Genomic DNA, 72,089 nt, shown 5'->3' with positions numbered 1-72,089 from the left:
AAGGAAAAAAGAGAGAAGGAAGAATGGGCGAGGAAGGGATTATAACCCCACTTTTCAGATATGACTCTAAAAAAATGAAGCGACTTGCTCAGAAAACGGAACAATGCTGAGATGTGAGGGCACTCTTTCTAACTCCAAATGTGTGCTTTTTAACCTCTTCTTTCTGGCTCAGAAGGAAAACAAAATATAGCATGAAAGTCTAATGAATTATGTTGAGGCTGGGCTATCCAAGATGGCCAGTTAAAGGAGAAAAAGAGAGGTTCACTGTGCAGTATGTCTAAGCCTTGAGCTCCACTTATGAATTTATAATTTTTGCTTACAAGAACCTTCATTTGCATCATGTTGGGAAAGAGTAAGACCAAAGGAGATTAATCTGATGCCTTCAGGACCTTTTGTTTTCAGGCTGAGCAGCAGGCTGACAGTGGTGGGGGCAAATGGAAAGGAAAGCCATTTGGTGGGAGGGATCATCCAGTTTATAAGTATAAAAAAGTTATGACTCAGCTTTTGACAGGGACCCAGGAGAGGGACTTAGAATTGAGTCATTATGGATTATTCTCTGAACCCAATAGGCCAATAGGCCAATGTGTTTTATGGCTCAAGAGGTTAAACTAGTTTGGGACATGATTTCTTAAGATTTTAGAACCAAACCAAAATATATCGCTCTTCTCTTGGGCAAAGTCATGGTGCATTTGTGTCTGGCATTCTGTGTGTGTTTCTGGGGGTTTAATCTCAAGAAAACTGCTGTAATTCCTCATTTGTTTTACTGATAGGGAAAAAGATCTCCATATAAATGAAATTTCCAGGTATTTGAAGAGTAACCAACTGAGAACTAAAACATTTTAACTTTGAGCATTTGGGAAGGACTCTTTCCAAATGGTAGTACACATCTGTGCACTTTCTAAAACTAGGAAATGACATGATGATTTAGGGTCACCAGTAGGAACACCATTTATCATATGGACTGGACACAGTGATTATGTCAGTGGCAAGATACTAGAGTGGACAGAGTCTGAGCTTTGAAGTTACCCTGACCAGCTTTGAATTCCAGCTGCCTCCTAGCAGCTATACAATTTTGTAGGAGTGACCTAACCTCTCAGCCTCAGTTTCCTTATATATAAAATGGGGGTAATAATTCTTACCTCCTGGGGTCATTGTGTGGATTAAATGACATAATATGTATCCATTAGATACATAGTGTGTACATAGAGCTTTCAGCAGCACACCTGACAAATAGAATGTGCCCACATGATTATCAACAACACAAAAAAGTCAACTGTTGTTGTTATTGTCCCTACAGTAACACTCCACTAACTCTCCCAAGATGGTTATTTTCATTGTAAGGACATGGAGTTTATTGAGTTTTACGTCCGTTTGTGTTTTTTTAAATGTTTGCTTTTTAAGGGGTGGGGGTGGTCTGGTGACTTTCTTGCTGCAGCTCTCTTCCTGCGTGGGAGTGCTTGCCAAAACATGACTTCCCCATCCTTTCTCATTCCATTCATTTATCCAACACGCATCGGTGACACAACGCAATGTGAGAACATACACGCCAGATGAGTCCCAAATACAATGTTTGGAGAACTGAGAGGAAACGGGGATGAATAAAGGAAGAATGGATGCATGAGTGTGTCACAAATGAAGAAACTCACAGGAAGGCCGTAAGAGCAAGGGGCAAACACCAGAGCGCTTTCCATATGCCTGATAGACTCTTCCCAAAAGCATACAACCCATTTTCCATTGTCATCAAATATTAGCAGACACCATCATAGGGTTTGCCTTTGGCATGAAAGATCTGGAAGAAGCTCAAAGGTCCTCAAGCCCCTACCCTTCAAGATGCAGTGATGGAAATCTTGGTGTCTCAAACCAAACAGGTCCAACGTACGTATGTCTCACATTCACAGCCAAAGCAGCCCCTCTTCCCTCTATGCCTATTTCATATGCTGATGATCCATCCAGGAAGACTGCAACAAATCTCAGAGGCACTGGGAATCGAAACTTCCATTGCCTCCCACCTCCAGTTATCCCAATGCAGATAACTCCAAGCAGGGAAGACCAGATGAGTGAATCCTCAGCACACAGGCTGGGGATGACCATCAGACAACTAGGAATGGCCAACACCTTGAACTGGAGGTACTCCAAGGGTTGTGTTTTTAATTTCTGATGTTAGTTGTAAGATGCATTCCTTTAGAGCTATTAATTATGTAAGTAATAGTAGACAAATATGGACCCTGAGGAAGGGAGCCAAGGGAACGGGCCTGAATTTTCTGCTCTTTTGGGCAGGTGATGACTCCAAGTCATTACAATTTAGATGCATCCTTATTTTGCAGTCACAGCTTGCTGAGATCTGAGGACATGATCAGATACACTGACATGGATGTTACCATGTGGACAAGGAATGAGCAACCTTGAAAAATGTATTTTTCTACAGGCTGTTTTGGTTTTAAGATCTTGAGAAAGAAGTCCAGGAATTCACAAGCTTGAAAAGGAGATGCTGAGGCCACTCTGAAGACTTGAAGCCTTTTGCCTTGGAGGCAGTCCCAGGCCCACCACTCTTAGCAAAGGTCTCCTCCTGCCCTTTCCCAGATCTAACACAGGACACCAGGCGGAGAGGAACCGCCCCTTTTTCCTTCTCACTATTCTGGCTCTTGTTAGAGTGACAGTGGGATGGGAACTAGGACTCCTTGTCATTGCCAACGGTTGCCTTGAAGGACTGGAGTCTGAGAGTAAGCAAAGCTCATGACCCACACAAAAAGACCAGCTTCATGAAAGCTTAATGAAGTTACTAGTGTGAACTTAGAAGCAAGGTTGGATAATTAATTTTGTCCTGGCTATTTGTGAATAAACAAAGATTAATACAGTGATTTCCATTTCGTTGAGTATTTTTTGGCCTCCAAACAGGAAGGTCACGTGGTTTTGCTCTTGTTTGCATGAAGCGAAATTCTGGGGTCCTCTCAATAAACCCACACGTTTCTATCTGATGATGACAGCTGGCTTCTTGTGTTTTTCCAGGCCGAATTTTGACAGTGTTTCTTGCGCATTCTTCACCATCATTTGTAGCCACCTTGGCAGCGTCTGTAGACAAGAAGATAAGGGACTTTCAAACCTACCCATGAAGAGGAAGTGGCCCCAGAGTTCAGATAAAGTCCTGCCGTATACGGGCTGTATAAATGCAATTTGACCACTTGAGATTTTAAGTCTTAAGAATCTTTCAATTTCTCAGGCTCTGGCAGGAGTAAGAGAATATCCTGGATGTTTATAAAATTCGATGACCTTTTAAATCCATCCCACTTGAAGGAAGAGCTAGATTTCTGGACCCCCATTTTCTGAGGCTTTCCAGGGTGGACGCATGCCATCAGCTCCCCCTGCAGGTCTGAATCTGTCCTGCCAGGGAATTCCTGAGATCCACTGAGAAAGTGGATTCTGGAAGGGCTCTGAATTGTGTCGCACAGATGAAATGCTTCTGCTGCTTGGAGATGACCCACCTTTCTGCTGGAAGCCACACGTCCTGGGAATGCACCAAAGTCTGAGGCTGTCAGTACCTTACTATGCTGCAGGAAGACAAATCCCACCTAAAACTTCAGTGCCCAGGCAGGACCTTCCTTGCGCTAATTGCACTTTAGAATATTTGATTTTCTATTCTTTGTAAGCACTGTGGCCCTGTGGTAAATCCATCACAGATAAAATGGCCTCTACATGAGCCATGTGCTAAAAAATGATATGTATACCCATTGTGTGTTGAGTCTAAAAGTTGTTTCTCAAAAAGCTTTGGATTGTCTCGAATTTTATATGCGAGTCTGCTGATTCAGTCATTCAATAAATATTGTGATAGACATTCTGCTATGTGATTGATATGTGACAGACATTGTTTTAGGCACCCTGGACAAAGGAAGAGACCAAGGCAGGCGAAGACCCCATTCTCATGGACCCTCAGGAACAGCAGTGACGACATACAGTAAACAAGTGCATGAACATAAGTGTGGTGTGATTTCATGAGGAGATGGTGCTATAAAGAAGAGTAAAGCAGGACAGGCCAGGCATGGTGGCTCATGCCTATAATCCCAGCACTTTGGGAGGCCGAGGCAGGCAGATCACTTGAGGTCAGGAGTTTGAGACCAGCCTGGCCAACGTGGTGAAACCCCATCTCTAGGAAAAAATACAAAAAAAAATTAACCAGGCATGGTGACACGTGTCTGTAGTCCCAGTTACTTGGGAGGCTGAGACAGGAGAATCACTTGAATCCGGGAGGTGGAGGTTGCAATGAGCTGAAGTCACACCATTGCACTCCAGCCTAGGCAACAGAGTGAGACTCTGTCTCAAAAAAAAAAAAAAAAAAAAAAAAAAAAGGCCAGGTGCAGTGGCTCATACCTGTAGTCCCAGCACTTCGGGAAGCTAAGATGGGTGGATCACGAGGTCAAGAGATGGAGACCATCCTGGCCAACATGGTGAAATCCCGTCTGTACTAAAAATACAAAAATTAGCTGGGTGTGGTGGCACATGCCTGTAGTCCCAGCTACTGGGGAGGCTGAGGCAGGAGAATCGCCTGAACCCAGAAAGCAGATGTTGCAGTGAGCCAAGATCGTGCCACTGCATTTCAGCCTGGTGACAGAGCAAGACTCCGTCTCAAAAAAAAAATAAATAAATAAATAATAAAGAGTAAAACAGGATAAAGAATTGGAGTGACTGGGGGTGTACTCTTTTTGAAAGACTGGTCAAGGTAAGTTGAATTAGAAACCTACATAAAGGAAGACACCAACCCATGCGAAGATGTGGGTGGAGAGCATTTCAGGAGAGGAGGCAGCAAGTACAAATGCCCTGAGGTGGAAATGAGCTTTGTGTGCTCCAGGAAAAGCAAAAAGGCCAAGAGAGGCAGGACCGCAGAGTGTTAGGGAGTCAGTTGGAGGAGATGGAGCCCAAGAAGTAGGCAGGATATGTTGTGTAGGACCTTAAAGAATATGGTAAGGAGTTTGGATTTTATTGTGAGATGGGCAACCATTGGAGACCTTTCAGTAGAGTGAAGTGATCTAATTTACGGTTTTAAAACTTCCCTTCTGGCTACTATGTGCAGAAAAGACTTGAGAAAGACAGGTGTGGAGCCAGGGTATCTCAGTGAGGGGCTATTCTATAATAGAAGCCCTCTGAGAGGTGCTGGTGTCTTGGTAGTCATCGAAGTGGTAAGATGTAGGCAAATTCTGGCTATATTTTGAGGACAGAGCCACAGGACCTGCTGGTTAATTGGATGTACGAAGTGAGATAAAAGAAAGAAATCCAGCTGGGCGCCATGGCTTGTGCCTGTAATCCCAGCACTTTGGGAGGCTGAGGCGGGCGGATCATGAGGTCAGGAGATCGAGACCATCCTGGCCAACATGGTGAAACCCCATCTCTAATAAATATACAAAAATTAGCTGGGTGTGTTGGCACGCGCCTGTAATCCCAGCTACTTGGGAGGCTGAGGCAAGAGAATCACTTGAACCCGGGAGGCAGAGATTGTAGTGAGCCAAGATCTCACCACTGCACTCCAGCCAGGGTGACAGAGTGAGACTCTGTCTCAAAAAAAAAAAAAAAAAAAAAAAGAAAAGAAAAAGAAGAAAAGAAATAAATCAGGTATGACTCCTGGCCTGGGCAATTAACTGAGATTGGGAGGACCGGGGGAAGAACACATTTGGGTGGGTGGAATCAAGAGTTCTGCTTGGACAAGTTAAGTTTAAGAAACTTATTAGTCATCCATCTGGAGATGTCAAGCAGGCAGTCTGGAACACATGCTCCATGCACGAATAACGAGGAGAAAACTATTTATGGAAAGAGGAGCTCCGTTCTGTAATACGTTGTGACACCTGGTTGTGAGCCTGCTCATCTCCTAGGTCTTGGTTTTCTATTTTGTAAAATGATGGGCTTGGCTGGTCTCTGAGGGTCTTTTCGGTCATGCAAGTAGAAAAGAGAAGATTCACATTGAAATTCACTGAGCAACAGGAGAGGGCTAGGCCTGCTGCTGGCTGGACATAAACCCATGAGACAGAAGACCCCAAGAAGACTGGCAGCTTATCTTAGGAACCTGAATTGGAAATGAGTCTTTGCAAAGCAATCACAGGCTTGTTTGAAAGTGGGAGTTTTGGGGAAGGAAGCACTTTAGCAGCAGCAGATGAATCTGCTCAAAGCAAAGCAGTATAAAACTTTGTATAAACAGGATTTGCAGGGAAGACAGTGAAGTGATGCTACTTCACTTCCTGGATCCTTTATCGCTATAACAGGTAAATATGGGCACCTGTGTCTGCCAGGAACATTGACATTTAATAGAGAAGTTTTTGTTTTGCTTTTTGCTTTACCTTTCCTTCTTCTTCTTCTTTTTTTTTTTTTTTTTTGAGACAGAGTCTTGTCCTGTCACCCAGGCTAGAGTGCAGTGGCACGATCTCAGCTCACTGGAACCTCTGCCTCCCAGGTTCAAGCAATTCTCCCGCCTCAGCCTTCTGAGCAGCTGGGATTACACGTGCGCACCACCATGCCTGGCTAATTTTTGTATATTTAGTAGAGACGGGGTTTCACCATGTTGGTCAGGATGGTCTCAAACTGCCAACCTTGTGATCCGCTCGCCTTGGCCTCCCAAAGTGCTGGGACTACAGGCTTGAGTCACTGCACCCAGCTCTTGCTTTACCTTTGTTGACACTAGCCTACATTGCCTGGATACACGTTAGGTTTATTTTGTTTTTTTCTTTCATTTTTCTGTTCACATTTAGTCTTCTCACTGTACAAAGTGCTTTCATATTTCTGAACACCACATTTGGTCAGCATAACAGCCCTGTGGCTAGGAATATAATTAGATAATCCTGTTTTGGAGATAAAGAAACTGAAGTTCAGAGAGGTTGAGTAACTTGCTCAAGACCACCCAGACAACATAAGGATGAACCTAGGTTTTATGGATCCCTATGATTTCCTCTTTCTCATTATTCCATTTGGTCTTCCAAATGGAAAGGCTTGCTAAAGATTACTTGGCCGATTCCTGGACACTGTATGGTACAATTGATTATTTTGTGCTTTTCTTTTCAGATGGGAATATAGAAATGACACTGGTTTAGGTTTTCATGTTGCTTTATAAAGCCTCCCTGGTATTGCTAAAGTAGTGAGGTGTGTGGCACACTTCTGAACTAGTGGTTTTTGTTGTTGTTGTTGTTTTTTTTTTTAATCTTTCAAATACAACTCTTAGACACTATAACAAGTTTAGGAGTATTTGGGTTTTCTCTTCCACAGTGATGTTCAGCAGAGGGGAAGGAAGATCTTAGCAATATGGCCAGTGGAGGGAAGACTAAAGTAGAAGCTTACGCTTTTCAGCGTCTATGAGTTGGAGGATGAGATGGCCAGGTGATTCTAATCCAGGAGTGCGTTCTAATTTGTTGTAATTACTATTGCTATGTAACCAATTATCCCTAAACTAAGCAGCTTATAACAACCATTTGACTACCCTCACAGATTCTGTGGTCAGAAATTGGACATGGCAGTGGGATGGCTCGGGAGCCTCAGGTGGGAAGACTTAATGGCTAAGAGTGACTCAACAGCTGGGGTCTGGAATCCCAGGAGACATCACCACTTACTGTCTGGTGGTTGATCTGGCTGTTGGGTGGAACCTCAGCCACGGCTGTTGATTGGGGAAGCCACGTGTGGCCTTTCCACGAGGCCTGGGCTTCCTCACACTGTGGAGGTTTTGGGATAGTGGTTCCTTGGGGCTCATGGCTCCAAAAGCGTGAGCCCCAAGGAACAGGGAAGAAACTGCATTGCCTTTTTTTTTTTTTTTTTTTTTGAGACGGAGTCTCGCACTCTAGGCCAGGCTGGAGTGCAGTGGCGCCATCTTGGCTCACTGCAAGCTCTGCTTTCCAGGTTCATGCCATTCTCCTGCCTCAGCCTCCCTAGTAGCTGGGACTACGGGCACCCACCGCCATGCCTGGCTAATTTTTTGTATTTTTAGTAGAGACAGGGTTTCACCGTGTTAGCCAGGATGGTCTCGATCTCCTGAACTTGTGATGTACCCACCTCAGCCTCCCAAAGTGCTGGGAGTACAGGCATGAGGTACCGCGCCCGGTCATTGCCTTTTTTAAGGTAGCCTCAGAGAGCATCACTTCTGCACATTCTATCAACTGCGATCAAGTCCCAAGCCTGCCTAGATTCAAGGATCCAGGACATAGACCCTGCCTCTTGATGGAAGGTCACATTGTAGGAGAAGATGTGGGATGGGAGATATTGCCACAGTCATCTATGGAAAATACCATGTGCCATTCTACTGAGGGTGTATCACCTCTGGGCTTTACTAACAATAGTGAAGGGACATGCTCATCTGCCAGATGCCATTGAAGTATTGCTGGGGCTGTAGCTCATGGCCAGTTACAGCTGCTTGGGTTTGAATCAGATCTCTCAACCAACCAACCAACCAATGCAGGAACCAGCCTAGCGACAGCAGCACCCTATAAGAGTCAAATACTGGGTCAAGAGCCAAGTATGAATTAAAAAGGCCCCTACCCTCAAGGATCACCTGAATCTTAAAGTTAGTGTACATAAAGCTAGCTGGAGTAAAAGTTTAAACTACAGATGGCTGTCTGCCTCCCTCCATTCTAATTCAGTTGTCAGTTCCAGTTGGGGCCCAGGAATCTGCATTGTAACAAGCCTGTAGGTGGTTCTAGCATAAGAGATCTGAGGGGGGCACTTTGAGACTCAGTGATGCAGCAGAACGAGCGCTTTGAGGCTGGGCACAGTGGCTCATGCCTGTAATCCTAACACTTTGGGAGGCTGAAGTAGGTGGATCACTTGAGATCAGGAGTTCAAGACCAGCCTGGTCAACATGGTGAAACCCTGTCTCTACTTAAAAATATAAAAATTAGCCAGGCATGGTGGCACACACCTGTAATTCCAGCTACTCAGGAGGCCGAGGTGGAAGGATCGCTTGAACCTGGGAGGTGGAGGTTGCAATAAGCCAAGATCATGCCATTGCACTCCGGCCTAGGCAACAGAGTGAGACTCTGTCTCAAACAAACAAACAAACAAAAACAACAAAAAAAAACACCTAGCATTTTGGTCCAGAGAGTGAGCTTGGGTGCTTTTCATAAGTCATTAGCTTTCAGGTCGCCTGGCTTCTCTCCTTGCATCTTACTAGCTCTGGTAGGTTAGATTGTTATGCCTGTTTTTATTTTATAGCCTGGACGCCTCAAAACCATCGTTTTTGCCTGCTAGTGAAAATGAATCTGGGCCTTTTATATATTTTTTCTTTGCTAGCTGGCACAATTTTAAGCTTTGTCAGTAGAGATGCTGCAGACAAAAAACGGTTTTGCTTTCTGGTTCCCATAGGCTTGACCAGCAGCCTGCTTTAAGGAGTTGCTTCTCCGGCGAATGGCTCCTGCAACACACGTAGCTTCTCAAGCGCACAGCTCCTGCACAAACGGTGGTGCATCTATGCAGTGGAAAATGATTCAGCAAGAAAAAAAATGAGCTTTCAAGCCACAAAAAGACATGGAAGAATCTTAAATGCATATTGCTAAGTTAAAGAAGCCAGTCTGAAAAGGCCACAACTGTATATCATTCTGGAAAAGGCAAAACTATAGAGACAGTGAAAAGACCAGTGGTTGCCAGGAGTTAGGGGTAGGGAAGGGGAGATCAATAGGTGAAGCACAGGGGATTTTTAGGGTGGTGAAACTATCAGGTGTGATACTGTAGTGGTAGATACAAGACATCACGCACTCAGCAAAACCTGTAGAGATGTACAACAGAAAGAGTGAATCCGAACTGAAACTACAGACTTAATAATAATACATTAATATCGGGTCATCAATTGTAACAGGTGTACTACATCAATGCAAGATGTCATTAATAGTAGGGGAAACTATGCACAGAAAGAGGGGGTTATATGGGAATTTTGTACTTTGCATCATTTTTCTGTAAACCTAAAACTACTCTAAAAATATAATCTACTTTTAAACGTCATTGAAGGCAAAAAGAAAAGGTTCAGCAAACATTGATTTTAGAATTTTAAGTCCCCCTCCTCCTACAATTCTGCCTAGAGTATTTGATTATTTCTTTTCATATTTACAGTGGCACAAAGGGAAAATAATGGACACTTTACATTTTACCTAAGACATTTTGCAGTTCTACATAGATACTGACATTTCATTTTCATTTTTATTTATTTATTATTTTGAGACAGAGTCTCACTCTGTTATCTAGGCTGGAGTGCAGTGGCGCAATCTTGGCTCATTGCAACCTCTGCCTCCTGGGTTCAAGTGATTCTTGTGCCTCGGCTTCCCGAGTAGCTGGGATTACAAGTGTGCACCTCCATGCCTGACTAATTTTTTTTTTGTATTTTTAGCAGATACTGGGTTTCTCCATGTTGGCCAGGCTGATCTCAAACTCCTGACCTCAGGTGATCTGCCTGCCTCAGCCTCCCAAAGTGCTGGGATTACAGGCATGAGCCATCATGCCTGGCCTTATTTTTATCATATTCAACTCATCCATTCAAAATGCTGATGTATCAGCCAGGTGCAGTGGCTCACACCTGTAATCCCAGCACTTTGGGAGGCCGAGGCAAGTGATCACCTGAAGTCACGAGTTCAAGGCCAGCCTGGCCAACACAGTGAAACCCCATCTCGAAAAAAACAAAAAAAACAACAAAAAAAAACATTAGCCAGGTGTGGTGGTTCACACCTGTAGTTCCAGCTACTTGGGAGGCTGAGGCAGGAGATTCACTTGAACTTGGGAGATGGAAGTTACAGTGAGCTGAGATCGGGCCACTGCACTCCAGCCTGGGTGGCACAGCAAGACTCTGCCTCAAAAAACAGAAAAGAAAAAAAAAGTGATCAATGTTTTCACTTTGTAAGCCATCGTTTTATGTACAGGGTGTACATAAAATCTTCATAGGAAAAATCTTCATAGGAAAAGGAGAGTCCGTGGAAAAACTAAATTCTCCCTTTCAGATTTGTCCACTGTGTGGTAGTGGCAACAGCAATTTCTAGAAGAAAGGTCTTGGATCGCACTGCCAAGTTACAGCTTCATAAACTATCAAGTGAGCTGTTTTCCATGAGGACAACTCACACACTTGCTATCACCATACACAGTGAGCTACTAAAGATACCACAGCTCTCAGGGCTGACGTCAAGCGGATATGAGAATGCGACACAGCTGATTGCCTGCTCCAAGTCCCAAATTGGAAACATGAGCTTGCCCACATAAGACATTCCAACTAACGCAACAAATGAATCCTCAAATGCTCCTCACGATCATTTGTTTTAAAAAGCTCAAGTGATTTTTCATTGTCTCAGACTGCTGCTGTGGAAGGTTGCCTATTAGAAAAAATAAAAGACAGAATCAAATGGAATATTTCCTAAGGCAGGGCAGAAAGAACAAAGTATTAAAAAGGACAAGAAGTCCCACTGCTGTAACAGAGATAGAGATTCCTGATCAAGAAGCCACATTTTTAGGAAAGTGGGATGTGCTGTTTTATTTTTAAAATGAGATGCAATCAATGACACACGCTGTACAGCATGTATTCTGTGTACTAACCTCTCCCCTGGTTGCGTATTATTTTTCTACCCTTATTTACCCTTTGCCCCAGTTTTCTTAACTCTTTGAGAAAATACTATATCTTTTCATAAGATATTGGAAATCCTATTTGATACCTTGTGAAGTGAAAATAAGCAGAAAATGACGTATTTTGAGCATTAATGATAACTTTCTAAATGTGCTGCAACGGATTATTTTTGGTGACTCTACTTAAAATACTCAAATCAAATTCCCTACTTGAGTATCAGCATAAATATTCCAGAGTTCTGAAATCAAGATTTAAAGAGTTATTCCAGCATACATATATATACATAGACATCGATGTAACTTTCATAAGACATGTATTACAAGCTGCTCTAACTACAGTTCCAGAGGTTCACTGACCCACGAAAATAACCTTAGTAGTGAAGTACAAAATCCAATCTAGAAAGCAGCCCAGGGATTTAGTCAGATTGCTTCTTCTCACCGGGTAGCATCATACAGTATGTATTCCTACCCACACACACTGGTAAAGGGAAGAAAGAAATGGTCAGTAGTAGGAGAAATGGGCTTAGGTAGTGATATGGTTTGGATTTGTGTCCCTGTCCAAATCTCGTGTGGAACTGTAATCCCCAGTGCTGGAGGAGGGGCCTGGTGGGAGGTGATGGGATGATGGGGGCAGATTTTCCCCTTGCTGTTCTCATGATAGTGAATGAGTTCTCATGAGATCTGGTTGTTTACAAGTGTGTACTGCCTCCTTCGCTCTCTTCCTCTTGTGCCAGCCATGTAAAATGTGCCTCCTTCGTCTTCGCATTCCGCCATGATTGTAAGTTTCCCGAGGTCTCCCCAGCCATGCTTCCTGAACAGCCTGCGGAACAGTGAGCCAACTAAACCTCTTTTCTTTATAAATTACCCAGCCTCAGGTAGTTCCTTATAGCAATGCGAGAACAAACTCATCCAGATGGTATGGTCATCTTGATTTGATAGTTAATGTTTGCCTGCTTGCCCCAAATGCTGAAGAGCTGTCTGACAATTAAGACCATCTCCAGTAACTACAGCATGAGCTGAAAGAATTCCACACCTCAAATTCCATAGCCTGACAAGGGGTCACCTTCATTTTTAAAGGGAATATGGCTTGTGAACTGTACTGTCTGGGGTCTGAATCCTGGCTCTAGTATTTCCCAGCTGTGGAGTTCTGGGTGAGCATGCCCTTACCTTCCTAAGCCTCAGCAACCACACTTACCTGACAAGGTAACACAAATATTAACTGTTTCTCCTAGTCCAGGGGCCGGCACATGATATGGGCTCAATAAATGGCAGTCATTATTATGAGTAGATAGTTATAACAATAATAAAGTGTTAGAAGATTCATGAAAGTACAAGAGGCTTGAAATTTCTATAAACCACTCCCCAAACATGATATAATGTTTACCTACAACCCAGTTTTTCCTTTTGCACCAACTAAAATCCAGCTGTGCAGCTGAGAGGCAATGAAATTGAGAAGAATGATTCTAAATTGTTGTAAATATATTTTCAAAGGATTGTAAATATACTTTCAAAGTTAAATGTAAAATGAGAGCCTGTTTGTAGACAACTGAGTTGGCTTGTGATGACATTTTTTACTAAAGCTGTCAGAGGATCTGAAAGAATTTTGCAAAGTACTGGACGTGATGTTCAGCTTCTTTAGAAAGCTGATGAGCACTAAGCAATATGTTGCCTTGTTGTAAATAGCAAGTCAGTGTCATGGTCTTTACTCTCCTTCACCAGATTATGTGATCGAATAAGTAACCACATGTTAGGTGGAAACAAATTGTTAAAGGCTCTTAACTAAGCAACATTTCAATATTTGTTTGTTTGTTTGTTTTGAGACAGGGTCTCTCTCTGTCACCCAGGCTCGAGTGCAGTGGTGCGATCATAGCTCACTACTGCCTTGATCTTCTGGCTCAAGTGATCCTCCCACCTCAGCCACTCAAAGTGCTGGTATTACAGGCGTGAGCCCCCGTACCCAGCTTCAATATTCCTTTTAAGTCTGGTTTGTTTTTTTCACTGCCAACACATTTTATTCTTAATGTTACCACCCAAGTCAACCAGAAGTCATTTAAGAAATAGCTGGTGTAGAAAATAATTTTGCAAAATGAGAAATCCATTCATGACTGGATTCCAAACCGGTATGAGCCTGTCCCCAGTGTTGGTGTCTCGTCTCCATGTAGTCTTTTGCCAACTCATCTGCTTTTGCCCCCGACCTGCACTTGGGCAGAATCCAGTGCAGATCCTCATGCATTTAGGAAGGGTGTCTGAAGGCTTATTCAGCAGCCACCAATCGTCACGTCTTCAGCATTTTCTATTACCACATTCAGTTACAAATAGGTACACAAGTATGAAGAGAAACGGAGGGCAAGGGACGTAAAATGACGCATGCTTCTCCTGCCCTGGTAAAATGTCCTTCTCTGGCGATATTGTCTCCATAGGCAGAATGGTTGTTTGTGACAGGAAGAGATCGTGGGGGTAGGGAGAGCAGGGTAAGTTTTTAAACAAATTCTTTTTGCAACATGTACTGATTATTTTATTTTTTCTCCATTGAAGAGACTTTTTTTTTCTTTTTTTGCTCTATTCAGCCATTTTATGCTTTAACTCTGCAAACAACAACAAAAAATACACTAAACTACATTTAGACAGATGGGAAGAAATGGAGAAAAGGACGATGACTCAAAACACTAAGTTGAAGCTGGGTGTTGTGGCATGCACCTGCAGTCCCAGCTACTCAGGAGGTTGACGCAGGAGGATCGCTTGAGCCCAGGAGTTCAAGGCTGCAGTGAGCTGTGATTGCACCACTGCACTCCAGCGTGGGCAACAGAGCAAAACCCTGTCTCAAAAACAAAACAAAACAAAACACCCCACTAATTGCTGAAAATGGTCAACTTTTTTTGCCTATGGACATCTACATGCTCCCGTACCATTTGTTGAAAAGACTGACCTTTCTCCATTAAATTGTTTTATCAGTTACACATTAAGTTCCTATGAGAGTAAGAAGAACAATGGGTTTGGAAGAAGGTTTGAAGATACAAGTGAAAATCTGAAAGAGACTTGTTCTAATATGGAATAACTTACAAGTTTTTCTGATTAAACTGTTAATTTTCATAGAATTATAGACTCACATGCAGTTGTAAGAAATAATACAGAGAACTCCTGTGTATTCTTTATACAGTTTCCCCAACGGTAAACTTGGAAAGTTATAGTAGAATATCACAGCCAGGATATTGACACTGATACAGTCAAAGTACAGGACAGTTTCACCATCACAAAGATCTTCTGTGTTGCTCTTCTAGAGATAGCCACACCTACCCCACCCCTACCCGTGTCCCTGGCCTCCAACAACCACTAATCTGTTATCCATTCTTTAATTTTGTTATTTCAAGAATGTTATATAAATAGGACTATACAGGATGCAACCTTTTGCAACTGGTTTTTTTTCCCCCCACTCCATCCAGTTCCCTGGAGATCCATCTAAGTTATGTGTATTAATAGTTTGTTCCTTCTTACACACACTGGGGCCTGTAGGGGTGGGGGAGGGAGAGCATCAGGAAGAATGGATGCTGGGCTTAATACCTAGGTGATGGGATGATCCGTGCAGCAAACCACCATGGGACACATTTACCTGCGTAACAAACCTGCACATATTGCACCTGTACCCCTGAACTTAAAAGTTGAAGAAAAAAAAATAGTTTGTTACTTTTTATTGCTGAGTGGTATTCCATGATATGGATATGCCACAGTGTGTTAAACTGTTCCTCCTTCTCAGGACATCTGGTTGTTTCCAGGTTTTGGCTGTTACAAATACAGCTGTTATGAGCATTCATGCACAGGTTTTTATGTGAGCGTACGTTTTCACTTCTCTGGAACAAATGACCCCCAAAAGTGTAATTGTTGGGTCTTACAGTACTTGCATTTGGTTTTATAAGAAACAAAACTGTTTTCCAGAGTGACTGTATCATTTTACATACCCCCCAGCAATGAATGAGTAATCCAGTTTCCCTGCAGCCTCACTAGCATTTGGTGTTGTCACTTTTTAAATTTTAGCTGCTTTTTTTTTTTGACACAGAGTCTCACTCTGTTGCCCAGGCTGGAGCGCAGTGGTGCGATCTCGGCTCACTGCAACCTCTGCCTCCTTAGTTGAAGAATGTGTTGAATCAGGGAAAAGTTATTATAAAGTAAAAAATCTAGGAGTATCTGGCAGTCGTAATGGGGCTATGTGCCTCAAAGGAAAGCAGTGGCTTTGTTTCACTAAAATTGGACAATGGGGAGTAAACACTCAAGTGCTAGAGGACATAAAGAGAGAAAAGATGATAGCCAAAGCAGAAGCCAAAGCCAACAACTCCCCCTACAACCACCCGTAGTATTTCCATCCCTTTATAAAAAACTACAAGCAGATGTATCCCTTCCCAAGCCAGGAAAAATCCCGTTTGTAGATCTAGGAGAGCTCATCGCGCTTATGAATGTATGCGATTGCTGGGTATGTGGGGGAGCCCGTACGAGTGAACAGTGGCCGTGGTATGGGACAGACATTTCCCTTACTTACTAGCATCCCAAAATTCCAGCCTCACTTTCACTCCTCAGGAACGCCCGCAGTCCTGGACACTTACCAACCCAGTAAGAGGGACAGTGAGAATATTCCGCAAGTGGGTTGATAAAACCCATCGCGCCGTAGGTGAAAGCCCTTGTCACCAAACCCTAACAGTCAGTGCCTCCACAGCCGAGTGGTGGCCGAGATTACCCCACAGAGCCTGGTCTCCCTCTAACTTAAGCTACCTCAATTGTGTTCCCTCAAAAAGGGCCTGGAACTGTACAAACACCACTAACCCTTACGCCACATAACCCCTCCTGAGTGCACGATGGGACAATCCTGTAGATACCAGCCTACAATGGACTGCCCCGATGGATTCTTTTGGATATGTGGAACCCAGGTTTACCTTATCACTGGTGAGGTACTTGCTTCCTAGGCACAATTAAACCTGTATTCTTTTTACTTCCAAAGCAGGTGGGCAACACCTTTGGAGTCCCTGTGTAGGATAACTTAAACAGAGAAAAACGATCCTTAAAGGTAGGAGGAAGCCGAAGATGGCGAGAGGATGAGTGGCCTCTGCAACGGATCATCGAGTATTGTGGTCCTGCCACTTAGGCTGAGGATGGTTCATGGGGTTATTGTACTCCCATATATATGCTAAATAGAATAATTAAGACTACAGGCTGTTCTAGAGATAATCACTAACCAAACCACCTTAGCCCTGGAAATACTCGCGCAACAGCAAAACCAAATGCGCACAGCAATTTATCAAAACAGGCTGGCACTAGACACTTGTTAGCAGAAGAGGGTGGGGTCTGTGGTAAGTTTAATATCTCCAATTGTTGTTTTAACATAGATGATAACGGAAAAGCAGTTCTAGAAATCGCTTCAAACGTCGGAAAAGTAGCCCATGTACCAGTCCAAACCTGGAAAGGATGGGACCCAGCAAACCTTCTAGGAGAGTGGTTCTCTAATTTAGGAGGATTTAAAACGCTGGTAGGGACAGCAATCTTCATCACTGGGCTCCTCTTGTTTCTCCCCTGTGTTATCGCACTGATAATAAAAGCCACTAAAACTCTTGTTGAAACTACAGTTAATCTCCAGACAATCCAGATGATGCTCCTGCTAAACAACACAACGATACCAACCCGTCTCTCAAAAATACCCCCCAAAATTAAGGTTTCCTTTTTCCAAGGTGCCCATGCCACCCTGTGTCACGCCTGACGTAGTTATTAAGTTCCCCCTTTTCCCTATAACCAAATAGACGGGAATGAAAGATTCTCCCCAGGGCCTGAAAGCTTGAAGGGATGAGTAACTCCCCCCTTCTCAGGCCCAGTCCCAAGGCACAAGGCCACTTGTGCCAGCAGCATGCATCGGCAAGATAGCAGAAGCAGGAAGAGAGCCGCCGGAAGACACCTACCCTGGCAGGAAGACACATACCCGTGAAGATGGAGAAAGAGGCCGTCTGGGTACTACGTAGCAGTCACGTCAGACTGGGACACTTCCTGTTTACAGAGGACTATAAAACTCCTGTTCCGTCCTCACTGGGGCTGACGCCATTTTAAGCCTCATCCCGCCTGCACCCAGGCACTCATTAAAACAGCGTGTTGCTGCGCTGCCTCGTGTTGTCTGTTGGCGCGAGCTGGGGGTTTGAACCGATACAAGAACCTTTCAAATGGTAGTAAGATTAAAGGTTTTTATTAATTGAGTTATTAATAACAAATAAAAGGCACAGATCTTAAATGTGCAGTTATTAGTTTTGGCAACTGTATACATTCATGTAATCACTACCCAAAACAACAAATAGAATGTTTCCACTACCACAAAAAGTTTGCAGCACCCCTGTACCCCTTTCTAGTGTATTTCCAATCATGTCCTCCTACCTACCCACAACCATTTTTTAATTTCTTCCAGAGCTAAGGCTTAATACATGGAATTTTACATAATCTTAGGATAGACTGTCCCACATAAAGGAGACTATCTGCAATAATTTATGTTGGAAGAATGAGATATTGATGTCAATTAAGATATTTTGTGGCCTGATTTTAAAATGCTCCTATTAATTAAAATTTTAAAGACATTTTCTTGTGAAAGTATAAAGTGATACTTTTTTCTATTTTGAACATTATGAGTTTAAAAGTTCATTCTGATAGAACATTTTATTTTGTGTGTTTCAACTATGTGTGGAAATATGTATGGACAGAAATAAAAGGAAGAAATACAGATGATTCTTTATACTTCTTTGCATTTTCCAAATTTTATGCTACAACCAGGTATTGCTTTTATTGGTACAATAAAGCAATATCATCACTGTAAAATGTACTTATTTTTTCATAATGATGAAGTCTCTTTGTATTTATTTTGATCAAAGTGTCTTAGAGATGTATTTTCAATTAAGAAGTCCCAGGGTCTCCAAGCTCAGTGGCACTGTCCTGTTTTTTCTCACACAAATACTAATTGCTATGGACAACGACATAGTCCTGGGGAAAAACCCATGAGAGATCATTACAGATAAGAGAAAATATTCACCATGTTTGTTTCACTCCCAGGAACAAGCAACGTTTTGTTTCTCAAGGTTTTATTTTTATTTTTCTGAGACAGTCTTGCCCTGTCTTCTAGGCTGGAGCAATTCTTCTGTCTCAGCTTCCCAAGTAGCTGTGATTACAGGTGCCCGCCACCACACCCAGCTAAGTTTTTGTATTTTTAGTAGAGACGGGGGTTTCGCCATGTTGGCCAGGCTGGTCTCAATCTCCTGACCTCAAGTCATCTGCCCGCCTCAGCCTCCCAAAGTGCTGGGATTACAAGTGTGGGCCACCATGCCCGGCCTCAAGGTTTTAATTTACACTCTTTCCATCTCATGATACGTAGTGACTGTAAAATTGTCTTTTTGAGGAAAAATAGGTAGCAATTAAAAAAAAATAATGACAGCTTAGTGTCATGACAACTATGAAATGACATACTTATCTGGCTGTGTGTTGTTGAGACCTGAACACTCAAAATACCTCCAAAGTGTTATCAATCAATCACACTTCAGAAAGCAAGCTAATTGTTGAATTCATATTTGCTTTACACGAATTCCCTATTTGTCATTACTATAAAATTAATTGCTAAAGTGCTTTATTGCTAACTGTGCTTACGTAAATAAGCATAACTATTTTAATCGCTTAATGTCTGATTAGAATCACTATCATTAATCTTTGACACCAAAACATTTCTGATTAAATATTTTAAATAATGAAACATAATTGGTAGAGCTTAGTGACAATGTAGTAACCTTTTTGGAGAGGGCATTATAATGAAAGTTTACAGCAGCATTGTTTACGAGAACTTTCTGTATGACAGAAATGTTCTCTGTGCTGTCCAGCATGGCAGCCACTAGCCGTATGTGGCTACTAGACAATTGAGATGTGGCTAGTGAGACTCAGGAATTGAATTTTACACTTTATTTTAAATTAATTATAATTTTTATTTAAATAGCCACATGTGGCTAGTGGCCATATTAGATGGTAAAGGTTTATAGAATAAGGCTTAAAACCAAAATAAAAGTCTGCTCCTATTATACACAAGGCTTTTTTGCCTTGTATGAACTGGAAATTTAGTGTCTAAGAATCACTGATATTCATAAATTTGTGATAAACAACGGATTTGTTGAGACCAAAGTACTAAAATGATACTTAATTTGTTTTCATCTTTAGTGTGATTTATGGGAATATTAGGCCAAAGAAGAACGTTTTCCTTTTCTGATACAAAAGGAAGAGATCAATTGAGAACAGCAGAATTCATACTGTTTTAATTTCCATATAGTTAGGAAGTTATTATTAGCCTCAAATGGCCTGAACATAATGACTAAGATGAATATTTGTGTGTTTTGGTGTCAGACTCATTTCCTTGTAATTACAGTCATAGGCCACGTCATGAGAATGGCAGACCACATATACAATGGTGGTCCCATAAGATTACAATACCATGTTTTTACTGTACCTTTTCTATGTTGAGATATGTTTAGATGCATGAGCACTTACTGTTGTTACACTTGTCTCCAGTATTTAATACAGTAGCCTGCGGTACAGCTCTGTAGCCTCGGAGGACTAGGTTCTACCACGCAGCCTCGTGTGTAGTGGGCTGTACCATCCAGGTGTGGCTCAGGGCACTTTGTGATGTTCACACGACGGAACTGCTCAACAATGCATTTCTCAGAACACGTCTCTGACATTAAGTGACACGTGAGTGTACATTATTGAGAAAGGGACATTTTCCTTTTGAAAATTATACCAGGCCAAGAGCTGCACCATCCTTTCTATTTTTTTTTTTTTTTTTTTTTTGAGACAGAGTCTTGCTCCGTTGCCCAGGCTGGAGTGCAGTGGCGCCATCTTGGCTCACTGCAACCTCCGCCTCCTGGGTTCAAGCAGTTCTCCTGTTTCAGCCTTCTGAGTAGCTGGGATTATAGGCATGTGCCACCATGCCGGCTAATTTTTGTATTTTTAGTAGAGAGGGGGTTTCGCCATGTTGGCCAGGCTGGTCTCGAACTCCAAACTTCAGGTGATCTTCCCACCCCGGCCTCCCAAAGTGCTGGAATTACAGGCATGAGCCACCATGCCCGGCCTACTTTGATCATTTTCTTCACACACTTGGACCTCTCCTTCCTACATTTTCTGTTGTGTTCTCTATTGCAGGGATGGAAACAGCTTCTGGGGAAGGCTTGCTTTGTGTTATTATCAAGATGACAATGTTCTAAGCCCTCAAGCAGCAGTTTTGCAGTTGGAAAGGGCCTCAGTCCTGCCACCCCCACCCCGGTTGTTTTGCATTCAGGCTGTTAGGCCTGGACAGCCCCATGGATGCCATTGCCTGTCCTCTGCCACCTTTCAACAGGGACTTGCAGTGAGATGAAGAACAGCCTCAAATCCTCATGTGTCATTCCACATATGGGTTCCTCATTTAGAAACACAGACTGAAGAGCATCTTCATTCCCCTTCTTGGCTGTAGGTCTAAGTCTCCTTTGACTGGTTGGTTCTCCTTCCCCAGCAGGGGCACATTTTTCAGCAGAGATTTCTAAAGCAATCAACTTAAGACTTCACACGCGAGTAACCTACACGTCCTCCTGGTTGGCTGTCTCCCAGATCTTGTGGAGCAAGACGCCTGAGCCTTCCCTACTCCTGGGAATGGCTGGCCAGGAGGGCCTGTGCACCCACATTTTAAGTGGGGTTGAGAAAAGCCTTGGGCATTTCTTCAGGAGCCTTGACATAGTTTAGCTGCTTCCTCTCCCTGGCAGGACTACAAGTATAGCCACAGAAGGCTCAGTGCACAAAGTAAAGACACACCCTTGAGGACAGTACAGCCACAGCAACTGTACTAATTAACCACAAAACCAGCTCTAACATATCCACCTCTTGGGCATAATATTACTTATACAATGGGCTGAACAAAACTGCTAGCAGACAAAGATAGCATAGGTAGGCCCTTTTGACAACATATTCCTGAAGACAACAGCACTACGGCTGCTTTAGGTAATTGACAGCAAATGTGTGAAAAGTTCTCACCTTCTTAAAACCTATGAATCACCGTCTACTTCTCTGGGAGTAGGAAACTCACTTGGTTTTGGCTGGGGCTTTCACTGGGACGGCAATCTGTTCATGGAAGGTTCGAATGCTGCAGAGGGCTTGATGGGTCACCTGTGCCAGCAAGCAGATCAGCCAAGGATGCTTTAAAAGGAATGTGCCCTCCACCATGTAAAAAGACCCTATGGTGGATGAATGTAAGATTCTAAGTAAAAATATTCGTTCAGTTACAGCCATAACTAAAACAGAATTCAGACTAGTTTTAATTCTACTAATTAGAATTTTAATCAAATACTTATTGATATAGTTTGAATGTACATTCCCGCCAAATCTCATGTTGAACTGTAATCCTCGGTGTTGGAGGCGGGGCCTGGTAAGAGGTATTTGGATCATGGGGGCGGATCCCTTATAAATGGCGTAGGTCATCCCCTTGGTAATGAGTGAGCTCTCTCTGAGTTCGCATGAGATCTGCTCATTTAAAAGGGTGTGGCACCGCCCCCGCCCCCGGCCCCCCTCCGCTCTCTCCCCTACTCCTGCTTTTGCCATGTGATGTGCCTGCTCCTGCTTCCCTTCCGCAATGACTGAAAGCTCCCTGAGGCTTCATCAGAAGCCAGGCAGATGCCAGCACCATGCTTCCTGTAAAGCCTACAGAACTGAGCCAATTAAACCTCTTTTCTTTATAAATTATCCAGTCTCGGTATTTTTTTAATAGCGATACAAGAACGGCCTAAAACACTTATATCGTACTTACTGTATGCCAGGCCCTGTACATTAAAAATACCTTAAAAATAAGTACTTAAAAATACTAACTCAGCCAGGCACGGTGGCTCATGCCTGTAATCCCAGCACTTTGGGAGGCGGAGGCAGGTGGATCACTTGAGGTCAGGAGTTCATAACCAGCCTGGCCAACCCCATTTCTACTAAAAAGTACAAAAATTAGCTGGTGTGGTGGTGCATGCCTGTAATCCCAGCTACTTGGGAAGCTGAGGCAGGAGAATCACTTGATCCTGGGAGATGGAGGCTGCAGTGAGCCAAGATCGTGCCATTGCACTCTAGCTGGGCGACAGAGTGAGACTCTGTCTCAAAACAAAAGCAAACAAAAAAATTAACTCATTTAATCTTCATATAACAACCCTATGTATTTGAGTACTCTTTTGGGCACATGGTAAATAAATCTCCTTTTTATCTCACTGAGCCAGTCCAGTTCCTAACGGATGCTAGAGCCAAACCATGAACACAAATCCCGTTTGTGCTCCGAAGCAATCCTACACCACGTTTTGAAAATTAATCAAAGTATTTAAAAGCAAAACATCCTAGTCAATATCATCTGTACATTTTCTAAAATGGCTGAACCAGTAAATAAAAATAATCTTGTTTCCTTGCTACTAGTCACTTCTCTCCTCAAGCTACCTTCAACCCTAGAAGGGGCAAAGTTGACATTTACTGAACACTTATTTTAAGCCACAACATGCCTCCCTGTACCCCCTCCCCACTTAACATTTTAGCGGTAAGCCCGAGGCTCACAGAGGTTTAGCAAAGGACTTATGGTCTTAATACTGGTAAGTGGAAGACGGAGAATCAAGCCCTATCAGTCTGAGGCCTTCTTCACAGTGGGATGTTGGCTGTTTATCTTAGAGTATCTAACACTTAGAAAATGTGCAACATATATTTGTTAAAGAAATGAAGGAATGAACAGATTCCCATCTGGGTGACCGTAATTTAACACTTTCACTAGATTACTCTACAGCCATCTTTCTTTTTTTTATATTTATATTTATTTAATAAATATTTTTGGACATTTAGGGCAGCTAGAGGTATTATTGTAGATATTGCTGAGATGAATGTCACTCACAATTGTCTGATTATTTTCTTTTTTTAAATTTTACTTTAAGTTCTGGGATACATGTGCTGAACGTGCAGGTTTGTTACATAGGTATACATGTGCCATGGTGGTTTGCTACACCTATCAACCTGTCATCTAGGTTTTAAGCCCTGCATGCATTAGGTGTATGTCCTAATGCTCTGCCTCTCCTAGCCCCGATATGTGATATTCCCCTCCCTGTGTCCATGTGTTCTCATTGTTCAGTTCCCACTTGTGAGTGAAATATGCAGTATTTGGTTTTCTGTTCCTGTGTTAGTTTGTTGAGAATGATGATTTCCAGCTTCATCTATGTCCCTGCAAAGGACATGAACTCATCCTCTTTCATGGCTGCATAGTATTCCATGGTATATATGTGCCACATTTTGTTTATCCAGTCTGTCATTGATGGGCATTTGGATTGGTTCCAAGTCTTTGCCATTATAAATAGTGCTCTGCAGCCATCTTTCTAAAACATAACTCTGATCCACCAGTGACTGGTTAGATAATAATCACCACCACCCCTGAAACGACAACTCTTTATCTTACAGGAATTGGAGAGTTCCCGAAAGCCTAGCACCACGTTTTTCACAGTGTCACTTGTGACTGGTTAGGTCTTTATGTTGTCATTTTTGTAAATAAAATGGAATAGAAACATATCTTGCAGGGCAGTTAGGCAATTATTTTGAGAAGTTCTTGGGTGTGCACTGGAAACCATGGAAAATGTCTTCCTCACTGTGGGTCATAGTGAAGTTTGGAAACCACTACAGTAGCACACTGAGTCCCTCTGGACACTCTTTGACTCCTCTGTTTTTGTATAGCTTGTCTCCTCAACTGGAAGGTTCTTCCCTTTTCTATGCCTGGGGAGCTTCTAGTCATCTTTCAAGTCCTAATTTAAATGTGTTAGTCACTCCGTGCTCACTCATTCTTTCCTCTGGTGGACATCTGTTCCCATTGCGGGGTAGGTAGGTAGTTTTTCATTTGCTGGTCTCCTCTCAAGCTGTGGTTAAAGGCAGGGAACATGCCATTTTTGTTTTTGTCATTCAAATGCCCATAACAGAGCTTGATCTATAGAAAGGACTCTAAAATGCTTACTATTTTATAGAACCCTGTAATTAATTTTTATTGAACATACATTTAATCCATATGTTTTCTACTTTTTTTTTTTTTTAAGAGACAGGGTCTTGCTCCATTGCCCCGGCTGGAGCACAGTAGCGTGATCATGGCTCACTGCATCCTCAAACTCCTGGGCTCAAGGAATCTTCCCGCCTCAACCTCCCAAAGTGCTGAAATTACAGGTGTGAGCCAACACGCCTGGTCCCAATTTCCAATTATTGGCATATTCAGCTTTTTAAAAGCAACATCGTTCCTATGTTACTAATGCTTAAAAACAGTGAAAAGTTTTAAGACAACTCACATCCATTGACTGTGATGCTGGGGTCTGTTCTGAACAAGGTGAACACTGCAACGTGATTATGAGGCAGTACGCTCCTGGTTTTTCCCAGTGTGGATGCAATCTCATTTAAATCAAGAATGCCATCAGGAGCGGATTTCAGAACATCCATACAGACCTGGCAAGCTGGCTCACGCCTGGAAACCCAGCGCTTTGGGAGGCCGAGGCAGGAGGATTGCTTGAGCCCAGGACATTGAGACCAGCCTGGCCAATGGAGCAAGATTCCATTTCAAAAAGAAAGACCCATGCACATTTTACCACAAAGAAACAGCAATACATCGAAAGGAGGCTTATTAACTCCTGGAGGAATAAAGCAGAATACAAAGATTAGTAAAACTTAAATGCTTGGATTTCAACTAAATTTCTCTCTTTATAAACAGGCATCAATGGGGATTTAAAGGAAACAAGCCATATACAACTTGGATTAAATTGGAAAATAATTTTCCCCCATCAGTTTTGCTGTGTTCTTCAGATTTTCATTTAGCCATTTAGTTTTCCAGCTGCCTTTGGGAACACCTAGAATTCTGGAAGAAATGTGCAAAGCAGCTCAGTTCCTAATGTGACGGAGGGTGGGTGGCTTTCTTTTCTTTCCGCCTACACGGCACCGTAGGTGCTGCGCTTCATGACTGAAATGTTACAAAAATGCTTGAGAACAGCCCCCAGCCTCGACCACACAACCGCTTCATGTGTGAGCTTCGCGGGTCTGTGTTGAGACACGTTCAGCTTCAAGACCAGTGGGTTTGCATTCTTGGCACAAATTTTCGGGACAGTATAAGCACTTGATGTTGCCACCTTTGTAGATACCACTGCCAGGTTTTAACCTGGCAAGTTAAAAGACCGTAAGGTTTTAACTTCTCTCACTACAGTTTCAGGCTATAAATAGAGGAGAACTAGGTAGGTGCTATGTCCTCAGCATGTGTGTGCACTGACTACAGTCGCAAAGAAAACAGAAAGTGACCTTGACGATGAAAGGGCCATAAATCGCGATGGCAAATTATTGTACTCATTACTCTAAAGGAGAATGAAGCTGAAGAAAACAGTTGTATATCCAGTGAGGTTGGTTTGTATTTACACAGGTCAAATCATGTGACAAAATGTACCATCTAAGAAACAAATATTCCAGTTATCAACGTGGACTTGCAATCACCTTGGACTCAGATCTCAATTTAGGATTACAGAATAGGAGAATTAAAGGAATCTGGCCAGGCTTGGTGGCTCATGCCTGTAATCCCAGCACTTTGGGAGGTTGAGGCGGGTGGATCACCTGAGGTTAGGAGTTTGAGACCAGCCTGGTCAACATGGTGAAACTCTGTCTCTATTAAAAACACAAAAAATTAGCTGGGCGTGGTGGCGCACGCCTGTGATCCCAGCTACTCAGGAGGCTGAGACAGGAGAATTGCTTGAACACAGGAAGCGGAGGCTGCAGTGAGCCGAAATCATGCCACTGCACTCCAGCCTGGGCAGCAGAGTGAAACTTCACCTCAAATAATAATAATAATAAATAAAAATAAAAAGGAATTTTACAATTATAATTTTATATTTGTGAGATGTATCTAACATCATAGTCAGCCAGGGACAGAGCTGGGAACTGCCCCCCCATGGGGCCATGATGGGTGGGAAGCAGATGCTGGGTGTTTATTCTCTCTCAGATCCAAGTCTGCCCTTCTAGTTTCCATTCTGTGATCCTGGGACTGGCTCTCTGCACACCCCATTTCCTGTGTTCCCTTGCTAGCGGGTGGGTTCTGACACTAGGAGGCAATGGGAGGAGAGTGGAAAGCGGGAAGAGGAGGAACTTTTCTTCCTTATTCTAGTTCCCATCAGTGTCCTCACAGCAATAGAAGATAGTGATGGCTCCAGTTTCCAGATTGTTTAGGCAGCCCCAGTATGTGGCTGTACCCCTTTGGGGTGGCACACCAGCTGTGCCGTCCCCCAATCAGAGGATTGAGCCCCAGCCATTCGGTGGGTGTCTCCTTCCCCAATGGAAGTCCAAGCACTGTGGTGGCATCTCCTCCGAGGTCTAAGTGCCAGCCGCATGGGGACCTCTCCTATGAGCTCCTACATTATGGTATCCCTACTTTTTCCTAGGGGTGGTAGTCACTTCCTGAATTTATTTTTATTTTTTAAATAACTGCTCCTTGAAGAGCAGGGCTAATTCATAAGCAGTGTACCCAGAGTCAGCCCCTGAATGTATTTATATCTGTTACCTCAATATCCCCTTTTTGCTTCTTAGCCTTCCAACATCTGAGTAACCCATTTCCTGTCTTCACTCACCTCTGCTGTAATACCAACCACGGTTTTCTTACCGGACCCTGACTGCCACAGACCTTGCTATAAAAAATGCATTTACTGCCCCCTTGGCACACGTATGTCTTACGAAGACATCTGGGGTACTTGCTCCTTCCTGCTCAACAGGTCCAATGTCACAGAACAGTGTGATGTCCTGAGAAGGCTCAAAAGAGTCACAATCCCTGCAGACCAGATTATGGCAAGAACAGAACAATTCACAGAGCCAGGGCACTATGCTGACTTCTGGAGAGCAAGGACTTCTTTCTCACCAAGTTGATTCATTTAGAGTTGATATATAAAAATTACATGAATTCATTTTGTTAACAAGAATGTGATCCAGAAATGTCTTTTTCAAGTCAATGCTATTCTTTAGCAGCATCTGTTTAATTGAAAGCAAGTGAAGAAATCTGAATAATCGTGAATTCTCTGCCAGATGGCAATCATCACCCAAATTTGTGTTAGGCACCCATTATATTAGTAGCAAACAAATGCATTCAGAGGGTCACTTTTCATTGAGTGACTAGTGTTTCAACTTTGCCCATCATTAGCAACTGTCAACAGTTCCGAGTGATCCGAAGGCATTTATGACACTAGTCTGTAAGGCTATTTTGACTGCATTATTCTTTCCCTCACTGACCTGTGACAGAGACTGCTAGTTGTCCCCAAACATATTAGTTAAGATGGGCTAAGTTATGTTGCAGTAAAAATTAACTTCAAATAAATCTCAGTGCTTTGATACAGTTCATGTTGCATGTAGATTGGCAGAGGCTCCATTCCCATTCAGTCTCTGAGGGATCCAGGCCAGTGGAGGCTCCAGTGCCTTGTAGCTACATCTGGAACCTGTGGCTTCCTTGGCAGGAGAGAGCTACTGGAGACTATAATCTTGTCACCACGTGTCACTTCCCATCATAGCCAACTGGCTAGAACAAACCAGATGGCCTCGCTAATAGGTTCCATCTTTTGGTACCCAGAAGGGGAGGGGAACCAGAACTTGATAGACACTTGAGTATCTACCATATCCACTTCCTATTCTTCCCTTCTTGAATAGCAACAGAATTCTTGGTCATTAGCTGGGCACGTGGCTGTACCTCCCTCCTCTAAACATGGCATTTCTAAGTCTAAGTAGCTAAGCTATGACCAATGGATGTCAGTTAAAGTGCGGTCACAACCTGCTGGAAGTGTCCTTAAGGAGAGGAATTGTACCCTTCTTCTCCTTCTTCATCCTTCCCGCTGGCTAGCATGTAAATAATACATACTATTATGGGGTGGGCTCCAGCAGCTCCCTTGGATTTTGAAGCGACCTTGGGAATGGAAGTCAAGCATGAAGAACCAACACCTGGAAGGGGCCTTGGTTCCTGACCTTTTGGAGAACAATACCAACTCGGGACTGTCTCCTTCCTACATGCGTGAGAGAAATAAACTTCTGTCTTGTTTAAGCCGCCGTTGTGTGTTGTGTGTATGTGTCTGTGTTGCAGCTGAATCTACTCCTTACTAATATGGAGCCCCAGTGCAAAGTCTGTTACAGATTATTTTCTCAATAAGTAATATTCCTCTTCCCCTTCCATGGTTGGAATAAACTGATAGACAAAAAGATAGAGGTAAAACTCTCCCTCCTATTACTAATAAAGCTGATGGGGATGTGGCTTTAGATTGGTGGGCAAAAGGGCTTGTTAGCACTTCCTCCCGAAATGGACAGATTACCTGCCTCTGTTACTGACCTAACTTGGGTCTCTTGGCCTCAGCGCCATTGGCACGCTGGACCGGGTGACCGTTGCTGGGTTTATCCTGTACACTAGGTTTAGCAGCATCCTCGTCCTCCACTCCTAGATGCCAACAGCACTCCAGTCATGATCATGAAAACTGTCTCCAGGCATTGCCCAGTATCCCCTGGGGAACAAAATGTCCCCAGCTGAGAACAACTGGCACAACTGGACAACTGTAGGAGTCCCCCTCAGGTCAATCCAGATGTGTATCTCCAAAGGCAGGAAATTCCCGAAGGGAGGAAAGCCAAAGTGACTGAGCCTTTCATGTCCAGTTCCCTTTTCCACACTCAGAGAAGCCACCCCCTTTGCTTCTAAAAGGAAAGGGTGACTGAGGGAGTAGCAGAGGCCAAAAGTGTCACTCTAATCCAGGTTCCTCTACACGGAAGCCTAATGCTAGCGTAGTTCTGAAAATGCTCCCTTCTTTTGTCATCAGCCATGTGTACAGAGTCATTTTTCCTGACAGCCTAAATTTTCACAAACATTAGCTAGAAATAATGTGAATGACTGGCTGGATACAATTACTTTCATTTGAAATAAAAGAATGGGAACTAGAAAGGCTCAATGAGCAAGAATAAAGACATTGGGGCCAGCACTATTTTTTTTTAAGGGTGGCTGGCCACTGCTTTAAGTCCACGTGATTATCCTGAGTCACTGTGGGTGTTTGGATAAAGGAGGGAACGTATTGTGTGTGTGTGGCGGGGGTGAACATGGGTGCATGCAGGCCCCCCCTTCAGCTCTCTCAAAAGAAGGAGGGCTGCCTGTAGTTACGAGCCCTTGGGTAGAATAAGCTCGGGCCTCAGCACCTCCTTAAACTCTAAAATATTAAACACCCCAAAAAGCTTTTGTTTATATATGTATTATACTGACTGATATGTAAAGTATTACACATTAAAACTAAGAAATTATCTAAGTATTTAACTCATCTAAAAATAAAAATAGTAAACACAATACATGTTAAATATTTTTATGAAAAATAACTATGTTTTCCAAGACAAAAACAATTTAGTAAAGATGGCATTATTTTACATTTCACAAATCTCTTGAAGTCTGGCCTAATAGAAGACAGATGGATTTTCCTCTCGGCTTGTGTGAATTCTGCTGTGATATGTTTTGGTTTACATACATAAAGGAAAACCCAGCCTCATATAAATATGTAGCTGGAAAATGGAAAGTTGTTTAGTAGCCTCTTCAGATCCCAAAGGACATCCTTCCTTGAAACTACATCAGAACTCGCCAAGTGGTAGCTTCAAGGTGAGTTGCAACCCTCCACCTCTGGGCATCTCGCCTTCGAGACTGTGGTCTGGGGCCGCTCCTCCGGCTGCGGTGATGGTCACCTTGCTTGAACCCACACCTTGACTTTGCAGACTCCCATTCTCCCAGGCCACACTGTCACTCCTCCTCACTTCTCCCACTGCTTTTCCTTTATACCGTGTCCCCCTTTCTTCTCTCCCTGTCCTGTCATCCTAGCTCTTTCCTCCTTTTGTTTTTTGCTTCTTTCTTTACCTTCTCTCAGATCTTTCCTTGCTTCTCTGAGCCCTCGCTTCCTGCCCTCTGAAGGCCACGCTGAGAGCCCCAAACATCATCTCTTTCCCACCTAACTGGAGTGACAATAGGGCCTAAGTCCAACAAGACACCAGGTCTGTCTTTAGTAGTCAGAGAAACTGCAAAAGCAAAAGATAAAGCCAGGAGAAGGCACTGCCTTAATCTGCAGCTAACACCTGGCAAGGCTGGGGCGCACCGCTTGGAGGGTGGGGTAAGTCAATCGCTAATAGAATTGAAAAGCCAACTCTGAAACACTGTAATACGATGGGTTGCTTTTAATGACCCAGGTGGTTTTTAATTGTGTTAATCAAGTAGCCCGTTTCTGAGATATGAAGAAACAGTTTCATGTATGAAAGTGAAACGCTAGTTATGTCCTAAGGCCCTCAAGCCCTCAGTGGCACCATCATTCACTTGCTAGCCTTGGGCATTCACTTAACTCCAGCCAATACATGCATCCCTGGGGCCAAAACCGTCAAAAGGGAGGCACAAAAGGAGTCATAGCTGTCTCAAGTTTAAAGCCTTCCTCTAGACAACAACAGCACAGGGGGGCTTATCTTTTGCTGAGGCAAAGGACAATTAGTCAGATGGGGTATAACTTTTAGCAAAATGCTAATTTGGTAATCATTTTTTCTTTCATTACAAATTCAGTTTGTTTGTTGGTTATTGAAGTCATCTGTAATCCCAGCACTTTGGGAGGCTGAGGCAGGCAGATCACTTGAGGTCAGGAGTTCGAGACCAGCCTGGCCAACGTGGTAAAACCCCACCTCTATTTAAAAAAATACAAAAATTAGCCAGGTGTGGTGGTCCATGCCTGAAATCCCAGCTACTCTGGAGACTGAGGCATGAGAATCGCTTGAACCTGGGAGGTGGAGGTTGCAGTGAGCTGAGATCACACCACTGCACTCCAGCCTGGGTGACAGAGCGAGACTCTGTTTCAAAAAAAAAAAAAAAAATTCTTGGGAGTTGGGTCGAATGATGTAGTCAGGTCACTTATCAACTAGTAACAACTTACTGAACATTGTATCAGTCCATTCTCATGCTGCTAATAAAGACATACCTAAGACTGGATAATTTATAAAGGAAAGAGGTTTAATTGCCTCACAGTTCAGCATGGCTGAGGAGGCCTCAGGAAACTTACAATCATGGTGGAAGGGGAAGCAAACACGTCCTTCTTCACATGGCGGCAGGAGAGAGAAGAATGAGAGCCGATCCAAGGGGAAGCCCCTTATAAAACCGTTGGATCTTGTGAGAACTTACTATCACGAGAACAGGATGGAGGAAACAGCCTCAATTTTCTCCACCTGGTCCCTCCCACAACACATGGGGATTATGGGAACTATAATTCAAGATGAGATTGCAGTGGGGACACAGCCAAATCATATCATTTTGTCCCTGGCCCCTCCCAAATCTCATGTCCTCATAATTCAAAACACAACCATGCCCTTCCAAAAGTCCCCCAAAGTCTTAGCTCACTCCAGCATTAACTCAAAAGTCCAAGTCCAAAGTCTCATCTCAGACAAGGCAAGTCCCTTCTACCCATGGGCCTGTAAAATCAAAAGCAAGTTAGTTACTTCCTAGATACAGTGGAGGTACAGGGATTGGGTAAATATACCCATGCCAAATGGGAGAAATTGGCCAAAACAAAGGGGCTATGGGTGCCATGCAAGTCCGAAATCCAATACGGCAATCATTAAACTTTAAAGTTCCAAAATGATCTCCTGTGACTCCATGTCTCCCATCCAGGTCATGTTGATGCAAGAGGTGGGTTCCCAAGGCGTTGAGCAGCTCCACCCCTGTGGCTTTGCAGGGTACACCCCATCCCCATCTGGGTTGCTTTCACAGGCTGATGTTGAGTGTCTGCAACTTTTCAGGGTGCACAGGGCAAGACTACCATTCTGGGGTCTAGAGGATGGTGGCCCTGTTCTCACAGCTCCACCAGGCAGTACCCCAGTCAGAACTCTGTGTGGGGGATCTAACTCCGTATTTCCCTTCTACACTGCCCTAGCAGAAGTTCTCCAGAGAGCAAACTTCTGCCTGGACATCCAGATGTTTCCACACATCCTCTGAAATCTAGGCAGAGGTTCCCAAACCTTAATTCTTGACTTCTGTGCACTCAGGCCCAACACCACATGTAAGCCACCAAGGTTTGGGGCTTGCACCCTCTGAAACAACAGTCTGAGTTTTATGTTGGCCCCTTTTAGCCAAGGCTGGAGCTGAAGAAGCTAGGATGCAGGGCAACATGTCCCAATGCAGCATAGAGCAGGGGGGCCCCTCGTAGGCTCCCAGGTTTGTGATAGGAGAGGCTGCTAGAAGGTCTCTGACATGCCCTGGAGACATCTTGCCCATTCTCTCGGTGATTAACATTTGACTCATTACTTATGCAATTTCTGCAGCCAGCTTAAATTTCTCCCCAGATAATGGAGTTTTCTTTTCTATCCCATCATCAGGTTGCAAAATTTGCCAAACTTTTGTGCCCTGCTTCCTCTCAAACACTTTGCTGCTTAGAAATTTCTTCCGCCAGATACCCTAAAAATCATCTCTCTCAAAGTTCCATGGATCTCTAGGGCAGGGGCAAAATGCTGCCAGTCTCTTTGCATAGCAAGAGTGACCTTTACTCCAGTTTCCAATAGGTTCTTCATCTCCATCTTGACCACCTCAGCCTGGACTTCACTGTCCTTATCACTATCAGCAATTTGTCAAAGCTATTCAACAAGTCTCTAGGAGGTTCTAAATGTTTCCCACATCTTCCTGTCTTCTTCTGAACCCTCCAAACTGTTCCAACCTCTGCCTGTTACTCAGTTCCAAAGTTGCTTCCACATTTTCGGGTATCTTTACAGCAGTGCACCACTCTCTGTGGTACTAATTTACTGTATTAGTCCATTTTCACAATGCTAATAAAGACATACCCAAGACTGGGTAATTTGTAAAGGAAACAGATTTAATTGACTCACAGTTCAGCATGGCTGGCTCAGGAAACTTACAATGATGGTGGAAGAGGAAGCAAATACGTCTTTCTTCATATGGTGGCAGGAGGGAGAAGAAGAGCCGAGCAAAGGGAAAAGCCCCTATTAAACCATTAGATCTCGTGAGAACTTACGAGAACAGGATGCAGGGAAACTACTCCCAAGATTCAATTATCTCCACCTGGTCCTTCCCATGACACATGGGGATTATGGGAAAACAATTCAAAATGAGATTGGGTGGGGACACAGCCAAACCCTATCATACTTGAACACTATATTAATATGATAAATACATATTAAGACATGACCTTACACTCTGACAACATGGAATGGCAGCTGGGAAATTAGCCACAGCAACTTACGAGGAAGGAAGATGGCCACCTGCGTGCTGTGTGTAAACTGCATGCAGGGTAGGAGTAAAGGGGAGGCACGGGTGACACCAGGTCCAGAATAGGATGTGATTTTGAAACACAGAGAACAGGAAGAGAATAGGATAAGAGCAAAGGCAGGGAGATGGGAAAGTTCACTGTGTGCTTCAGGTAGTGATGAGACCGATTTATTGAGGTGAAGGTCCGCAAGGCAGGTCCCAAGGCAAGATTGGAAAGCGAGGCTGGGGCTCTTCTATATCCAGAGTCTGCACTTCAGCCTGAAGGAAACACGGATCACTCAAGGTTTCTGAAGGAAGAAGCGGTGCACTCAGAGGTGGCTCAGTGAGGTTGGAAAGGTTAGGGTTAGTGAGGAGGAAGGGCCCAGAAACGAGTTCATGGGATGCTTATTTTATCCGTTTTAAAAAATCAGAGACCAAACGCCAGAAGATGGAGTGACTCGAGAGATACTTCATTTATAACACACATCTGTAATCTACAAAGGATTTTCGTTTACATGATCTCATTTTACCTTCAGAACAATTTGTAAAGGAGAACATCTGTCACATTTTCACAAGTAAGGAACTGCTGCTCAGAAATGATGGCATTACCTTTGGTAAAACCTTTGTTGGTTTTTTGGGACACTGCCTTCTCCCTCCCGAACCACCCCATTATTCCTTCTCAGGAGATTTTTTCTTCTGTATTTCTCCTTAAATACAGATACCCTTGGACCTGCTGTACTCTTCAGATGACCCCTCCTACTCTTGCGGTTTAAACTACCACCTCTAAACTGACATCTGTCCGACCTACTATACAGCTCAGACTTTTCTACTGAGCACCTCACCTACATACACACAGCGACCTGCCGAAACTCTTGCTTTCATCAAGCATGTCCCAGCCTATTGTTTACCCTAGGCTTGCTCTTCCTCCTGTATTCCCAATTCTGTCACACAGCATGACCAACCGGTCCGATGATGATCAGCAGCGCCCCCTGCAGCTTTTCTTTGGCTAATTTCAAACAATAAAACAGAGGGAGGAAAAGCACTGGGGCTAACCACCGAGTGAAGAGCATATTCTATCCCCAGGTGCACAGAAACCCGCCGGCAGGACCGCTGCAGGAAGGCGCTGGTGCTCAGCAGAGGGACAGGACTGGCAAAAGCCACTGGAGCTCAGAGGTATGTGAATCCTAAACACTCAGCATTATTTTTTAATACTTTGATTTTGGATTCTGATTTTAAATCTTTTTAAACACAGTCTGAATTTGAAGTTGCTTCATTTCTTTAAAAACAAGGTTCACAATCTGAATTCAAACGATACAGGAATCTTGTATGATAGACAAACCAAATACTATTAGTCTGATTTTACAATTCACTCACTCCACTCACTTATTTGTTCAAACATTTATTGAGCACTTCTTAAGGGTCAGGCATGGTGTGAGGCACTGGGATATAACAGTGATTATGACAAAGTCCCTCAAGGAGCTCACAGTCTAATGGTAAACTACAGAGTAAACTGAGGCACAGAGTGGTAAATGACTTACCCAATGAGGTAGAAATAGCTACGTACGTGAAAATGTGGGAGTAGAGCTGGAGAGAGGGCAAGGTACAACTTGTCGTAAGTAAAACCCCTTTGACTGACTGAACAGCAAGGCTGCATACACAAACATTACAAAATCTACTTGCAAAAACCTTAAAAGAGTTTCCAATGATCACCATGACTGAATTCATATTTCACAATGGATTCAGCTATTTCCTGATGGCACTTCTATCCCTGCCCCCCAAAACACTGGGCATGCCACCAGGCTGCTGGGAGACAGCAAGTAGGTAGATAGCTTAAAACCAAGAAGTATCTGACTCCAATTTCAGCATTGAAAACCATATTAAAATACTTTAATTAAATCCACAAACATAAATGTGTAGCACATTTATGATACTTCTACATGTAGAAGTTTGGAAAAACTCTCTTCTAACCCTCATCCAGAGGATTCTAATAAGTTATAGATACCAAAGAAATTAGAGAATTTGTCTGTCACTTTCCATATATACATTATTTTGGCTGTACAAGGGGAAAAGTGTCACTCAGACGTATTTTGTAAGTAATCGAAACATTATACAGATATATACAAAGACATCACATTTAAATACGTGTGTACATCTATCCAATGTACAACAGTAACTGCAAACATGAACCAGTGTAAGGCAATTTCTTCTGTGATATATGACATACTCCTTGAAGGGAAGGGTAGAGTCCACAAAGAACTGTCCATTTCAGCCCGACTGTCTGTTTTCATGACACTCTGTGATGAAACTACTTCAGGAGGCAAGATGTCTATTTCACTGACAAAAAGCAGTGAATAATTATAAAAGGACTTGTTTTCAAATGTGGAAACCACAATTACTCAGTAATCTAAGTGGCGAACTCCTCAAAGACACTACTGGCCATGATGCCGCTACTGAGAACGAGAGCACTTCATGGATAATTTATTGCTCTGAGAATCAAATTTGACGCATAATTCTCCACAAAGATGTTCCCAAAAAACTCAGTAATACACAAATTCTCAAATGCCATCAGTTGCTTACTTCAAGCAATTCTTCACTTTGCTGAGGATTTTCTTCTGAAAAAGAACACGAGAGAGAAATTCACCTAAGTGAAGGTTTGACAGGCAAATATGTAAAAGAATACACAATCCGACTACTTCAGAAAACCCTGAAGATGCCTGGTCAAGAACACGCATTCTCAGGTTAATGGCATAAGGCTAATTTTTTCAGTCTCTCACGAATAAACCGGAACTTGAACTTGTACCTGAAAGCACCCGTCCGAGAATGGAGGAAGCCTTCCCTTATTAGGGCTTTACTAGTTTCTTTCGGAGCCCCCATGATTCCCCCAGTCTTTAATCCTTGTGTCTTTGTGCTGTTGTCTGTGTGCGGGCAACAGCCCCCTCTTCTGGTCATTACAGGTATTCTCTGTCAGTGAAAGCTTCCTATTGGTCCAGCCTGTGGCTCTGCAAGGGCCAGCTGAAGACCACCCTGGCCCGCAGTGCTTGTTGAGTTCTCCAGTTGGCTGGGTCTTTGTTCAGATGTCGGTGGCCTGCTGGCTGGGCACTGTGATGGCTTCTGCCCAGGCCGGTTCTCCAGTTGGCTGGGTCTTTGTTCGGATGTCGGTGGTCACAGGATGCTGGCCCCCTGCTCAGGCAATTCCACTATTTGGGATCTGCTGTTGGGCAGTGCTGCAAGCTGGGCTCCGAGGTGAGATGGAGTCACTGCTCTGGCCAGGTGGGTCCAAAGGCAACGTCCTTAGAAAAGTGCAACTGAGGACTGACTCTTGTGGAGTGGGCTGTTCGCTGAGTTGAGCGGGTGTGTGACTGCCTGGGTCAAGCAGGTCTAGACCTTTCCCTTCTCCAAGATGTGCAGAAGGGGAAGTCTCCCGGCCGGGTCATGGGCAGGCTCTTTGGCTGAGTGGAGCTGCTGTTTGACTGAAAGCCTGCCCTATTCGGAGACCATCGCAAGCTGGTACCACCATGGGACCAAACAGAATTCTAAGTCTCCACTGCTATCAAAACTACAGAAATTTAACTGTAACGCTCACAGAAATATTCTCAACTACAGTAAGAATTATGTTGTAATTTTTTACTTATGTTTTTGTGGATAGGAAGAGTAAAAATATCTTAAGGCCATAATACACATTAACAACATTATATGTGCTTATTTAAAATACTGCCAGAATCACTGGTATATTTACCTTCCTCAGGGCCTTCTGCATGAGTGCTCTCAGATGAAGAGGTTCCGACTCCTTCAGACCTTTTGCTACCAGTCTGACCCTGCTCCACTTCACACAAATAGACATCGATAGGTCCGTTGGTGCTCCTTATGTGCACTGTGATAGAGTCCTAGCAAAGGACACAGGAATCGTCAAGATGAATGAAATAATAAACCGTATTTTTTCACTCACTAAAACTGCAAGAATTTCAAGAGACATTTGAAAAAAATCACCATTGCTGTAGTCACATTAAAGCACTGGCCAACTCACACGCTGAAGACAGTTACGCTTGATCCTGCAGTAATGGCTTCAGAGCTATCATGGGAAAACCTCAAGAGCTATCATGGGAAAACCTCAGTACTCAAGAGCCTTTTTCTACTCAGGAGCTGACCCTTCAAGGAGGCCGTACTCGAGTCAAAAAGTGTTTTGATGACAAAGAACTCTAGAATACCCTAGTCTCACAGGATAAATATGTGCTTGGATTTCCAGACCAATGAACAGATCCTGAGATAATGGAAGGGCCATTCTTTTGTCCAGTTGAAAGCACAGGAAAAGATCAAAATATACCTCAAGTAAAACATCAAAAAAATTGTAAAGATTATTTATAAAGGGCTATTAACAACTCAGCATGATTTTTACATCCTTTGATTTCAAATTTCCCCAGGATTAATCAAAATACTTTTTCCATAAGATATCAGGCAACTTAAATGCTTCTACTGGGAATTATGCTAAATTCTTAAGGAACAGCTCCAGTTATAAATGATTGCTTTAACTGGGAGCTGCCTCAACTGTAACAAAGTCTGTTTTCTCCCCTTTAATGCAGTTAGGCCTCGGCTAGACTCACAGACACCACTGCTCCCTCCCACTCCACACCTCACTGCGATGTTACACCAGGGTGAGTCTGGGGAGATGCAGCCTCTCAGACATCTCAGAGCCTCACTTGTCGTCCTTGCTATGACTTCCTGGTACCCGACAAGTGGGCTGGAGAACATCTGTGCTCAGCTTCTAGAATGCCAGGTCACATCTGGTTTGAATGATAAATCCTGTACAATTCAGTAGATATTTCTAAACGATAAAAGGAACCAATGTCACTCTCAACTGGTAGGCAGCTGAGGACTTCACATTCCACTAAATTAGGTGTTGTCAAACTTCCCATAAAGGGTGAGATGGTAAATACTTTTGGCTTTGCGAGTCACACTATCCCTGTCACAACCTCTTAACTCTGCCACTATAGTATGAAAGCAGCCAGAGACAATATGTAAACAAATGTGCACGTGGCTGTGTCCTAATAAAATTATTTCTAAGAACAAGGAGCAGGCCGGATCTGACCTTAAGGCCAGTTTGCCAACCACCACACTAGGTCCCCAGATCTTCACGGTCAGGCTCTGGCCAAGAGGGCCCATGTGCAGAGACTTTAAATGGGACTCTAAAAGAAGCCTCAGGTATGATCAAAGGCTCAGCCAGATTTAGCAATTACAGTCTGAAGCAGCTCATTGCATAGGGGAAAAGCCAAAAATCCATTAGTCTCTGCAGAATGAATTATTATGCCCCAAAGTAAAGATGTGTTGATTAGCGGTTTCTTTCTTAAAAATAAAACAACTAGGAAACATCACCAAGAAATCTAATTTGAGTGTGACTGAGTTAAATGAAAGCCGGCCCTTAACCCATACACTGTCGAGTAATACAGGGCTCACTTGAACAGTGGTCTGCTGGGGACAAAAGGAAAAACGGGTCAAGAAAACATTCCTCGCTAGGCAGGAGGCAAACCCCCAGGGCAATGCAGAGGACTGTACTATGAGCACCGATGAGTCTATCAAGGCTGTCAGTCTTGAGGATGTGGCCCAAGAATGGCCACATTCCTTGGTTCTGATTCCGTCCTCATCAAGCAGCCTTCTGCTGCAATTATCTTTCAATGCAAACTTTCCTGCGAGGGAAAAAATGCACCGAGCAGCTGGCAGCTGACAAAAATATGTTCATTGACACAGAAATCCTGCTTTTCCATTTTAAATTCAGAACCTAGTGTTCTGGTTTATTCATCAGTCTTTCATGAGTTTGTTAACTCCCCAGTGCCTTCGTTGAGAGCAGACCTTACTTTTGCAACTTTAAGATGGGCCAATTCTTGGTGATTCTTCTAAGAAGCACTGCAGTACAATAGTGAAAAACAAACTATGAAGCCACACTAACTGGGTTTGAATTCTGGTGATCCTGAAAAAGTTAACTCATCTTTGTGAGCTCTCGGTTCCTCATCTTTAAGATAATAATGACTACTTGACTTGTGTTAGTTGAAGCAAGTTAAAATGTGTGAAGTGCCTTCAGCAGCAGCGGATGTAGAGTGCACATGCACACAATGGCTCTTAAGTATGACTGCAATAAATCACAGCCTAAGCAGTCGGCCCTCATCCCTCTTTAAATCCTTTTAAAAATGCAGGGTTACCTACTTCTCTGGGAGCTGGAACATCCAATCTGGTTTCTGCTGGAGCTTTAACTGCAATGACGATCTGTTCATGGAAGGCCTGAATGCTATGAATGTCTTGATAGGTCACATATGCTAGTGTAAAACCCAGTCAAGGATTTCTACACAGAATGCTGTTTATTGGGGAAGTAATTTATCTCTAGTAATTCAGTAACGCAAGGGTAATGTTAGAATGTCTTTAGTTTTTATGAGATACAAGTTCAGCATTAAGGAAAGTAGTAAAAAAATTATTCCATTGATAATCTTTATTATTCATATAAAATTAAGCTTTTAATAAAGCATTTTACAATATTTACAACTCAACCTAAAGAATTTAAGCTGTACTATTATGATTATGATGGCAATTTCTGGAGAAAAATATTAATAAAGTCTGAGTCCCTAACACAAATATACCACATGAAGAAATTCAAATTTTCATCCTATTCCCTTTTCAGTTATAGTAAGCTAGATCTTACTATAACTTTGAGAAAAAACATTCAGGGCTTTGACAAGAATCCCCCAAAATGAAAGATGGAAAAAAATCTATAAAAAGGCATAAACGACTTGGAGATTAAGTTTCTCAAGAATATCATGTGCGATATTACTTTATCCAAAATTATTTTCCATCTCATTACCTGAATCTTTTTCGTCTTGTTTCACTGTGTTGCCTCAAATTTTACCAATTGAGTGATTTATTGGGTTTCTCTAACATTTTTTTTTTCTCTGATTGGCTGCAGTAATGTTGGTGCTTATTTTTTTCTTTTCCTTCCAGTAACTGTACTGTAGGAATAGAGGTTTTTGACTGCTGTAGAGAGTTTTAAGTAAATCTGGGGTATGGGATAGCTCAGAATCAGTGAGCCCCTCACAAAGGGTGCCACAGGGAACAGCACAGCACAGCACAGCATACAGGTCTAAGACACCCAGGAGGTCAGTACCAAAGACAAGGTTCCCCCAGCCCCACCCCCCAGCTCCCTGAGACATTGAGTTTCAAGGCAACACTGCTATTAAGCAACAACATGCTTCTGTGGACACAAACGGGAGTTTAAGCACCTCTTCAATGGCAATTCACTGTTTCGGAAATCAACTTCTGTTCACACATTTCTAGGAAAAACATGAACTTCACAAAAGCCAACAAATATTTTATTTTCCTTATAGTATTCAGACTATAAAAATGAATACTCTCCTATTTTAAGTGGTACCATCAACCTTGGTTTGGTACTGTACCCCTGAGGTCATCATCCAGAATTTAATCTAAGAAACGCCACACAGAAGTTAAAAAACCTACCATTTGTGTACGTTTGAGGCTATATTACTACCAACTTTTACTTATTATTTTTTTTTTTTTGAGACGGAGTTTTGCTCTTGTTGCCCAGGCTGGAGTGCAATGGCGCCATCTCGGCTCACGGTAACCTCTGCTTTCCAGGCTCAAGCTATTCTCCTGCCTTAGCCCCCCAAGGAGCTGGGATTACGGGTGCCTGCCATGATGCCTGGCTAATTTTGTATTACTTTAACTTTTAATGGTCTAATTTTATATCTTAAATATATAAATTAAGTCCCCAAGCTGATTCTACTACTTAAGTAATCTGTTTTGGAAGCAGAAATTTTAGAAAGGTATAGACTTAAAGGATATCTTTCATTTTCTTTGTCATCTGTTAACTCAAACAGCTGCTGAGCACAATCCTTAATTAACTCATCCAAAGCATCTTCCATTGCTGATAAGTCAGAAAGTTCCTCTTGCAGCTTCTTTTGTTGGGGAACTGCTCCAAAATTGCTAAGATCAGATCCTCTTTAAAAGAAAAAAAAATCACCACAAAGGAATTTCAAGTTAGGTTACTGGAACTTCTCCAAATGATTACCATAAGTGTTTTCCACAACAATAGAAACTAGGGACTTTTAACTTCTGCTATCTTCGTTCTAGACAGCCATTATTCCTTCTGTACATACATTTATAGTTCTTCATCTTATACAGTCTTTTTCAAAAAAAAAAATACATTACAACCTAACAGAAATTAATAACAGCAGAGACAGCCTAAGAAAGCAAAAGGGCACTGAACTAAGAGTCAATAACACCTAGCTTCAGCCTCAGTCCTAGTCCTTACAACATAGCTTCTGATAAGTTATAATCTTACAGTACTTGAGTTCCTACATATGAAAACAAAGTGTTGGCTAAATGACAGTTCCTCTGCTAAAATGTGATGAGTCTGTATTTTTCCCTAGTGTACACATTCTATCTGAATATAATGATTCTATTCATCATTTTAAAAAAGACATTATTTTCAGGCCAGGCATGGGGCTCACGCCTGTAATCCCAGCACTTTGGGAGGCTGAGGCAGGTGGATCACCTGAGGTCAGGAGTTCGAGACCAGCCTGGCCAACATGGTGAAACCCCGTCTCTACTAAAAATACAAAAATTAGCCAGGGGTGGTGGTGTGCGCCTGTAATCCCAGCTACTGGGGAGGTTGAGGTGGGAGAATCGCTTGAACCCAGGAGGTGGAGGTTGCAGTGAGCTAAGATTATGTCACTGCACTCCAGCCTGGGTGACAGAGCAAGACTCCCTCTCAAAAGAAAAAAAAAAAAGATATACATATTTTCCTTAGTAATTAGTGCCTACTCCAATATGATGACCAGGCAACAACTGATTTTCATTTTTTCCTTTCAATCTTAATGGAAAATAAATAGGGAAAGGTTCTTGCCTCTATCTTTCACCTGGCAGTTTTCAAATCTGATTCTAATTAGTGATTCACAATGCATGCCGATACAAACTCCTAAAGTGTTTTTTAGTAAACATGCTCAAATTAGAATTCAACCTATACTTCCATACTATTGAAAAAATGACCTCCTTTATGAATCCCTTTCCTCTAATAACTACGTTAATTATTTAGGATCATTTTACAGTCTTTCTTGGTAGGTTTGCATTTGCCTGAGAGGTCACTATGTACTTATTTGCTGCAACGATTTCTCCCTGTCCCAAAATACTTGCCTATTCTAACAGCTTTCTTCTTATGTGTGCACGCACAGATACCTTTATCTATGCCAGTCTTCAGCTTCCCTTTCCATTGGATTCCTCCTCATCATGTCAAGTCTTTAGCAACTGCCTTTTAGACACTGTCTGATTTTTCTTTTAATATTCAGGGCAGTGTTTCAAACACCTCGCTACGTCATAATCTCCTGGGCTACCTGTTGAGAATGTACTTTCCTGCTTTCCCTCAGATCTACCGAATTACACCTCCAGAGGCAGTAAGCCTCTAGGTGTTTACTACACGGCCGTGTGAAAACCACTGTTTTACAACCTTCACAGATTTTCCCAATATCAGTAATCAACTGGAACTGAGGAAATACTTTTTAAAAAATGTATGTACTCTCCAGGATGATGCGAGAAAATTTTACAGAATTCTCTCCTAACAAGAAGTTGTACCTTTGTTTTCTATTGTCAAAACATTGCTACTATCTAGTTTAAGCACGGAATTGTCACTTGATGAGAAAGAAAAAAAGCCATGAAAAGTTTGAAAGCAACTCACATCCATCGAATATGGTTCTTGGATTTCTTTTCAACGAGGTCGATTCCATCTAAGACATTGGTGATGTCATACACTCTCCGCTTGCGGACTCCCAGTTTCGTTGCAACCTTGTTTAAGTCAAGAATACCCCCAGGAGCAGATCTGACAAGATCCATAAATTTTCGAGTTAAATAAACCAGTGATACATCAAAACGAGGTCTCTTCACTTTTAGAGCTTCTGGGAAACAAAATAAACATATTTGTAAAACTTTAAATAACATTTCTCAACTCATTTTAAAAAATCATCTGTTTCCTCTTGATCAGAGAGCAGACATCTACAGAAATCCCTACACATTGACCAAATCAAAGCTGGTTTCTATGAAATAAATCTCTTAAATTGGAGAAAAAATTCACTGGCCTATCCTGGCTCTAAACAAAGGCTTTAAATTTAAATAAAGGAGTATTTGAAATATGCAACCAGTGTCCACTGAGCATGTGGACTTTTACAAGTCTACAGCATCTTCTCAGACAAAGCAGTGAGATTACATTTGCATCCATACCACTCTCAGGAATAGAATTACACATGGTTTTTAAAATTAAATTTCTCATTTGGTCTTCAAGTGAAGGAATTCTTTACTAAGCAAAGGCAGAGAACTGGCTTTTTGTCCCCTTTTAATGACTCTATCCATGTCATAGTGTAAGTTGTCTGACCAATGTTTTGAAAGAGCTCAAACTAGTCTTCTATTAAGGCAATGATGACATACCTCGGCCAACAGTGGTATCTCTATTTTTTCTTTTCTTTTTTTTTTTTTTTTCAGACAGAGTCTCACTCTGTCGCCCAGGCTGGAGCTGGAGTGCAGTGGCGCGATCCTGGCTCACTGCAACCTCCGCCTCCTGAGTTCAAGTAATTCTCCTGCCTCAGCCTCCGGAGTAGCTGGGATTACAGGCGTGCACCACCACGCCCGGCTAATTGTTTTGTGTTTTTAGTAGGGACAGGGTTTCACCATATTGGCCAGGCTGGCCTTGAACTCCTGACCTTGTGATCCACCCGCCTCAGCGTCCCAAAGTACTGGGATTACAGGTGTTTGAGCCACCGCGCCCGGCCCACTATCTCTATTTTTAAAAATATTCACTACTCTGTATTAATGTAACGGATAGACAAATGATAAAAAATCCCTTTAATTCCCTCACTCACCTACTATGGCTTGGGTTTTCATACACACACACACCCCTCTAACACACTCACACTTGTGTGTCAATCATATATATAGTTTTTAAAAACAAAAACAGGACCATGCAATTTTGCAACATGTTCTTTTAACACAATATTGTGAACATCCTGACATGTCAACAAATGTATTTCAACATTATTCTTAATGGCTGTATGCTTAACTGTATGCAGTATTTGCTATTTATCCCAATATTAGAAATTCAGACTATCTCCAACTTTACGATTTTGCTTAATATTTCAACGAATCTTTTTGTTGCGAAATTACTGTATGTCCCCTTAACTGGACACTTTTAAGGAATTTTGATATGTACTGCTAAACAGCTCTGCAGGTTGTGGGTTCTATCCATTCTATGCGGCATACACGGACCTCATCTCACACGCTTGCCAGAACTAAGTATCTTGTCATCTTTTCCAATTTGATACTAAGAAAAAGTTCTTATGGCTTGGTTTGCAGAAAAAATAATTTCTAAAATAACTTTGTCACTCTGGTGTGGAATATATGACTTTCTTTTTCTCTACTTCCACAGCACACCACAGTCAGTATGCCTCAAAGAAATGTCCATCCTACCTTCAGCCAGAAATGTCCTTACTCAGAACCTCCACAATGTCACATTTAGTTTAAAGACCACTGGCGGTTACTTCAGGAACAAAGGTACATATTTCATAATATAAATGTCTTCTCTCTGGAGCCCATTCCTACACTTAAGATTAAATAGGGGTAAATTAGGAATTTAAAAGGATTTTTAATTGGAAGTAGAAGGTCACAATTCTACAACAAACTCAAGAAGATTACAAATGAGAAATTCTAACTTTAAAAAGCATATATTTAATTATAGTAATTATTAACAAGGCATGGTCTTACATGCTCAGGATAAGTATATTTCTATGATGTTATTTTATAAAGAACACGTATAACGAAACACCAAAAACGTGACAGTTGCTGAAGGGATATGAATAGGATTACAGAGGTCTTCACACCAAAGCAACTCCGTAGTCTAATAAGGAATTCTTAATATTTCAACGAATCTTTTTGTTGTGAAATTATTGTATGTCCCCTTAACTGGACATTTTTAAGGAATTTTGATATGTACTGCTCAGCACGTACTGAGGTAAGTGCTAAGAGAGGTATTCAAAGTCACCCGATAGCACGAAATCAAACCTTCACTGCAGGGGGAAACTGGGAAGGCCTCTTGATGGGAGTACACTGGGCACAGGGAACAGGAAGGCAAATGGGCAGTGTCTGCCCACTCTGACAGAGGGTGAGGGGCTGAAGTGAGGGAGAGGGAACCACACCTCAGAAGACAAAGCAGCCTTAGAGAACCTGCGGTGCTTCGGGGACCACAGGTGGTGTAGCTTGAGCTGTGGAGGAGGGCGGCAGCATGCTGGAAGAAGAGGCTGCGGCGTTAAGCAAGAAACAGCTACAATGGCCTGGTCTGCTCCGTCTACCCATTCTCTACTGCCTAGTTTCTTTTAATATGAAGTGGCTTATGAATGTAATACAAACACTTAAAATCAAATATACGAGGAATCAGGGTTTTCTCTACACGTAAAAGAGTGTCACTGAAGAACTTAGGTTGGATGATATAACAACCCCATTTCTGTATTAGACAAATCCCCCTGGAGTTTTCTAGCACCCAGGCTGGAGAGCCTGGACACTGACTGCCTTCTCAGAAGGACACCCAGCAACTTCAGCTACAGAGGAAGTCAGACCCTGAACGAGGAGAAGCAATTCAATGTGGTAAAGACTCTGGGCTCTTGCGCCAGAGAGGCAAGATTCAACCCTGACTCTGAGCAAGTCACTCAGCCTCTCTGGGCCTTTATAAAGTAAGAATTCTAATCCGCACCTGTATTTTGAAGGGTCGTTGTGACAATCCATGCAGAGAGCTTAATACAGTGCCAGGCACTGTATGAGCTCAATAAATGTTAGATATTATTATAAATTGTTGGTATGGGACAGACGCAAGAAACACATCAAAGGTGAAGCTGACCAAACTCAGTGACCAACTATGGGTGACACTGTGGCAGGCACTGAGGAAAAACTAAGGGTTAGCATTTCTAAGATTCACACTGACTTGCACTATCTATCCACTGAGATTAGGAGGCTGAGGTGGGGCAGTCTATCATGAAAACTTCCAGAAGAGGGAACTAGAGCCATTTACATCCTATCTCCTCTAACAGACACCCTAAACATTAACCTAAGATAAGGGACAAGAAGGAAAGAGTACATTTCTCTCCCAGGAGGAATTCTGAGAAAACAGCCTTAAATATAGACTGTTCTATGGAGAACAAATTGGCATTTGTGCACATTATTCAACCCATAACCTCAGGAGTTGTTACTAAACCTTGAAACTTTACATTTCAGTGTACAAATAACACATTTTATTTCAGTTTCTCATCAACTCATACACTTACACAAATCATTTTAATCATATGAAGTTCAAACTAACAAAACCTAAAACCTATTCAGGAATCAACTTACTTCTCATGGACACATATTGTACATTATCTTCTAAATTAATCCTTATTTTTGATGGCTGAAAAAAAAGATAAAAAATTTAACTTAGTGATTTTAAAACAACAATGCAAACAAATAGCATTTTACTCAATAGTATAAAGGTCTGAGAATATGAATGTGATAATTACTGGCCAGGCACGGTGGCTCACGCCTGTAATCCCAGCACTTTGGGAGGCCGAGGCAGGTGCATCACCTGAGGTCAGGAGTTCGAGACCAGCCTGGCCAACATGGTGAAACCCCATCTCTACTAAAAATACAAAAACTAGCCAGGCGTGGTGGCGGGCACCTATAATCCCAGCTACTTGGGAGGCTGTGGCAAGAGAATCGCTTGAATCTAGGAGGTTGCAGTGAGCCAAGATCATGCCATTGCACTCCAGCCTGGGCAACAGAGCAAGACTCTGTCTCAAAAAAAAAAAAACAAAAAAACAAAAAAACCATTCACACACACACAAAATATAGTAATTACTGAATACATCAGGTACTGAGGATAAAAGGAACATGAAGAGCACTACGACACTGTCCCTGACTTGGTAAAGCTTAGTAGAGATAGAAGATCTATCTCAACCAACACATGCTCACTCCTTGCTATTATTAAAAGTATATGCAGTTCCCAAAAATTTGCTCACAAGCTTTCATAGGCAGCTATGTGTTCCCACTATAATTAATGTAAAACAGCAGCATTTCTAACAATGGAAAACAATGCACGCTGTGGGTAATTAGAAACTTTTGCATTAGATAAAAAGTTTCTTCTTTTAATTTCCTGAAACAACCAGGAAATTAGCAGAAGCGCCATTATCAATGCTCACCATTTTACCAGCTATTTAGAGGCTCTGAAAGTTTGCATAAAACTGGTAGTAACATTTAGGAATTGTTTTTTTGTAAAAAATAAATAAAATGAAACCAAACCTTAAAACGAAAGCCTATAAACAGAAACTCCTAGTAACATCAATGTTAATGTGCCTCCAGAAGGGCTGTCATCAGGTTTAGCTCTTATCTAAGAAAAAACTGGCCATAAAGCAAAACTGGGGCAAGTAAATTCATAGGTACTCTAAGAAGAGAATCAATAGTAGTACTAGGGATGCACCCAGACAGGGAAATCACAGAAAGATACATGGTGAAGGCAGCCCTCAGGTAAGCCTTGCCCAGCAAGTCAGATTTGCCTGAATAAACAACTGTGGGGAGAGAAGAAAAAAGACAGGATTGTGGTACCGGAAACGAACAAAGGTGTGAAGATGTATATGGCACGGCATGTTTCTGGGAACCCACTGAAGCGGCCAGTGTGAAAGTGACTTGACTTTGAAGCTGGGAGGTCATGATGGCACCACATAAAACTAATGCTAAAGAGTTTGGACTTCATGTCATAACCAGTAGAGAATTACCAAAGGTTTCTGAACCAGACTAGGACATAATTAAGTAAATGGTTTAGAAATATAAGTATGGCAGCAACATGGCAAAAGGACTGGGAAATGAGGAAGCCCAAAGGCAAGGTGAGCAGTTAAGAGGCTCTTTGTTTATACTGGTGTTAACAATATCCTTGGCACAACGATTTTCTTATCATCCATGACAAGATGATAGCATCTATTAACAAATTAACCCGATATGGAACACTCCCATGGAGACAGAATCCCACTGTAAATAACTTAGTTGTTAGAATTGAACATGTAGACCTGCTAGGGCATGCAACACTGGAGCTGGGAATGCTGGCCTTGAGAGCAGGGACCAGGTCTGGCCAGCTCTCTCAAACAGTGCTGAGTGACTTGCAAACATGGTATCCAACAGTGAAACTCTGAAGCAGTCCTACCAAAGTCAGACATTAGACAAGTGCGACCAACTGCCATTGTTATTTTTACATTTAACCCCTCTGCTAATAGTATGAGACAGGGGCCAGCTATTGTAGCAAGACTCTTGAATGAAAAAAAAAAATCCATCCTTATCACATTGATTTGAAGCACACATACACAAATATCCTAAATCATAATATATATGCTCAGATGGGCCGTGCTGCAGAGGTTCCCGTTCTTAATTCAGAGCAGCAGGCCCATGACTTACATACTGTACTTACTGGCTCCCAAAGAGGCTGCCTCACTAGCTATGCATTCTAGGACGTCTTCTCTGCTCCACATCTCCCTACCCATCTCATCTAGACAGTGGATCACAGGTTGGTACAGAAGTAACACCTCAATCAGGCATAACATGAAAAAAGATGGCTTTGTTTTCCCTACTCTTTGCTATTAATGCAGTTCCATTACATACTGGCGATATTGATGTATGTGGGAAAACAGTCTCCAACAGCATTCATTTGGTTTTTTTCTCTTCGAATATAAAAACACTATCTCTTTATCTTGGAGGAATCACAACAGTACTATTGCTCCTCAGGGGCAGACATCATCTACAGACATATAGATAGAAAGATGGTAAGGCCGGGCGCGGTAGCTCATGCCTATAATCTCAGGACTTTGGGAAGCAGGGGGTGGGGGGTGGGGCGCGGATCATGAAGTCAGGAGTTCGAGACCAGCCTGGCCAACATAGTGTCACTAGGTGACAGAAATTTTTCAGCTCCATTATAATCTTACAGGACCACCTCTGTATATGTGATCCACCGCTGACCCAATTATTATATGGCACATGACTGTATATATATCCTATTGGTTCTGTCTCTCCAGAGAAAACTAATACAGATTTGGTACCAGAAGTGGAGTCAGTCATACTTTGCACCTCACCTTTAGGGGCCTGCTGGGACTTGGGTTTAGTAATAGGTCTAGAAGCAAAGAGGGGCGGTGGGGTGGGTCCCGATGAGAATCAGCATTGTCCTGCCCAGGAACTGTTTCAGAGGAGGCCACTACTATCTCCACAGGCAATGCAGAATTAATCTCCTTAGACAGGGGTGGAAAGGATGACACCACTGTAGGTGGAACCGCTACTGCCCCTCTGGCAAACAAGACTCATCAGAATTTACGGGCTCAATGTGTCCAGCCTCATCTTCCCACATGATCCCATCCAAACCCCACTCTTTCCCAACCAATACCCTTACTTCAACAGTAGATGCTCTGTGAGGCTAAGAGAGTTCAACTTTCTATTTTATTTATTTATTTATTTTTGAGACGGAGTTTCGCTCTTATTGCCCAAGCTGGAGTGTAATGGCGCAATCTCGGTTCACTGCAACCTCCACCTCCTGGGTGGTTCAAGTGATTCTTCTGCCTCAGCCTCCCGAGTAGCTGCGATTACAGGCACGCGCCACCAAGCCCGGCTCATTTTTTGTATTTTTGGTACAAACGGGGTTTCACCACATTAGCCAGGCTGGTCTTGAACTCCTGACCTCAGGTGATCCACCCGCCTCGGCCTCCCAAAGCGCTGGGATTACAGGCATGAGCCACCATGCCTGGCCAGGAGTTCAACTTTCATTTTAATTTGGCAGTTGCATGATGAAGGCTTGTGTTTGATTTTCAGCAATTTCAGCCCTATGGCTACAGGACAGAAGATTCTAACCTAGGGCACACTTAGAAACTTTTAAGTCATTTATGTGGAACTCCAGCCATGAAACTGAATCCCTGAGCTCATCCTTTTCTTTCATCACTTTGTCCAAAGACACTAGGAGCAACCAACCAATGTCATTATAATCCTTGTTTTTCCAAAAATGTTTGAAAATATCACATACAGCGTCACTAAATTCTTTGCCTCTTATATGTGGTGAATTAGAATGTCAAAGGCATTTATTTTGCATATCTATAAACAGTTTGTGTCATGGCTTCCAGTGCTCTCTCTACTACTAGAAGTAGAGGTCTTAGCATTTTTAAGTTCTAATCAGATTAAAGAACCAATTCCAAAAACCCCAATTAAGGAAACTCACCTTTAAAATTCTGTTCCCCTAGAACCATTCCTGGTACCAAAATCTGTATTAGTATTGGTCTGTCTCTCTGCAGAACCCTGACCAATAGAGTAATAAATTCAATTCTGAATATACAGTAGTCCACCCTTATCCTTGGGAGCTACATTCCAAGACCCCCAGTGGATGCCTAAAACCGCCAACAGTACCAACCCCCATATATACAATTTTTTTCGTATACATACATACTTGTGATAACATTTAATTTATAAATCGGGCATAGTAAGATATTAACAGCGAATAATTAAATATAACAATTATAGCAATATACTACAATGAAAGTTATGTGAAGGTGGCCTCTCAAAATATACTGTAGATCTTAGCAACCTCAGAATAAGATTTTTTTCTTTCCTTACTAAGTCAAGAACTTAGATCTTTTCACTTGAAGCACTTCATCAATTCTCTTTGGCATACTGGAACTGCCAGCATCACTACTCCTGTGCTTCAGGGCCATTACTGAGTAAAATAAGGGCTACTTAACACAAGCACTGTGACAGTTGGTCTGATAATCAACAATCAGCTACTAAGCGACTAAGGCCAGGGTGCAATGACAGCATGGGAACTCTGGACAAAGGAAGATTCAGGTGCTGGGTGGTACTTGACAGCTCGAGATTTCATCACACTATGGAGAATGGCAAGCATTTTAAAACTGATGAATTATTTCTGGAATTTTCATTTTAATAGTTTGGGGGACCACAGGTTAAATGAAATCAAGAAAAGTGAAACCTCAGATGAGGGGGGACTAATAGGAGTTGGAAACCTAAGTAGGAAGGTCTAGTAGACAGCTGGAAAACCCTGAGGGAGATTTATAGATTTGGGAATTACGATATGGTAACTGAAAATACCAGAAATGTATGTCTAAGATTTCAAGCGATGTATCTGCTGATATTGCATGCAAACTAAGTGGTTTTTCCACAGTGAGCTTAGAGTTTTTATCAAATTCTCAAATATTAAGACGACCAATACAGATGGTACCAATATACAGCTGATCCTCAAACAACACAGGTTTGAACTGTGTGGGTCCACTTAGATGCCAATTTTCTTTACCCCCTGCCACAACTTAGAGAGCAAAACCAACTCCTCCTCTTACTCCTCTTCATCAGCCTACTCAGTGTGAAGACAAGGATGAAGACCTTTACGATCATCTAATTCCCCTGAATGAGTAGGACTTTCTCTTATTTATGATTTTCTTAATAACGTTTTCTTTAGCTACTTTATTATAAGAATACACTAACTAATACATGTAAATACAAAATATGTGTTAATCAACTGTTTACAGTATCAGTAAGGCTTCCAGGAAACAGTAAAGTTTTGGGGGAATCAAAGTTATATTCAGATTTTGAATTTCATGTGATTTGGTGCCCCAAACCCTGAGTCGTTCAAGGATCAAATGTAGACGGTAACATAAGTCATGGGAGGAGAGAATGAACTCCCCTAAGAAGAATGTGTAGAGACAGCAGAAGAGAACCCTGAATATCATCAACATGTGGCCAGCCACGGTGGCTCACACCTGTAATCCCAGCACTTTGGGAAACTGAGGTGAGAGGACAGCTTGAGCCCAGGAGTTCAAGACCAGCCTGGGCCACGCAGGAAGACTTCCATATCTAAAAATAAAAAAATTAGCCAGGCCTTGTGGCATGTGCCTGTGGTCCCAGCTACTAGAGAGGTGGAGGCAGAAGAATCACTTGAGCCTGGGAGGTCAAGGCTGCAGTGAGCCAGGATGTGCCACTGCACTCCAGCCAGGGTGACAGAGTGAGATCCTGTCTCGGGGGAAAAAAAAATGAAGGACTGGGAAGAGGATGAGGACAAGGAGAGCCCAGAGAAGCAGATGGAACATCAATGTCAAGGAAACTCAAGGGAGAGTTTCCAACACAAGTAGTTTTGTGTCAAAACTACAACAGCTGCTGGAATTGACGAGATTGTCGGTGACCCTGGTTAGAATGGTCTCACAAGTGTGCTGAGGATAGGGGTCCCCAGCAGTGGGTTGGCTGATAATGAGACGATCAAGTGGAAAGAGTGAGTGTAAATAACTTTTTCAAGAAGTTTAGCTGTGAAGGGGAAGAGAGACAGTAGATGGCAAGGGATATGGAATTAAGGGAGGGATCTTTTAAGATGGGGATGGATTGAGAATGTGGTTTTAGTAGTCAAGAATTTATCATCTGGAGTTAGACATTTGGAGGTTCAACCCAAGTTTCTCCACTTACTATCTAGCCACAGGCAAGCCGGCATTACATGCATCTCCAGGTCTGTTTTGGCAACCGTAAAACAAGAATAATAGTCTTTTACTATTATAAAACACTGCTGTGAGAAATTAAATGAGACAATAATCACAAACTATTTGGTATGGGGACCAGGCATAATGACTTGGGAAAATGTTTAATTACTACTAGTTATAGGAAGAAAGCAGCAGAGAAATTGAAAATATGGGGAGAGGCCGGGCTCGGTGGCTCACGCCTTGTAATCCCATCACTTTGGGAGGCCGAGGCGGGTGGATCACCTGAGGTCGTCAGGAGTTCGAGACCAGCTTGGCCAACACGGTGAAATCCCGTCTCTACTATAAATACAAAATTAGCTGGGTGTGGTGGCGCATGACTGTGATCCCAGCTACATGGGAGGCTGAAGCAGAAGAATCGCTTGAACCTGGGAGGCGGCGGTTGCAGTGAGCTGAGATCGTGCCATTGCACTCCAGCCTGGGGAACAAGAGTAAAAACTCCATCTCAAAAAAAGAAAAAGAAAATACGGGAGGAATGGAAAAGAACGCATTTGTTAAGGACCTTGAGAACCGGGGAATACAGTATCTGGTCCAGAACAAGAGTAGAAGAAATCAGTCTTTGTGGGAAAGGGAGCCAAATCTCCTAACCATTTTCTCCGTCAAACAGGTGGGGAGATAATTTTATGAATGGGAGCTGTGGCGTGGTAAATATAAAGCGTGGACAAGGTTTTAAACGGCTGCAGTAGAGCAGAAGAGAGAGAAGGTAGAAGAACAAATGATAGGTTGCAGAGATACAGCTAGAGTCCACTGAAGGAGAAAAACATGGCCTTTCCAATGCAAAGTTGAGCAATTTTCTCCAACAGTGCCCTGAAGTTCCGATGTAAAAGTCCAGAAGACTGACACCACGTCTGTGAACAGATGCTGAAAGCAGAAGGCGGGAGAGCGCAGTTTCGCAGCACGTGATGGGCAGCGCCTGGCCCAGGGGGAGCAGACGACCGAGACGACGGCCAGCGGGGTTGGCGGCGGCGCGGGGAGGAGGGGGCCAGCTTTGGGAGACCCCCGCCCGTCCCCCTCCCGTCCCGGAGCTTACCAGCAGTCCCTCCACGTTGATGGGGTCTCGGCACCGACGGCGAACCGTCTCCTCCGCGGGGTCCAGGAGGAGACTGGGCAACTTCCTCGCCGGCCGCTGCTGACTCATGCTGCCCGGCCGGGCGTCCCGCTCCCCTCGCACCCCGCGAGCTCTCCCGCCCTCTCGCGCGCAGCTCGATCACCGCCCCCCACGCGCCGATTTCCAAGGGCCCAGAAACTGACGGATCCGCGGCGTCCTCCAAGGCCCCGCCCGGCTAGGCCGTCCCACCCGCCAGCAAACGCGGCACTGCCTCACGTGCCCGGGAACTCCCGACGAAGACGGGAAAGGAGGAGGTAAACCCGCGGCTCTCAAGTAGCCCGGCCCGCCATTTTTCCGCATGCGCAGTGTACCGCCCCCCTCTGCGCATGCCCGCCGCGGCCGGAGCGCTCCCACGCACTGATCCTCTCCCGGCGGCTGGCGCCCGGGAAACCCGGACCGCGGAATCCACGGAGAGGCTGGCAAAGGAAAAGGAAGAGGTGGAGCCGGATTCCAGAGGAAGGGAACGGGGGTGAGAGAAAACAGGCAGCTGGGAAAACGCAGCGCTCGCCTGGAATTCTCGACGGTGATAACTGAAAGCTCTCAGCCGCAAAGATGTTCATTTATTCCTTTTTTTAATTTTAATTTTTTTTTTTTTTGTCGCCCAGGCTGGAGTGCAGTGGCGTGGTCAGGGCTCACTGCAGCCTCGAATTCTTAGGCTCAAGCGATCCTCCCACCTCAGCCTCCCAAGTAGCTGGGACTACAGGCGCGCGCCACTGCGCCCGGCTAATTTTTAATTTTAATTTTAGTAGAGGCAGAGTCTCAGTATATTGCACCGACTGGTCTTGAACTCTGGGGCTCAAGCCATCCTCCCACCTTGGCCTCCCAAGTGCTGGGATTATAGGCATGAGCTACCACGCCCGGCCTTCATTTATTCCTGAGCTCTGTTAGCACATCTTACAGGCGGGTCAGTGTTGATGCTTAGTAAATGTGAGCAACCAAACCATTGTGGTATCGTTTTACTTCTGCCTGCCTGCCTTCTTTCCTTCCTTCCTGCCTTCCTTCCTTCCTGCCTTCCTTCCTTCCTTCCTTCCTCCCTCCTTCCTGTTTGATGAATGAGTTATCGTGGACCTATAGTGTCAGATATTGGGGTGAGCACAGGCGATACTTACTCATTTGGATATGCCACAGGTTCAACCTCCAATTTCAGTGGGGACAGATAAGTAAACAGAGCATGTTAATTAAGCTGGAGCCAGAGGTGTGTTTTCAAATCCTGGCTCCTACTTATAAACCAGAAGACCTTATTAAGCCAGTTACTTAATCTGCCTGTGCCTCAGTTTCCTTATTTGGAAAATGCGAATAATGACAATACTTACCTGATAAGGTTGTTGTGAGGATTAAATGGATTAATGGATACAGGTTGCTGTGATTAGAACAGAGGCCAGCACATGTTTGAAATAAAAAGGTAACACACCGTGGTGTGTACAGAGTTGGAGGGAAACAACCGGTTAGACTGGGGGTTTCTACACAGCCTGAGGTGGGCGAGGTGAGGTAGGGAGAAATCCCTGAAGAAGCTGGCTCCCCACTAGACTATGATGTCAGAGGTCTCTAATCTTTTTTTTTCCCCATTACCCAGGCTGGAGGGCAGTGGCATGGTCATAATTCACTGTAGCATCAAACTCCTGGTCTCAAGTGGTCTCCCAGTTAAGACTCCCACGTAGCTAAGAGTACTGGTGCATGCCACTATGCCCGGCTAATTTTTTAAAATGTATTATTATTTTTTGAACTCCTTACCTTAAGCAATCCTCCTGCCTCAACCTCCCAAGGTGCTGGAGTTATAGGCTTGAGACACCATGCCTGGCTTCTAATCTTTGTATCTCTGTCATCTAGCACAGTGTCTGGCAAATAAAACATGCTCTGTTAACGTTTGCTAAATAAACTAGAAAAAAAGAGAACATAGCGGAGATCTCGAGAAGACTGCATATTGTTACAGAATGAAGAATTTCCCAGAGTCATTAGAAATGGCCATTTTAAGGCATTTATTCAGCATCTGCTATGTGTTTGGCATTCCACGTACATTTGCTTATGTAAATCTCATATCAAAACTGAAAGATAGTTATTTTTCTGCCCAATTTGCAGATCAGCGAAATTAAGATCAGCAGGATTACAAAAATTTACTCAGGGTCCTACGTAGGCAGTGGTAGAGGCAGGCTTTGACTCCACAACTGATTAATTAATTTGGCATTCAGATCTTTAGGAAGATTATTGAAGGACGACTAGATTCTCTACAACCAGAGATGGGGTTGGACAAGTAAAGGTGGGGTGTGGATCAGGATGGGGTAGCAAGTGGTCCAGGCTAAAGAAAGAGCATGAGCACAGAGCTGGGGAGAGTCGGGGAAATGGCACAATCTTCATACTTATTGTGCCTGTGACCTGGCTTTTCCTCAAGACATAATCTTTTGCACATTTTTTTGAGCATCTCTCATGGGCCGAGCAGTAGGGTAGGTGTTGAGGGAAGAACTGAATCTGATGGGGCCTTACCTTGTGTTCCAGGGGCTACTAGCCTGGTGGAGACACATAAGCAGAAAGCATAAGTACTAAATTAGAGTATGTCTAACACACAATAGCAGCAGAGCAGACGAAGAAAAAATAATAACTGAATTAGTTGTAAACTACAGGTGCTTTTCCACATTTGCCTGTGAGGTAGCTATTTCAAGAATACTTTGTAGAAGGCTGGGCGTGGTGGCTCATGACTGTAATCTCAGCACTTTGGGAGGCTGAGGCAGGAGAATCACTTGAGGTCAGGAGTTTGAGACTAGCCTGACCAACGTGGTGAAACCCTGTCTCTTCTATAAATACAAAAATTAGCCAGGTGTGGTGGCAGGCACCTGTAATCCCAGCTACTCAGGAGGCTGAGGCAAGAGAATCGCTTGAACTTCGGAGGTAGAAGTTGCAGTGAACCAAGATGATGCCACTGCACTCCAGCCTGGGTGACAGAGCGAGACCCTGTCTCAAAAAAAAAAAAAAAAAAAAAAAAAAAAGGAATATAGAAGAGGGTACAGAGGCTCAGAGAACTTTGTTCCAGGTTGCATGGGGACTATCCGTGGCTTTGTCCACCATGGCCTTACATTGGTATACAGTCACAGTTCCCAGCACAGAAATTCTAGTATTTCCCAGTTCTAGCCCTGTTTTTGTGTGTGCTTCCTGGGGCAGAATGGCGCTAGGGCAGAATGGGGCATGGGCTTTGGGACTTTCCAGTTAGGGCTGAAGACGATACTTCCAGGGATCGTTTTTAAAGTTAGGGCTGAAATATGAGGCCAAGTGCACAGGTGTGCTTGAGCAATCCTGAAAGGCCTCATATGTCAGAGGATACTTTGCTTCCCTTCTACTTGAAAATGTCCTCTCCAGAGGTCTGTGAGGAAATGACTGTATCCACTAGGTCTTTCTGTGATGATGGAAATGTTCCGCATTGTTCCATATGGTGGCTGCTGCCACGTGTGGCCATTGGCACCTGAAATATGACTGGCGTGTCTGAGGAAGTGAATTTCAATTTAATTTAATTTAATTTGTGATTTAAATAGCCACATAACTAGTGGTACCATGTTGGATAGCACAAGTGAAGAAACTAAAGTTGTAGATATCATTGAGTCCAGTTATTATAGTGAGAAGGTTTGTGTTCTCTCAAAATTCATATATTGAAACCTAATCTCCGATGAGATAATATTTGGAGGTGGGGCCTTTGGGAGGTGATTAGGTCGTGAGGAAAGATTGCTGGGGAGTGGGATTGTGTCTAAGCCCAAGGGAAAAGTCAAGCTGAGAACCTCGTCATGCAAACCTGCCTCCCATTCTGTTCCTAAATAAGATAGCTACTATGATAAAAAGCTACATGCTTCCTCCACATTTTCCCACTAGGAAATTCCCTATGGGCCCCAAGATCTTTACCCTAAAAAGTTCTGTTGAATTTCACCCGGACGACGTAGATTGATAGCTTGTCTTCATAGGTATGGACAGGACATAGACAAAGGACAGAAGTCAGTCATCCTTCTGCTCGCCTGAGACAAATGCATAGCTGATGGCCTCCTCTGCCATGTTTATTTTATCTTATGTAAAAGTGCAGGTTCACTGAGCTAGGTAAATGCATACGTGACTATTCCTCTACCCGCTTCTTCTATGTGAACGGCTGATCAAAGGCTCAAAAGAATGCAACCACTTAGCTCTTATCTGTCAACACCTTTTAAAAATTTCTTCCTCCTTCCCCAATATCTGCCCTTTCCCCTTTAAATATTGAAGCCCTCAAAATCATCTTTGGAGAAAGATATGGACCTGTCTCTTGGGCATTGTCCTTAACCTTGACAAAATAAACTTCTAAATTGATTGAGACCTGTCTCAGATACTTTTTGGTTTATAATGACCGTCTGTATTAGGGCTTTCTAGAGGGACAGAACTAATAGGATAGATGTATATATGAAGGGAAGTTTACTAAAGAGAGTTGACTCACATGATCACAAGGTGAAGTCCCACAATAAGCCCTCTGGAAGCTGAGGAGCAAGGAAGCCAGTCTGAGTACCAAAACCTCAAAAGTAGGGAAGCCAACAGTGCAGCCTTCAGTCTGTGGTTGAAGGTCCAAGAGTCCCAAAGCTGGAGAACTTGGAGTCTGATGCTCAAGGACAGGAAGCATCCAGCATGGGAGAAAGATGGAGGCCAGAACACTCAGTCAGTCTAGTCTGTCCATGTTCTCCTGCCTGCATTTTATTCTGGCCACACTGGCAGCTGATTAGATTGTGCCCACCCAGATTGAGGGTGGGTCTGCCTTTCCCAGTCCACTGACTCAAATGTTAATCCCCCTTGGCAACACCCTCACAGACACACCAGGAACAATACTTTGCATACTTTGTGGCTATTTAAATTAATTGCATCCAATTAAGTTGACGTTCAATATTACCCATCAATTTTCTATGAACCAGGAAATAAAGTGGACTTTCACTAGACACTGAATCTGCCAGTGCTTTGATTTTGGACTTCCCAGCCTCCAGAACTGTGAGTTTCTGTTGTTTATAAGCCCATTCAGTTTACAGTGTTCTGTTATAGCAGCCTGAACAGACTAAGACACCAGTGGTATTCTAAGCATGGTCTGTGGACCTCAGCATTTCCATCACCTGCAAGCTTGTTAAAAATACAAATTCTCTGGTCCTGTGCAGACCTACTGAATCAGAAACTGAAGGTTTGGGTATACTCTGCAAGGCACTGGCCCAGTCCAACTCCTTATTTTCCAGATAAGGAAATTGACCCCTGCCCCCTCTTCTGATACCCCTATGTTATAGCCAAGTTAACCTTTCTAATGCAGTGTTGTGAGATTGAGGGCTTAGAAAAAATACCAAAGGGCACCACTTGTCTCAGTCATTTTATGCCACTATAACAGAATACATTGGCTCACAGTCTGGAGGGTGCGAAGTTCAAGATCAAGACGCTGGCGTCTGGTGAGGGCCTTCTTGCTGCATCATCACACTTACTGCTTCATCACATGAACATCTCCCATTCGGCCCCACTTCCCAGCACTGTCGCATTGGAGATTAAGTTTCCAACACACGAATTCTGGGGGGCACATTCAAACTATAGCATCATTGTAACCTAATATTTGCTAGATGTTCCAACTCTCTATCTATACCTCTTGCTCCAGCATAGGCATTCTTAGATCTTACAGATTGTTCTGATAGTTAAAGGTGGATGGGGTGATGGTGCAGATAATATAATAAGAGGAGTCAAACTGCAGGCAAGAAGAATGGTTAGGATGCTGCCATAGCCACTGAACAAATAGCCAAACTGTATTGGGGCTAGTGAAAATGGAGAGGGAATAGACTCAAGAGAGGGAAAGGTAGAAAGAACAGAGTTTGGAGGCTGATTGGATTCGAGGGAAGACTTGGCCTGACGATGGCAATTTGGGTACTTGAAGTTTAGGCATGGATCATTCAGGGAGTGTGAGTGAAGCAACGTGGGGCAAAGCCAGAGGATGGAACTCAGAGGAACACCCAAATTTAAAGGACTAGGCCAGGTGTGGTGGCTCACGCCTGTAATCCCAGCACTTGGGGAATGCTGATAGAGACGAGACGCAGAGAGCAAATACAGGAGGGTTTGGGAGATGAGAGAAAGGACCCCACCTCCCAAGTGACAGGAGGAGGGGAGAAAAGAGTGAGGACAGATGCAGGTAAATTCGTAAGGTACTTTGGCAGAAAGTTGAGGGAGTGAGCAGGAGCCAAGGTCATTGGCTGAGAGTAAGGGGAGAGGGTAGAATTGGAGATTTGAGAGACAGCAGGTGCTTAGCACATATTTATGGATGGGCAGATGGATGGGGAACAGTAGAGGACACTGACCTGGGAAACACGACAAGATTGTGGGACCTCACAGGATATTATCTGTGCCTGTCCGTGGCTATCTGACGGGATCTCTAAGTACACATCCTTCCGTGATAACTGGAGTAGGGAGAGGCACTTGTGAAGCATGGCAAAGGAGAAAGAGTGACAGCAAGGATTGTTCCCCATCAGTTTTCTGTAATATGTAATAGCCTGGGTCCTAGAACCTTAGGGCAGGAAAAGGTGTTGAGTAAACCCTCTTATTTTACAGGGGAAGTGTGGTAGTCTGTTCTCACAGTGCTATAAAGAAATACCAGAGACTGGGTAATTTATAAAGAAAAGAGGTTTGATTGGCCCTTGGTGGCACAGGCTGTACAGGAAGCATGGTGCTGGCATCTGCTTGGTTTCTGGGGTGACCTCAGAAGACTTAGAATCATGGAGGAAGGTGAGGGGAAGCAGGCATGTCACATGACCAGAGCAGGAGAAAGAGTGAGTGAGGGGCAAGGTACTATACACTTTTAAACAACCAGATCTCCTGAGAACACACTCACTTGCATGAGAACAGCATGAAAATCTTATAGCACTTCCCAGGTCAGTCCCCTCTACTGTTCGCCATCCATTCACCCATCTATAAATCTGTGCTGATTGCCTGCTGTGTCTCCCAAATCTCCAATTCTACCCCCTCCCCCTACTCCCCACCAATGACCCAAGGGGATGGTTCTAAACCATTCATGAGAAATCCACCCCAATGATTCAGTCATCTCCCCAGGTCCCACTTCTTACATTGGGGATTACAGTTCTACATAAGATTTGAGCAGGGACACAAATCCAAAGCATGTTAGGAGGAAACTGAGAATAGCAGTCAAATGACTTGCTTAATGTCCATAAGATGGTCCCCATCAGAGCTGCCACTTGAATGCTGGTCTTATTCTTCCCAGATGAGTCTACCTTTTATGAAGGGCCTGGAACAAACACACTTGGCAGGAGAGGAGGAGTGCGGAAGAGATGGGAGGATGCGGAAAGAGGAGGGTGTGGTGGCATGAGCAGATGAGCCCAGGCTGGAGTGTGTCCAGCACCAACTCCAGTTACCCCTCACGGCAGGTAACCTCATCTTTAGGACTCTCAGTGTCCATATTTGTAAACTGAAGGTAAACATACATGCAATTCTGTTGTGTGAGACATAATACATGTCAAATCCCTAGTGCAAAATCCATCTTCAATGGTCACACAAGCTTCCCAGTTTCACAGGAGCCGTTTCTAATCGAGTCTTGAAACTCTCCACCCCAGTGACTAAGAATGCTTCTAAAATGACATGAAATGGAACAAAGAGAGGTGCAGTGAACGCTTTGTCTTGAGGTTTTGTTCAGAACTTGACAGGCTATCCAGAGGGCTCCCAAGATGGTAGCTCATGGAGGCTTTCATTGGTCCCGGCACATGGATTCAGTCTCTGCACTTAGCAACAGTATCTGCCTCCTGCTTTGGAAGGAAAACAAAAAGGTAACCCTGTAGTCAAATACACCCACGACAGCAAATCCCCATGACAGCCTGTCCACAAAGAGCTGCGGGAAAGATGAGCTATTGCTGTCCGCCTCAGTGAACTCCAATGACAGGGTGACAAAGGGAAGGGAGGGGGTGGCCACGGGACTTGTCAGCTCTGCCTCCAAAAAGCATTTCAGCCTCCTCCTCCCCCTTGATTCCCGCTGCCCACTACTGCCCTCCTCATCATTGTTCCTGGACTATTATAGCTGCTTCCTAATTCATCTCCCTGTCTTTGGTCTCTCCACTGACTCTCCACTGTCACCGTCAAATTAAAGAGCTGCTTTTTTTCTTCTCTTTTCTTCTTATTTTTTATTTTTATTTTTTGCAGCTGTTGACCTCACATTGCCAGAGAAATTGTCTCAAAATGCAGATCTGACTTCATACGTCCTCTGATTGAAATCTGTTGTATACCTTGTTTTATAGTCCTTGTTAGTATTTTCTCCTGTAAACTGGCCGCTTGCCTGCCTGGCAGCTTCCGGATCACGCTGCTGGTTGCTGGAGGGTTGCAGCTGTCTCTGAACACTGAGGAGCCCCTGGCCACCACCTTATCATGGACTACTTAGTGCACTGCACTCTCTCTGGTCCAGTCACACTCATATTCACTCAATTCCTCAAAAGGTTTTCCTCACTATTGAGTCTTCTCACGTTTTCTTTGCCTAAAACATTATCCCTTTGCTGCTTCCTCTAGCAAACTCCTTATCCCCATTTTGGACATCATTCGCTCAGGGAAGCCTTCCCTGGACCCCCAGATGAAGCTAGCACCCCAGCTTCCTCCCTGTAGGTAGCGCGATGACCCCAGCAACCTGGACAAATGACAATAATGACGTTTCTCTGTCAACACGTGCATTACATTATAAAGAACTGAATCGAATTTGAAAAAGAGAATCTTAACTATGCTGACTTTGAAATATGAAGCAAAACATGATGACAAAATGTAACGTTTTGTCTTAAATCTTCTAAGTAAATATAACAATGGATTTTGTTTTGATTCATCACTATCAAATTATTGGTAAGTTTAGCAACTTCTATTTTCCATCCTGCTTGAATTATATGCTGAATAATAATCTTTTTTAGTATTGCTTAAATACTATTGATTCAAATTAGTTTTATTTTGTAGAAAAAAATAGTAGTTAGCCTTGGGAATTATCAGAAATGAAAATAGTAAGGAAAACAGGAATACTTGCACTCAAGTTGCAATAATGCTGATAATTGGTCTTGTATAAATTTGCAGGGTTCAAATATAATTTGTTAAATATTTTGTTTTGTTTTGTTTTTGAGATGGAGTCTCACTCTGTTGCCAGGCTGGAGTGCAGTGTTGCCATTTCATCTCACTGCAATCTCCGCGTCCTGGGTTCAAGCGATTGTCCTGCCTCAGCCTCCTGAGTAGCTGAGATTATAGACGTGCACCACCACACCCAGCTAATTTTCTTGTATTTTTAATAGAGATGGGGGTTTCACCATGTTGGCCTGGATGTTCTCGATCTCCTGACCTCGTGATCTGCCTGCCTCAGCCTCCTGAAGTGCTGGGATTATAGGCATGAGTCGCCATACCCAGCCAATTTGTTAAAGATTTTACCAGGCTGGGTGTGGTGGCTCACACCTGTAATCTCAGTGCTTTGGGAGGCAGAGACAGGCAGATTGCTTGAGCCCAGGAGTTCAAGAACAGCCTGGGCAACAAAGTGAGATTCCTGTCTCTACAAAAAATACAAAAAGTAACCAGGCACGGTGGCACACATCTGTAGTCCCCAGCTATTTGGGAGGCTGTGAGGTGGGAGGATCACTTGAGCCCAGGAGTTTGAGGCTGCAGTGAGCCGTGATTGAACCACTGCACTCCAGCCTGGGCAACAGAGTGAGATCCTGTCTCAGAAAGCAACAAACAAACAATAAAACATGTATATAATGTATCTCTTGCATATTACCCACTTTCACATGCCTTAAGGAATGAACTCCCAAGAGGTGTTCTTTGGAGAAAAAGAGAAACCGGATGACGAGGTTAAGTGTGATGGGTATTGTGACATTGTTTTCTACCCTTTGTGTTTTCTTGTCCTATGTAATTTGTTCTGTAACTGCCGTTAGAGATCAGGAAGGTGTTCCTTAAGTGTTGCTACACACCTGACCGAAAGAGGTGTTTCTGTATATGTTATTGGAACAACGGAGTATCTTCTCATTCCAACGTTTGTATAATTTCATCTTCTCTGGTTATTGGGGGCCCAGGTAGTGTGCACCCACACCACATCCAGATTTTTAAAGAAAACTCCATCAGAGGTGAATTACTACCTTTTATTCTTGAATTCTATGCAGATACTATCTAGTCTGTTAGATAATGTCTTCTTGATCATTAAATGTTATATTTAAATGTTCACGTCTCATACACTACCCCATGAACTATATTGGTTGCATCTAATTCATTTCCCTCCCCCCTCCATTCCTTCCCCTGTTTTATCTAATATTTAATGTCAACCAAGATGTTTTTGGTAGCTGGTCTATCATTTGCACATGTGTAATGAATTCGAAGTGCTCTCCACCAGGTGGAGCACTTTCACCTTAGGTAGTCCATTGAATGGAGCCCTTGAATTTTGGGTGACCAACATTCCTGATAAGATCGGGTGAGGATCTTATCCCCTCCCTTACCCCCTCCCTTAATGGGTAGAGGGGTGCAGTTGGATTTGAGTTCGAGGTTTCTAATGAGGAAGTGCCACATCTAGGCATCAGATTTACTGCTGATCAAGATGGAGTTTAGTATTTCTGGTCTAAACCTTGCTCAGAAACAAGCCAAACCCGAACCTTACTGCTACGGGTCAAATTGTGTCCTATTTGTGCCAGGATCCTTCCAAAATTCATATATTGCAGTTCTAACTAGTACCTCAGGATGTGACCTTATTTGGAGAGAGGTAATCAAACTCAAATGAAGTAATTAAGGCGGGTCCTGTCCAAAATGACTGGTGTGTCTTTATAACAAGAGGAAATTTGGACACAGATTTGCATAGAGGGGCCAGACTTGGTGGTTCACACCTGTAATCCCAGCTACTCAGGAGGCTGAGGCAGGAGAATCACTTGAACCTGGAAGGCGGAGGTTGCTGTGAGCTGAGATCATGCCACTGTACTCCAGCCTGGGTGACAGAGTGAAGACTAAAAGTTTTCAAAAAAAAAAAAAAAAAAAGATTTGCCTAGAGGGAAGACAATGTGGAGAGACTCAGGGAGAAAGCCATTTACAAGCCAAGAAGAGAAGCCTGGGGCAGATCCTCCCTCACAGCCATGAGAAGGAAACAACCTGCTCACATCTCAATGTTGGGCTTCTAGCCTCCAGATGGGAGACAATAGATTTCTATTGTTTAAGCCCCTCTGTCTGCAGTACTTTGGTATAGCAGCCCTAGCAAACGAATGCATCTTCCCATCCACATGTTGGGACAATTGAAGCAAGCTGGGTGGAGGGGTGTGGAAATGTGTGGATGGTACAAAGAAAAAGGTATGAGAAGTGTTAGAGTTTTGGGTCTGCACAAAACAGAAACGTAGGTGCAAAGAGAACACATGTATCCAGCAGAGAACTGTTTGTATGACAAGGAGTGTGTGTGGAGTATGGATATATGTGAAAAAGAGCCATGTGTATGCTTGAAGCACGAATACTGTATGCATTTAAGGAAGTAGATATGTGTAAGGAATCAACATGCATAGCACATGCATAGTCACATAAGACACGTAAGGGGGAAATGTGTGTGAGAATGTGTATGTGTGAAGGAGAGAAAAATGTGTGTGTGTATGTGTATGTGTGTGTGTGAGAGAGAGAGAGACGAGAGAGAGAGAGAGACGAGAGAGAGAGAGAGAGAGAGAGAGAGATTCTTTAGGATAATGCCAGCAAAGACAAAAAGGCCAGAAGAGAGCCATGTCTAACTGCTTTGCCCACCCCGCCATTTTTGGGAAAGGCCTCTGCTTATTGAATGGGCTTGGAGAGAGACGGCTCCTTTGCAAGTTACGGCTTGGCCCCATTCTTGTCAACATTTTAAACCAGGCTAATTCAGCTCATTTAAGAAAATATCTTGAAATGATTTTTTCAAGTTTTGGTTCAAGTTCAATAAAGACATAGAACAAGTGGGTCAGGTTCCAAGAAAAGCATAATCATTTGTACTTGTGTGCTTGTATTTAAATCAATGAACTAGGAGCGGGGAGGTGATTCATTAAACAAGAAAATAATAAACAACTTTTTCATCGAATCTCATTTCTTTTCTTAACTGAGAAAAGAATTAATCAGTTCTACCAAGTAGTGAATTCTTAGTTGGTAGGAGTTTATGCATTTCTAAAATTCATTATAGATATTAAAAAATAGGATTAAATGGTTTACCTCAAAGTCATTGTATTAACTAGTTAAGGTATGGGACATCTTCCTAGGAATTTTTCCCTCAGTGTAACATCATATTTATTTCGATTCTTCTGTTGAGCCAAATTACACTTTTGTCATGATTGAAAGTGATCGCCTATTTAAAGAAAGGAATTCATTTATGTAATGAATTCTTCTATAGCAGGAGTGGGAAATCTAACTATAGCCCAGGGGCCAAATCCATTCAGTTGACTGATTTTTGCTTTCTATTTTTGTTTTACAGTCCATGAGCCAAGTAAGTATACTTTTTACATTCTTTTATTTATTTATTTATTTTGAGACGGAGTCTCGCTCTGTTGCCCAGGCTGGAGTGCAGTGGCGCGATCTCGGTTCACTGCAAGCTCTGCCTTCCGGGTTCACACCATTCTCCTGCCTCAGCCTCCAGAGTAGCCAAGACGCACACCAGCACGCCCTGCTAATTTTTTTGTATTTTTAGTAGAGACGGGGTTTCACCGTGTTAGCCAGGATGGTCTCGATCTCCTGACATCGTGAACTTTTTACATTCTTAAAAGGTTACATTTAGGTGGGGAGCAGTGGCTCATGCCTGTAACCCCAGCATTTTGGGAGGCCGAGGCAGGATAACTACTTGAGGCCAGGAGTTCCAGAACAGCCTGGGTGACAGAGTGAGACCCCCTATCTCTAAAAAAAAAAAAAAAAAAAGTTACATTTTCAACGGTTATGTAAGCCTCAACTCTGCCTCCTAGAAAACAATGCCTAAAATATTGACCTCTTGCCGTTTAAGAAAAATTTGCTGACCTCCGTTCTATGGGATTTTATCTGCTTGGTAAGACACAAGCTGCCAAAACGTGAAGAGGAAAAAATATAACGACATTTTTCACAGTGATTATTGGTTTAGCAGTTACAGTAAGTAACCCAAACCATAGAGCAGACATTTGGACTAATGTTAATTTAACATAATTATTCTGTACGTGTTTTTACCAGAGTGGCTGAAATGAGCTATACCCAGAAAGAAAAATGCCGTTCAAGAATGTTCACTGCAGTCTTGTTTATAATCTCAACTCAAATGTCTATCAACAGAAGAATGTATATATGACTTGTGCCCTACTCATACAATGGAATACTACTTAATAGTTAAAATGAATAAACTAGAGCTATATGTATGATCAGATGGATCTTATAATCTCGAGCAAAACAAGACAAACCGACTGGGTTACAGAATGAAATAGGAACACACAGGAAGTTGCAAAAATCTTCTATATGATTTATGAACACATGCATACACAGTAATAGTACAAAAACAGAAATGGGATGGTTTGGAAGAGTACTTGGGCTGACGTGAGGAGGGCTTCCAGGGGCTTTAACGGTACGGCGATATTCATGTCTTAAACATTTGAAGCAAGAGTGGCACGATGTTAGGATTGGCTGGTTCTTGAGCACATGGGCTCCTTATGTTACTCTCCTAGTTTAGCGTGTGTTTGAAAATTTCACAATGAGAAAAGTCAAATGGGGGTGTTTGAGCTATTTCATAAAGCGAAAAGGAAAATGACGGTGCTGCCAATCAGAGTATGGAGAGCTGCAGGGGTTCACTCAGGCTGCACTTTTACTGAGGACCTGGGGTGTGCTGGCAGGTGCTGGGGCCTATAACCTCACTCCCCGCTTTTGTTTAACCGCCCAGATTTGTGAACTGTGACTTTTCAGGGTGTTCTCAAAGACAGTGGCTGTTAGGCCCAAGGCCCCACTGTGGGTCCTGGGGATGAGTGGCAGGGGCGCAGGGCCGGTTTCCTGACTCCAGTTCTGCCTCTGGCTGCCTCCTGAAAACACAGGGGCCTGTCTTTTGTTTAAAAAAGAGAGAGAGAGAGAGAGAGAGAGAGAGAGAGAGAGAAGGGAAAAATAGAAATCTCGAGTTCTCTTTGTTTCCTGCCTCAGCTTCCTCCAGTTTTGCTTCTGCGCTCTTCGCTGGGGGCCACCTCAGCAGCAGCCGCCAGTGAGGACTGAGGGAGTCATCTGAGGTTCGTTCATTTCTTCCTTTATTCACTCATTTTCTGACCTGGCTGTCACCAGGGAAAGCTGGCGGGGTTCCACCGGCAGGGGTCCATCGTTCCAGAATCTTCCTTTTCCTCGACCTCAGGCTGGGCCCCTCATGGGCCGCTCGCCGACCTCAGCTGTTGGGGACCGGGTCCCCCAATCTCCCGCGGCCTGAGCGGTCGGCGGCGGTGGGGAGAGGGCGGCGGGCGCCCGCGGTCACCGCGCTCGGTCGGGCCCAGTCCCCGCGGCCGAGCGTGAGGGTCCAGGGGCCCCTGGGGTGGAGTTGTAGGGAAGCCTGGGCTCCACTTCTGCTGCCTCACAGCCTTGCCGTGTCCCGTCTGGGCACCTGCGTTCCCAAGCGACAAAATGACCTCGGTCCTCCAAGGGGTCTCCCAACCTCTGTCCAGATTTTCTTCGCCGCTAAGTGCCCTGTCACCGGAAGGGGCGTCCAGTGTGGCCCCGCGGGAATGTCGGGGTGCCTGGGCCCGGGGGTGGGACGGGGCCGCTGCGGGGAGGGCAGCCCCGGGAAGAGGAGGGAGGACGAAGACACAGCTGAGCGCAGACGGCGCACGGACCCCAGATGCGAGGTTCCTTCCACCTTTCGGAACCCACGCAGGTGGGCGCGGGAAGGACCCGGCAGCCGCCAGGGCAGGGTCAGCGGGCGGGGCGGCCCAGCACGGCGACCTTCCCTGGGGTGCGGGGAGCCGGGCACGGGATGGGGGAGCGCGTCTTTGTTGGGGAGGAGGGTGGGCGGGACAGGGTAAGACTGGGGTTCCAGACCTGGGGCGCGAACCCGGGTGGGAGGGCGCGGGGGCTCCCCTCTGTCCCTGTCACGTCCATCCATCGCCGGCCGCCGCTGGGGGTCCCGGCCCCCCGCCCTCCCCCAACCCTTCCCCGGCGGAGGTCCTGGGGCCGCCAAGCCCACCGCCCGGCCCTCCTTTGCGGCCGCCCCGAAGACCCGGAGAAGTGGACCGCAGGGGGCGGCCGGTGTCAGGGGTCGAGTCCTCCGCGCCGGCCGCGGCTCCGGAGATCCGGGCTTTGCCGAGCGCCCCACGCCGTGGCCCGGGCCGGGGCCAGGGCCGGTTGCGGGGCCTGGCGCTGCGGCCGCGAGCGCAGCCTGGAGGCTGGGCTGGCCTCTGTCGGCGGCGGGCGCTCGGGAGCGGGGCCGCGGCGGCCGGAGGACAAAGGGCCCGAGGTAGGAGCGGTCCTGCCGGACGGCCGCGGGCGGGGCGGGGGCGCGGGGCTGTGCGGGGCTGCTCCGGGCGGGCACTCGGCGCCCGGCAGGGAAGGGACGCCCCGCCGGACGCGGGCACTTCCTGGCCCTGGTCCCGGGAAGAAGGTGGGAGGTGTCCGGGATCGGCCCTGGCAGCGTGTAGGGACCTGGGTGCTGCCGCTGCCGTGCGCTTGTGCGTGCGTGTGTGCGCGTGAATAGGTGCGCGCCCGCGCGCGTGTGTATGGGTGTGCGTGTGTGCACGTGAGTGTGTGCGTGTATGAGTGCGCGCGTGCGTGCGTGCATGTGTACGTGAGTATCGGTGTGCGTGTGTGTGTGTGTGTGTGAGTATCGGTGTGCGTGTGTGTGTGTGTGTGTGTGAATGAGAGAGAGAGCACGCGAGGCGCCTGGCGCTTGGCACATGGTGAGCGCTCGGTAGGTGGGAGCTGTGAACAGTGACGGTGATAATCGTATTGCAAGGATGTGTGTGTGTGTGCGTTTTAGACCTCATTTTAGAGATGAGGTCTCACTATGTTGCCCAGGCTGGTCTGTATGTGTGTGTGTATCTGCCTCTGTTTAGGGAGACTGTCTGGAGCCCAGTGTGGCAGTCACATGTCCCCAGCACTTGGGACCCGGGAGAAAATTTTGGGGCATCTTTCCTGAGTGGCCCTGGGACGGTGGTTTAGGGGCTCCTGCGCTAGTTCAGGGGAGGTGGGGACTTCCTAATTGGATCCCAGTTTGGGTACTGGGAACAAAGGCTGCTTCCCTGAAGTACAAGAAGGGGTGTGTGTGTGTGTGTGTGTGTGTGTGTGTGTGTGTGTGGCCTGGCCACCGGGGCGCCGGCGGCTGGAGACTGGGAGAGCCGCCGTTCATGCAGAGGGACTCCAGACCATTTTGCTGTCAACTCTCTTTTGATCCCTGGTCTTGAGGACCTGCAAAAAAGAACTACTTACTTTGTATACTGAAGCTTTTCTTTAATAAACTTTTATTAGAGTTAAGTGTTACTTCAGGGCTTGAAAGACTTTTTATTATCCCTTTAAAACAATAAATGTGTAAATTTAGCTTGAATAAACACTCTTTTATTCCCAGTGAGAGCACTTTAATTTCTGCATTTAACCTGGGAGTTAGACATGGGGATTCTGAGCTTCATCTTCTATAAATATTGTGGTCATGCCGCCTGGTTTGTAGCACTTTGTTATTGGGAGTTTTAAAGGCCAATTATAATTCCACTTCTCGATCCTCTTAGAATTTCTTAAATCTCTGGGCAGATTTGCAGAATTGTTTATAAGCAATCCATTGTTTCCAGACCACTGTTTCTGAGTGCTTTCTCAGAAAAGCTTGTTTCTAGGAAACAAAAACCAAATTTAAAATGTGAAACAAATTAAACGGAACACAGACGAGGAGATCTTTCTACACGTCTTTTTTTCATGCCAAAATCTGGTTCATTTAAAGTTTGCAATGTTTTCTGTGGCATTTCCAGTTCCCAACTGCAGTTCACGAGGGGTTCTGCTGTTCTTTCAGGGGCAAGAATTCTTTCTTGAGAAAGAAGTAAACTCAGGAGCCAGGCGTGGCCGGCTCACACCTGTAATCCCAGCTACTTGGGAGGCTAAGGCCAGAGGACTGCTTGAGGCCAAGAGTTCAAGACCAGCCTGGGCAACATAGCGAGACTCTCATCTCTTAAAAAAAAAAAAAAAAAAAGAAAAAGAAAAAGAAAGAAAAAAGTTAGCGGGGTGCGGTGGCACATGCCTGAGGCCTAGCACTTGGAACCTAAGTTGGGAGGGTCACTTGAGCCCAGGAGTTCGAGGCTACAGTGAGTTATGATCATGCCACTGCACTCCACTGCATGGAGCAGGGGGTGAAGAAAGCTCAGGCTGAAACTGAATTCCATCTTGGCCTTTCTTGTTATTGCAGATGGTTTAAATGGTTTATTGGTAGTTTAAAGTGATTCTGATTCATGAAGATAGCCAATTGGAGCAAAACCTGAAATCTTTTGCTGGGTAGGTAATTAGAAGCAACATTTATTTTATTTTCTTTTTATCTCATATGTGTGTGTGTGTGTGTGTATGTGTGTGTATTTTTTTTAAATTTTTTATTTAAATTTTTATTTTTTTTTGAGACAGAGTCTTGCTCTTTTAC

At 43.9% G+C, this 72,089-nt stretch overlaps 1 protein-coding gene and 1 long non-coding RNA gene across 5 annotated transcripts in view; one reads left to right on the top strand and one right to left on the bottom strand.

Annotated features, from left to right (window-relative positions):
* The window catches only part of LOC114671770 (uncharacterized), a 5,732-nt gene extending 1,903 nt beyond the window's left edge, over positions 1–3,829 (top strand). Inside the window, exon 2 of the long non-coding RNA XR_003721874.2 lies at positions 3,007–3,829. This is a non-coding gene — a long non-coding RNA (uncharacterized LOC114671770). The remainder of the gene's footprint in view (positions 1–3,006) is intronic.
* Positions 3,830–35,236: 31,407 nt separating this feature from the next.
* E2F6 (E2F transcription factor 6) lies at positions 35,237–54,871 on the bottom strand. 4 transcript variants are annotated; one of them, XR_013402376.1, is made up of 7 exons: positions 54,485–54,871; positions 47,264–47,318; positions 43,575–43,791; positions 41,687–41,842; positions 40,039–40,157; positions 37,587–37,734; positions 35,237–36,462 (listed from the first exon to the last, which is right to left on the bottom strand). XR_013402376.1 is itself a non-coding variant. In NM_001266655.1 (7 exon segments), coding segments are annotated over 7 exon segments (846 nt in total). In that variant the 5' UTR covers positions 54,593–54,850; the 3' UTR covers positions 36,008–36,415.
* Between the last annotated feature and the right edge of the window lie 17,218 nt (positions 54,872–72,089).

The sequence above is a fragment of the Macaca mulatta genome, chromosome 13 (genome assembly GCF_049350105.2).
Source record: "Macaca mulatta isolate MMU2019108-1 chromosome 13, T2T-MMU8v2.0, whole genome shotgun sequence".
NCBI lineage: Eukaryota > Metazoa > Chordata > Mammalia > Primates > Cercopithecidae > Macaca > Macaca mulatta.
The sequence above is the reverse complement of the archived record's forward strand: the minus strand, read 5'-3'. Positions and strand labels throughout refer to the sequence as shown.

Excerpts from the sequence above, each read along its gene's own strand:
- E2F6 (XM_015111696.3), bottom strand. The coding sequence starts at position 43,729 with ATGGATCTTGTCAGATCTGCTCCTGGGGGTATTCTTGACTTAAACAAG. Across the intron at positions 40,158-41,686 it reads GATGACAAAGAAAATGAAAG|ACTAGCATATGTGACCTATC; the intron begins ATATCCTTTAAG and ends ACTGGGTTTTAC. Across the intron at positions 36,463-37,586 it reads TGCAGAAGGCCCTGAGGAAG|AAGAAAATCCTCAGCAAAGT; the intron begins GTAAATATACCA and ends GTTCTTTTTCAG.